Consider the following 72,089-nt stretch of genomic DNA (forward strand, 5'->3'; position numbering starts at 1 on the left):
TAGATTTTAAGATAAAAAATGAGTATTTTAGTTATATGCAGAATGTATATAATTAAATGTCAAATAGTTTAGTAATATTAATAATGATGTGTATTTGTTTTTTTTTTTTTAAATTGTGGTATAAAATTTTTGAATTAGAAAAATTTGAGGACATTAATTTAAATTATAGAAAAGTTGAAGAAATGCGAAAAGAATTTAGAAAAAGAAATTTAAAAATTTGAAGTTGATAATTAAGTTAATTATTTTTTGTATTATTTCAAAAACTATTATTTTATTTGTCATGAAATAAGTAAAACCTGTTGTGAGTTAATATTTGGTGGGTCGGGTAGAGCGGGCTTCTGACTTCAAATGAAATATTTGGGGAAAAGGGTTGAAAAAGTGGTGGGAGAGTTAAACTCTAAAGCAGTCCATGAGATTCACGAAATATACTGATTTGGTCCCTGATTTTTCAATTGCACTATTTATGTCCTCGAAATTGGAAAAAATACACCTATTTGGTCCCTTCCCATTTTTTCATCTAGACTGCTTTTCGGCGGCAGTGATGTGGCAATAGATTGCCATGCTAGAGTGTTAATTGAAAGTATTTAACCCAATGTGGTCTCTAATCCCCTTTTTAACCCTAATCGCAGAACTATTTCTTCTTCTTCTTCTTCCCTGTTTGTTTTCTTCCCTGTTCGTTTTCACTCACTGCATGGGTACAAAAATCATTTGATTCGACCTTGTTTCTCTTCTGGTTCATCACCAATCTTCGGTTACCTACCAAAAACAAACTTCAATTTTTAAGTCCTCATGAATTCTGAGCCATCTGGGTATTCTTACTTTCCTAAAAAAGCTAAGGTAATCTTTTTTCTTCTTTTTTGTTGTTTCAATCCCAAATTCTTCAATGGCACAAGTTGTTGAGGAAAGAGAGAACAGCAGAATTCACATGAGTAATTTTTCAAGAGATTTGCTAGAAAGGTTCATGTCCGGGAACCATCATCACCATCATGAGCTACAACAACAACAACATCGCTATACTGATGAAGATGCAGAACAAGAGATTGAGCTGAGCCTTGGTCTTTCAATGAACAGTCGTTTTGGTGTAGACTCAACAGCGAAGAAGATCAAGAAAACAATATCAATACCCAAATTCTCATTCTCAAAGCCCCCTCATCATAGATGAAGATAATAACAACAGCAATAATAATAATTAAAATATTGGGGTTACTCTAATAACATGCCAATGCCTTGCACAACAAATCTGATAAGAACATGTTCCCTTCCAATGGAGACAGAGGAGGAGTGGAAGAAGAGGAAGGAGTTGCAGATACTGATGAGGTTGGAAACAAGAAGAAAGCGCTCTGAAAATCAGCAGAAGAACATGAAAGCCATGAGGAAAAAGGGTAACCGTTCTTCTTCTTCTTTCTCTGAAGATATTGTTGCTTTGAATGAATTTAGTAGTTTAAAAAGAACGGCGTCGTTGAGTACTAGCGTGGTAATCCATTGCCACACATCACTGCCGCCAGGAAGCAGTTTGGACGGAAAAACGGGAAGGGACCAAATAGGTGCATTTTTTCCAATCTCGAGGACATAAATAGTGCAATTGGAAAGTCAGAGATCAAATCAGTGCATTTCGTGAATCTCAGGGACTACTTTAGGGTTTAACTCAGTGGTGGGAATAAGAAATTTTGGTCCTCGGTCCGGTACAGCTGGTTCAATTATCATTATTATTATTAGGTTTAAATATCCTGTTGGTTTCTATAGTTTCGTGAAATTTTCAATTAGGTCCTTATACTTTTTTTCTTTTTAATTAGATCTCTACACTAAAATTTTTTTCAATTAAGTCTCTCTTAGTAGTAATTGGCTTAATTTTATAGGGACCTAATTAAAAAAAAAGAATTGGTATAGGGATCTAAATAAAAGAAAAAAAGTGTAGGGACCCAATTAAAAAAAAAAATTTTGGCGCAAGGACTCAATTAAAAGAAAAAAAAGTATAAGAACCTAATTGAAAATTTCGCGAAACTATAGGGACCAATAGAGTAATTAAACCTTATTATTATATTAGAATTTAATTTTGATGTACTGTAAAATACATAATTGTGTAATTATAATTGTTCTCTTGAATGGCCATTCACGCGATTAATATAAAAGATAGTTATTTTTACCAATATAGCATTATGTGATTAGATACAAGTGTAAAATAGTTCTACACCAACAATGTATCAAAATTAAATTTATTATTATTATTATTATTATTATTATTATTATTATTATTATTATTATTGATGATATTTATTATTATTGTTATTGTTTTCTTTTTTTTTTGTTAACGTTATTGGTTTTTTTGGTAGCCATTATTATTGTTATTGTTATTATTGTTGTTTTGGTAAAAAGAACGGGCCTAAGCCCAAGACACACAAAGCTCACTACACGTCTACACTAGATCTTCGCTAGTTACTCTCTAATTATGTCTTCTGATTGTTATTATTATTTTTTTTGTTATAGCTGATGGGTATTATTATTACTCCAACAAACCAAAAACACTTCTAGCCACCATGGAATCCAACCCACATATTATCTATCCATTATAAAAAACTTTTGGACAATACCAAGAAAGGCCACACATTATCATCACTTAACCTTTCAATTAAGGTGAATTTTATGGTGTAGAAAGAAAAAATTTTCTACACCTATAGATTTAAGTTGTCTCAGTAAATGATTGACAAGTGTTTCTAAAAGAAGAAGACAAGGTCTATTATTTTGCAGGTGAGATGCAGTTTTACAAGACCTCTCTGTTGCACGTGAGAATTTTAATTGTTAGGCTGATTAATTATATTTAAGATGATTAATTATTTTAACATAATAGTGAATTTTGTGTACTGATTTTTTTTTGTATTTGAATTATTTTACAAGGAAAAATATAAAATAAAGGTTTGAATTTATGAGTTTATGAACTTATAATACTATGTAGACTATTCACCCATTTAATATATAACATTTATTATTATTGTAGTGAAAAATAAAAGTGATTTTTTTATTTTTTTTTTCTATTAATATTATTAATTGTTAAGTGTATTTTTTATTACATAATATATTCTTTTATATTACATAATAAAAAAATACACTTTATTATATTTATTAAAAAAAATAAAAAATTTATTTCTCAAGTACAATTACTATTCTTACTAGTGATCCTTGTATAATAATTAACTCCCATATATTTTTTATTTGAATAAATGATTTTATTAATTATTATCTTAAAAAAGAGTAATTTTTATTATCTTGGATTTTATGAATTTGAAAAAAAAAGCTGAAAACTAATTTTGATTAACTACAATTCGTTTAACTTTATTGTAAAATAAATTTAAAGAATTAATTTTCCTTTGAAAAAAATTATAGAGAAAAAAATGATTGTATTACTATTATTATTCAAAAACATAAAATTTATCTTTATTATTAAAAAAATAAAATTATTATTTTATAAAATACTTGTATATATATAAGAATGAGAATAACTACTAAAATTTAACTGATAAATAAAAAATTAATTTTCAAATTGTAAGATATTATTTTTTTTATATATATTTTTTAGTTAAGAATGAAATTAAAATTAACTCGTATAAATATGTACTAATGGTCAATAAATTAAAATTGTATAATAAAATGAAAAAATGTGCTTTAAGATTTATAGAACAATAACAAAAAAATCAGGTCGCAACCCAAAATGCTTTTTTTTTTGTGCAAAAGCAAAAAAAAAAAAAAAAACTCCTAACATATTATAATTAATCATGATAAATATAATTATTTAAGCTAAGTATTAAAATTCTCACGTGAAAGAAAGAAGGTCTTTGCACTCCACTTTTAAGGTTGTATCTTGTAACACCCTAATTAGCCTAAGCTTTACCTCACATCGTAAAGCAAAGGTTACGATAGTTCTAAACTCATACATATAATATATAGAAAGAATTAATATAATCTAGAATCCCGATGAAGAATATAGCCCAAAAACAGGATTTAAAAAGCGCAAACGTACTAACGAAGCTTCTAACTTAAAGCACAAGAAATAAATACAATATAACAAAATATCATAGTATAATGTCATAAGGATCTAGCCACGGCTCGCGGAGTTTAAGTCGGCTAGCCATATATACAGACAACCAGAAACTGAAGTTTAAAAGGGCTTATACAAGTTTTGTTCTCTCAATACATGCCTCTAGGCAAACCAAAATACAAAATGAGAGATGTATAAACAAAATAAACACAAGACTCCAAAAGGTATCATGATCCTCCACTTCTGTCACCATCTAAGCAACTCAACGAGGTGGGTTGCGACCTGCATCTGAAAAACACAACAGAAATATGGTATGAGAACCGGAAGTTCTCAGTACTGTAACAGTGCCCAGTGATGTAGGATATAAGACCTCGGGACGCCAAAGGCAATCCTAATCTCCATATCCATCACAAGATCTCATCTTAAGGCATATCTAAAATAATAAAGCATATATATATATATATATATATATATATATATATATATATATATATATATATATATATATATATATATATATGAATACCTATCCTACTAGCTGTGATATCACATTGTCGGTTCAACTGTCAACCCGACACATCTCCATGGAGATGTCGCCCTTCGGAATCATCATTGGGAACCCCCGAGATATAGTGTTCGGATCACTGTCCAGGGTTTTGCGCATGCACGCTCTATTGATCCGAAGGGATGCGAGCGGGATACTCTTGCCACAGACCTCACATCTTAACATAAGCGGGATTTAACCCCCGTCCTTACGCCGCCGCCGCTACCTCGACAGGCGGGATCCAACCGTCGTCTCTGCCGAACGCATAGCGTCTCATAATCTCAATTTAAAACAGTAGTTCAGTAGTTTTTCAGAAAACATTTTCAACACATCAATGAATTATCATTGCACATTCGAGTCCTCGACTCATCTCAACCACTGTCCAATAAACATTTCCATTCCGAGTCCTCGACTCAGCTCAACTACTGTCAATTCACATTTCAATTCCGAACTCAACAGTTCATTAGTTCTCATCTCATATATCAATCATTCTTCACATACTGTCAAACACATCCTCAGTACACCCAAAACCTAAGCCTCCGTTTTCTAATTTTTCATAACAATCATCTGCTAAAACCCTTAAATTATTCCCCATGTTCTCATGCCAAAAATTATGACCAAGAGCCTTAAAATAGTGTTATAGAAGCTTACAATCTTGTTGGAAAGGTGAAATAGTTAAAAACAAAGTTTAAAATTGAGAAATAGGGCGTGTGCGTACGCACAAGGGTGTGCGTGCGCACGCCCAGAAGAAGTTTTTAAAAGTGTACGTACGCATAGAGGTGTGCGTACGCACAGGTACCAAAATTCATAATGTCTGTTCGCTCGCACAACTTGTGCTAGCGCCCTCAACAGACTGGCCTTCCCAATGTGTGTGCGCACGAGGCTGTGCGTACGCACAGGTTGCAATTCCTCATTGGTATGTGCGCGCACAAGCTGTGCTAGCGCTGCAAACAGATTGCCTGCCTCTGCGTGTGCGTACGCACAGGTTAAAATTTTTGCAGAGGTGTGTGTGCGCACAAGGCTGTGCGTGCGCACATACCAGAAATCACAAAATTCTGCAACTTTGCAGAATTTTAGATTTTCAACACCAACTTTGAATGATCATAACTTTCTCTACAAAATTTTAAATCTTACAGACTTTATATCAATTTTAAGAGTTTTCAATAAGCTTTAATTCTAAACCAATTTCAACAAATTTTGAAAACCAAGGCAAAAGTTATGATCAGACAAAGTTCACCAAAAACCAACTTTTACCCAATTTCACAATTTCCACAATTTCTTGTAAAACACAACCAAAACCATACCAAACCATTCCAAACTTCATTTCTCATCAAAATCAACCCTTTGTGTCATATTACACCAAGCTTACCACATTTTCCTTCACCTTTCATCATCCTCAACCTCAACATCAATATATCACATTATAATCAATCTACATTAATATTTTTCCATCTACATTACCAAATCATCAACATTAACATCACATATATCAACACAATTCACTTCTTAACTTCACAAATCATTCATCATCATCATATCATTATCAATCATCATAATCAAACTCAACAATCATCAATTCATCATAAATCATCACATACCATCATTCAACAACTAAATAACCATTTAAATCCAAACCTATCCTATAGGTCACTAGTCTAAGTGTCCATGAATATTATATACTACATAGAGGAAACCGAAACCATACCTTGGCCGATTCCCTATATGAACCCAAAACTCCAATTTAGCACAATCAAGCTCTCAACTATAATCCAAGCTTTTAATTTCACTCCAACAAGCACCAACAAGTTCCAATAGCTCCCAAACTCACAATAATCAAGCTATATATGCATAAATCATCACAAATCAACCTAGGGCTCAATATAAACATAATCTCACAAGGGTTCAATGCCTCTTACCTTGTCCAACAGTTTTGGTAGCCAAAACTCAATGCTAAGCAAGGATTAGAGTGAACCTAAACATCCAAAATCACAAAAACTCACTTAATCAAAAGCCCTAAAAACTCGAAATTTTGAAGAGAAGAACTGAGAGGGACTTGAGCTTTCCTTACTAGTTTCTTGGGTGAATTTTGTAGAGCTCTTCACAAGGAACGTGTAGCCGTAAATGGTGTAGCGATCAGAGCTCTATAGCTTAAGATATGAGCTTGGGAAGCTCTATGTGAATAGTGTTAATGGAGTCTCCCTTCTCCTTCTCTTCTCAGCTGGTGGTGTGTGTTTTAATGGCGGGTGGGTTCATAGCTTATATGGAGTCTCCCTTCTCTTTCCCTTCTCCTTCTCTTCGGTTAGAAAATGTGTTTTCTACGAAAAACAGTCGAACCAGTTGAACCGGTTCAAGTCTGCCCGGTGCTGAGCGAAGAAAAGTGAAAACAGTCAAAAACCTTAGAAAAATATTAGAAATGGAAAACCGGGTGTTACTTTTAAAGGTTTGGCCTGAATTTGGGCCAAATGGGCTAAAAACGCTAACGGGTTGGACCGGATCCAAGTTGGGCCCAAGCCCAACATATATAAGCTATGAAGCCACCAGCCATTAAAACAGACACCACCAGTTGAGAAGAGAAGGAGAAGGGAGACTCCATTAACACTATTCACATAGAGCTTCCCAAGCTGATATCTTGAGCTAAAGAGCTCCGACCGCCGCACCATTTGTGGCTACGTGTTCCTTGTGGAGAGCTCTACAAAACTCACTCAAGAAACTGGTAAGAAAAGCTCGAATCCCTCTCAGTTCTTCTCTTCAAAATTTTGAGTTTTTAGAGCTTTTGATTAAGTGAGTTTTTATGATTTTGGATGTTTAGGTTCACTCTAATCCTTGCTTAGCATTAGGTTTTGGCTTCCAAAACTGTTGGACAAGGTAAGAGGCATTGAACCCTTGTGAGATTATGTTTATATTGAGCCCTAGGTTGATTTGTGATGATTTATGCATATATAGCTTGAGTATTGTGAGTTCGGGAGCTATTGGAACTTGTTGGTGCTTGTTGGAGTGAAATTGAAAGCTTAGATTGTAGTTGAGAGCTTGATTGTGCTAAATTGGAGTTTTGGGTTCATATAGGGAATCAGCCAAGGTATGGTTTCGGTTTCCTCTATGTAGTATATAATATTCATGGACACTTAGGCTAGTGACCTATAGGATAGGTTTGGATTTAAATGGTTGTTGAGTTGTTCAATGATGGTATGTGATGATTTATGATGAATTGATGATTGTTGAGTTTGATTATGATGATTGATAATGATATGATGAGGATGAATGATTTGTGAAGTTAAGAAGTAAATTGTGTTGATATATGTGATGTTAATGTTGATGATTTGGTAATGTAGATGGAAAAATGTTAATGAGGATTTGATTATAATGTGATATATTGATGTTGAGGTTGAGGATGATGAAAGGTGAAGGAAAATGTTGTAAGCTTGGTGTAATATGATACAAAGGGTTGATTTTGATGAGAAATGAAGTTTGGAATGGTTTGGTATGGTTTTGGTTGTATTTTACAAGAAATTGTGGAAATTGTGAAATTGGATAAAAGTTGATTTTTGGTAAACTTTGTCTGATTATAACTTTTGCCTTGGTGTTCAAAATTTGTTGAAATTGGTTTAGAATTAAAGCTTATTGAAAGATTTGTAAGATTTGAAATTTTGTATAGGAAGTTATCAATATTCAAAGTTGGTGTTGAAAATTTGAAATTCTGCAAAGTTGCAGAATTTTGTGATTTCTGGTATGTGTACACGCACACCTCTGCAAAAATTTTAACCTGTGCGTACGCACACGCAGAGGCAGGCAATCTGTTTGCAGCGCTAGCACAGCTTGTGCGCGCACATACCAATGAGGAATTGCAACCTCTGCGTATGCACAGCCTTGTGCGCATGCACACGTTGGGATGGCCAGGCTGTTGACGATGCTAGCACAGGTTGTGCGAGCAAACAGACATTATGAATTTTGGTACCAGTGCGTACGCACATCTCTATGCATACGCACACTTTTAAAAACTTCTCCTGGGTGTGCACACACACACGCCCTGTTTCTCAATTTTAAACTTTGTTTTCAACTATTTCACCTTCCCAACAAGATTGTAAGCTTCTATAACACCATTTTAAGGCTCTTGGACATAATTTTCGGCATTAGAACATGTGAATTGACAGTAGTTGAGCTGAGTTGAGGACTCGGAATGGAAATGTTGATTGGACAATGGTTGAGATGAGTTGAGGACTCGAACGTGCAATGATGATTCATTGATATGTTGAAAATGTTTTCTGAAAAACCACTGAACTACTATTTTAAATTGAGATTATGAGACGCTATGCGCCCGGCAGGGACGGCGGTTGAATACCACCTGTCGCGGTAGCGGCGGCGGCGTAAGGATGGTGGTTAAATCCCGCTTACATTGAGATGTGAGGTCTGTGGCAAGAGTATCCCGCTCGCATCCCTTCGGATCAATAGAGCATGTAGGCGCAAAACCCTGGACAGTGATCCAAGCACTATATCTCGGGGGTTCCCAATGATGATTCCGAAGGGCGACATCTCCATAAAGATGTGTCGGGTTGGCAGTTGAACCGACAATGTGATATCACAGCCAGTAGGACAGGCATTCATCATGTGCATTTTCTATCTGTTTGTTTGCTTTGCCGGCTTGTAATTGTATGCCTATTTCTATAACATGTCTAATTGCTACTTGAGTTACTTGCTTTATTTATATGCTTCTACTTGTGAATTACTTGCATTGTATATAATTGTGAATTCTACTGGGATTGAGGAGGTTCGGAAGGTGGTGGCGATGGAATCGCATGGAGGATAGGTTGGTGAAGGCTGTGGGACAGCAGTGTTTGGTTAGAATAGAAATCCCCTAAGATAGAGAGCCCTGTTCATTTATGATAAGATTTATATATATATGCTTTATTGTTTTAGATATGCCTTAAGATGAGATCTTGTGATGGATATGGAGATTAGGATTGCCTTTGGCGTCTCGGGGTCTTATATCCTACATCATTGGTCACTGTTACCATATTGAGAACCTCCGGTTCTCATACCATATTTCTGTTGTGTTTTTCAGATGCAGGTCGCAACCCACCTCGGTGAGTTGCTTGGATGGTAACAAAAGCGGAGGATCATGATACCTTTTGGAGTCTTGTGTTTATTTTGTTTACACATCTCTCATTTTGTATTTTGATTTGCATAGAGGTATGTATTGAGAGAATAAAACTTGTATAAGCCCTTTTAAACTTTAGTTTCTGGTTGTCTGTATCTGTATATATGGCTAGCCGGCTTAAACTCCACGAGCCGTGGCTAGATCTTTATGATATTATACTATGATATTTTGTTATATTGTATTTATTTCTTGTGTTTTAAGTTAGAAACTTTGTTAGTACGTTTGCGCTTTTTAAATCCTGTTTTTAAGCTATATTCTTCATCGGGATTCTAGATTATGTTATCCTATTTTTGAAGGACAACATAATGACTTGTGTGGCTCCTATGGAGATCCGTAAGGGTGGTTGAGGAGTATGCCAAGACTGTAGCGGCATCTAAGGATACACATGGAGGGAACACTAGCAAGGGATGTGGCAAGTATTTTCATCCAGGGGGTCAAAGCTTCAAGAGAGGAGGATATGCGCCTCAAGGTCAAGGAGGCTTCAGAAAGAACACTCAGGATCAGTTTCAGCGTGGCAAAGGGAGAGGAAATCAGAGTAAGAATTCTCTGGATTTGACTTGTGTGCGTTGTGTACGATTTCACCCATATGACTCTTGCAATATTAGTTTAGGTGGATGTTTCAACTGTGGCTTGCTTGGTCATATTGCGAGGGATTACACTCGTGGAAGGAACCCGAATGCGAGTCAAGGTCAGCATCAAGGTCGAGTCTTTGCTGTGAATGCCAAGGATGCTTCCAAGGCAGATCCGTTGATGAGAGGTATTTGTTTAATTGGTGATAAGACCTTAATTGCATTGTATGATACTGGAGCATCGCATTCGTTTATTTCATTTGCTAAAGTTGAGGAACTAGGCTTGAAAGTGTCAGAGTTAGCTTTTGATCTGCATGTACATACTTCGCATCAAACGGTTCTGACTAGGTCAGGGTGTAGGCAAGTAGGTTTCAAGCTTGAGGGTAGAGACTTTGTGCATGACTTGATCTGTTTGCCAATGATTAGATTGGAGATGATTTTGGGGTTTGATTGGTTGTCGAAGAATCGGGTTTTGTTGGATTGCTTTGAGCGGTCAATTCGATTTATGCCGGAAGGAGAAAATGGAGCAGTGGTAGCTGCGGGGTATTACCTGAACTCTGTAATGATGTATTGTAGTGGGGAAAAGTGTTAGGGTTATATCATGTTGGCTGCTAATGCGTTGGGTGATGCCCAGAACTTAGATCAGATACCGGTGGTTAGAGATTTTCCGGAGGTGTTCCCAGAAGATATCCCTGAATTCCCACCTCAAAGGGAGATTGAGTTTGCGATTGAATTGGTGCTGGGAGCCGGACCAGTGTTGATTGCACAGTATAGAATGGCTTCGATAGAGCTGGCAGAATTAAAGACTCAGTTGGAAGAGCTTCTGAACAAGAGGTTCATTCGACTGAGTGTATCACCGTGGGGAGTGCCAGTTTTATTGGTAAAGAAGAAGGATGGAGGAATGCGTTTGTGCGTGGATTACCAACAATTGAATAAAGCGACGGTGAAAAATAAGTACCCGCTACCAAGGATAGATGACTTGATGGATCAACTGCAAGGAGCCGGAGTGTTTTTCAAGATTGATTTGAGATCCGGTTACCATCAGATAAGAGTGAAGGAGGATGATATTCCTAAGACTGCGTTTAGGATGCGCTATGGACACTACAAGTTTGCGGTAATGTCCTTTGGGTTAACGAATGCACCTGCTGTTTTCACGGATTACATGAACAGAGTCTTTCGTCCCTTTTTGGACAAATTCGTGGTAGTTTTCATAGACAACATCTTAGTTTATTCCAAGACGGTGAAAGAGCATGAGGAACACTTGAGGATTGTGTTACAAATCTTAAAGGAGCAGAAATTGTATGTTAAGTTTTCGAAGTGCGAGTTCTGGAAGGAGGAAGTGAAGTTCTTAGGCCATGTGGTAAGTAAGGGAGGAATAGCCATGGATTCTTCTAAGGTGGAAGCGGTGATGGAATGGGAAAGACCAACAACGGTGACGGAAGTCAGAAGTTTCTTAGGCTTAGCCGGATATTACCGGAGATTCATTGAAGTGTTTTCCCGGATTGCACTACCAATGACAAAGTTGACAAGGAAGAAGGTGCCTTCTGTGTGGACGTCGGAGTATGAAGAGAGTTTTTAGACTTTGAAGCAGAAGTTAACTTCAGCACCTGTTTTGATCTTGCTGGAACCACATGAACCATTCGAAGTATACTGTGATGCTTCTCTGAAGGGTTTGGGTTGCGTGTTAATGCAATATCGGAATGTGGTGGCTTACGCATCGCATCAGCTGAGACCGCATAAGGTAAATTATCTAACTCATGACTTGGAATTAGCGGCGATTATGTTTGCATTGAAGATTTGGAGACACCACTTGTATGGAATAAGGGTTAGCGTCTTTTCTAATCATAAGAGTCTCAAGTACATCTTTGATCAGAAAGAGCTTAATATGCGTGAGAATAGATGGATGGAGTTGCTTAAGGACTACAATTTTGAACTGAGTTATCACCCTGGAAAGATGAATGTGGTAGCAGACGTATTGAGTCAGAAATCTTTAACCATAGCTTGGACGAGAATCAAGGAAGAGGAGCTAGTGGATAAGTTTGTAGATCTTAAGCTAGATATTGGTGAGGTTGTCGGAAGAGCTTGTTTGAACCAGTTATAGATCTCAAGCACGTTTAAATCAGAGATACAAAAGGCTCAGCAAGATGAGCAAAAGCTTCAGCAGTTATTCGAACCAGTTGATGAGAAAAGGCTTGGAGAATTCACCAAGGATGATGAAGGGTTGTGGAGATATAAGGGGAGAATTTGTGTACCAGATGTTGGGAGTTTGAGGCAAGATTTGTTGTCAAAAGCTCACAAAGTGGGTTTTCTATTCATCCCGGAAGTACGAAGATGTATTATGACTTAAAGAAGATGTTTTGGTGGCCTGGGATGAAAGGTGATGTAGCTATAGTGGTATCCAAGTGCCTGACGTGTTAGAAGGTGAAGATAAAGCATCAGAAATCGTCGGGAATGTTACAGCCACTAGAGATTCCTCAGTGGAAGTGGGAAGGAATCGCGATGGACTTTGTGACCGATTTACCGAGGACTAGGTCGGGATTTGATGCGATTTGGGTGATCGTGGATCGCTTAACCAAATCCGCTCATTTTTTGCCTATTCGAGTGAACTGTTCTATGGAGGAGTTGGCAAGGTTGTACATAAAGGAGATAGTAAGGTCACATCAAGGTTTTGGAGAGCTTTCCAAAGAGCTTTCGGTACGAAGCTATGTCTCAGTACCGCGTATCATCCGCAAACTGATGGACAGTCGGAAAGGACTATTCAGATGTTGGAAGATATGTTGAGAGCATGTGTATTGGATCAACCCGAAAGTTGGGATCGCTACATGCCATTGGTGGGGTTTGCGTACAACAATAGCTTTCATGCGAGTATAGGGATGGCTTCGTATAAGGCTTTGTATGGGCAGAAGTGCCAATCTCCACTTTGTTGGTATGAATCTGGTGAAGCAAGTGTATTGGGTCCAGATTTGGTAGCAGAGACTACGGAGAGGATTAAAAAGATTCGGGAGAAAATTCTAACTGCTCAGAGTCGACAGAAGAGTTATGCGGATCAGAGAAGAAAACCATTAGAGTTTGAAGTGGGAGAACACGTATTTCTGAGGGTTACACCGATGACTGGGATTGGAAGAGCAATCAAAACCAAGAAGTTGATTCCGAGGTTCATTGGACCGTTTGAGATTCTAAGATGATTCGGGCCAGTGGCGTATCAAGTAGCCTTGCAACCCCATCTGTCTAACTTGCATGACGTATTCCATGTGTCACAAATTCGTAAGTACACGCCGGATGCGGCTCATGTGTTGGAGCCTGAGTCGGTCGAGTTGAGGGAGAACTTGACTTTCCAAGTGACGCCAGTGAGAGTCGACGACACTAGTGTGAAGAAGTTGCGAGGAAAGGAAGTTCATTTGGCTAAAGTAGCTTGGAAGCGAGCAGGGGTAGAAGAGCATACTTGGGAATTGGAGTCCGAGATGCGAAAGGATTATCCCGAGTTATTCTCAGGTAATTCAAATTTTGAGGGCAAAATTTCTTATTTGGTGGGGAGAATATAAGAACTGAGCTTAATTAATCGTTTAATTAAGTAATTAATTGCCCAAAGTAGGTTCTAAAATATTAGAGTGAGAATTTGAGGATTTGAATGTAATTTTCGGACTCAGTAGGTTTTTTTGAGTCAGAAAATGTGTTTTCTGTGAAAAACCGAGAAAAAACCACAAACTGGCAGTTGAACCGGTTAAACCGGTTCAAGTCTGCCTGGTGCTATGCGAGAAAAAGTGAAAACAGTAAAAAAACTTAGAAAATATTAGAAATGAAAAACCGAGCGTTAACCTTAAAGGTTTGGCCCGACGTTGGGCCAAACGGACTAAAAACACTAACGGGTTGGACCGGGCTCAAGTTGGGCCCAAGTCCAACATATATAAGCGCTTAACTGAACCCTTTTCACCCTCAAACACCACACTATTCATTTCCATCTTCACAAGCTCATATCTTGAGCTACGGAGCTCCGATCGTTGCACCGTTTGCGGCTATGCGTTCCTTATGAAGAGCTCTACAAAATCCACCCAAGAAACTGGTAAGGAAAGCTCAAATCTTCAGTTTTTTAGGGGAGGTACTGTCGAAATTTTCCAAGAATTTGAAAGAGTATTGGTTATGGTTTTGAAAATGATTTTTAATTTGAGTAACTTTAACAAAAGAGATGTGTTTCGAATGCTTTTATAGATTATTAAAGAAAATCAGATTCTTATAATTTTGTTAACTTGTCATTTCAAACTCATTTGATTTCTAAAAACGAAGAGAGAGTTTTGATTAATTAGTCAAAGACTTTAAAAACAAAAATTTATATATACAAATTCGAGGGTTTAGGAATAAGAAAGTAAGTTTGGAGGTTATGCTTGGAGTTGAGCTGTGATTGGTGGTAATTGGCTTGGCAAAGAGAGAGGATAAGGATGGAGTATGATTAAGGTATGGTGATGATTTTTGGTTGATTATAGTGATGTGAGATGATGACTATGATTAAGAATGATGGTAATATTATTGATGACATGATTTGAGATTTAATAAGATGTGAGTTGATGAGATGACGAAAGTAACGAACGAGGCTATAGGTCGGCGTTGGACGAATGATCGAGACCCTCGGAGATAGAGGAATCAAAGCGCGGCAACGGAAGCGTGCAGAGTAAAAATACCTTGGAACTACTATGCGTTGGATATAAAGGCAGACTATGCTCACGTACTCGTGGTGGCGGATGGAATTTTTGAGGGCAAAAATTTCTGTTAGGAAGGTAGAATGTAAAATCTGGTCAAACCGTAATTAATTAAATAATAAATTAAACAGGAGCGAATATGGTTAGGAAATTTAACAATCGGAATTTGATAATTTAAATATGATATTTGGAATCAGTGAATTTTTCTGAGTCGAAAAACATAGTTTTCTGCGTAAAAACACGCACTAGAATTTTGACCGGCAGTACCGGCTGAGATCTATCTGGTACTGCAGCTGAGAAAATTAATAATAAGTAAATAAGGCTAAGAAATTAGGATTTATAATTAGAGAAGGTAGAAATATTTAAAATGCGATTTAAAACTCTAATCTTAAAGGTTTTGGCCCAAAATTGGGCCAACGGACTAAAATAAGTGAACCGGGCCAAAGTGGGCCCAAGACTCAACATATATAAACATTATTTATGAGCATTTCAGCTTATTTAACCTAGAAAATGAGAGAGGGGCACAGCTATGGAGAAGGGAGGAAGAAGAGAGAAAATCCTATCTCCATCAAACTTCAAATCACCATAACTTTTGATCCGGAACTCCGATTGACGAGCCATTTATGGCCACGCGTCGCTCTTTTTATCCTCTACAATTCTATCAAAGTTTTGTGGCAAGTATTCTATTTATATCTGCCCAGTTTTCAAAATTCTTCACTATTACTTGTTTTTGGGTAGTTAGTGTTGAAATCTTATGATTTTAGTTGTTTAGGGATACTCTATTATGGATTCTAAGTGGGTTCTATCCCTATTTCATATGGACTAAGGTAAGAAGTACTCAAACCCTTATGATTTATCAATTTCATGAACCCTAGGTTAATGGATATATGTGAAATTAGTTATGTTAGAGTATTGGGTGATTTTAGTGCACAATGGGAAGATTTAACTTGCTTGTGGGGCCTTGGTGAGACTTGGAGCTAAGGGTTGGTGGAGACTCTCAAGAAGAAGCTCAATTATTTTGGCTACAAGAGGTACAGTTTAAGTTTCATTTAAGTACCGTGTGGTATGATGAGAATTCCTAGGCTAGATGCCCCTAGGATTAAGTTGAGATTGTGTGAATGGTTGGTACTAATATGCATAGTTGATATGTAATATAAATTAATGATTGGGTTGAGGATTGTGTGAATTTGTATGTTTGGTGTGTTGAGAATTTGATGAATTGGATAATGAATATTGGTTTGTGGAATATGCATTTTAATGTGTGAATTTGGGCCGGAGGCCGAAAAGAGGTAAGAAAGGTAAGTTGATATGTGTACTGTGTGATGATATAAGAGATTGGATGGATTTTAGATATTGAATGTGTGAATAATTGGTTTGGTTATTGATTGATAAGGTTTGTGGAATTGAGGTGTTGAATTTGATGGTTTTGGGTGAAATTGTGTAGATGAGGTAGGTTTGGTTTTGACTGAGTGTGATTATGTGAATGTGGTTGGGTTGTGGTTATTTGGATGAGTGGAAATGAATTTAGCTTGTGAACATTAGAAAAATTGGTGATTTCTATTTTTGGGTAAAAACTGATTTTTGACCAACTTTGGCGGTCCGTAACTCGGTCCATGAAGTTTGAAATTCTTTAAAATTAGATTTTTATGAAAGTTTATTCAACGATCTTTCTAACGGTTCAGAAATGGTTGAAAAAGAAATTCTATAGAAGTTATGTGTGTTGGAAGTTTGGGGTTTGAAAATATAATTCTGCAACTTTTTAACTTAGTAAAATTTTTGGTAAAACGCACTCTGACGCGCACACGTCACTCACGATTTTTACCCTCTCACGCGTGCGCTTGGCCGATGCGTACGCGTCGATGTACTGATTCAAGTGCCCAGCCAATGTTCCCGAGAGTTGTGTAAGTATTGTGCTAGTTTTGTGCATGGGGCACAAACCGCACCCACGCGTACGCGTGGCTGACGCGCAGGCATCACTTTACTTTTCTCCCATCCACACGTGCGCGTGGGCGACGCCTATGCGTCACTATAACTTTCCTGCTTTCCACACGTGTGCATTGGCGACGCGCACGCGTGATCCCATTTTCACCCCAAAGCTGATTTTTGAGTTTTCAAGCCATATTCCAGACTCCTAAGTCTCCAATCTCACCCTTTATATCCTCAATACTTATAGTATGCCTAGCGATGGAAAGAGGCTAGGAGATGTGGAAACTTGTGGATGAAGTAAGGGGAGAATTAATGATGAATTTTGATTAATGATGACTGTATGAGTTGCTGAGGGTGATGATGGAAGTGCGGTGTACGCCGTGAGCCAAAGGGGCTGTATTTGATAATGATTATTGGCTGGTTATGGGTTATGTTATGAGCCGGATGGCTATGATAAATATTGATTTATGGCTGGAAATGAAAATATGGCTTTGAATGATTGCTTTATCATGAACTCTCTTCCTCAGAAGTGCAACCCCAGAGAGATGAAGGAAGGTGAGGATCCCCTTCCTTGTTCCTCCTAGTATTGTAAAATCGCCCCCAACGAGATAGTGAGAGGTTAGGATCCCCTCCTTGGTTCCTCCTAGGCATATGAGAACGTACCTCCTGGGTGGATGCAAGGGTTGTGGTTGCGTCCCACTTGCTCCAAGTTGGTTAGTATAGAGGCTCTGCGGATGGACGCAAAGATTGTGATTTTGGCCCACTTGTCCCTGATTATGATGAGTGATGTATAAAATGTGCAATCATGTGATGTATAAATGACGATATAGTCATGATGAATGATTATGGAATGTTATGAATGAATGTGAAATAATTATCTGAGATACGAGTTTCCCTGGATGAAAGCAGTGACTAGCCACCACGTGCTCCAGGTTGAGACTCGATACTTTGCTGACTCTATGTCATAAGTGTGGCCGGACACTGTGAAAGTTCCGGATGAGCTCGCCCCCATGGAAAAACACCAATGTGGGTGTTGTATAGATAAACACTAGTGTGGGTGTTGTATGATTATGATTATGATCATATTTATGATTGAGAATGACTCGAGTTGGGGATGCACGACAGAGGGACAGTCCAATGGTTAGCTACCAGGACTTATCGGGTTGGCTTTATAACCGACAGATGAGACTCATCAGTCATAGGGCAGGCATACATCATTTGCATATGTTTGAATTGTTTGGGTTTGCCTATTTATTTTGGATTGCTATATCATATATGCTATATTACCTGATTATGTGCTACTTGTTCTACTTGTACTTTAATTGTGTATTACTTGCCTGTATTGCTTGTGTTTGTACAACTGAGAGGTCCCTCATGTTGGTGTCGGTGGACGCTGAGGGCTGTTCCTGATGAGATGAGTTGATGATGTAATTGAATAATGATGATGATTATTGAATGAGGTAATTGAGCTCCCTGGGTAGACGCAGTGAAGTGATTTCACTTGCTCCAGGTAGAGAATGAGATAATTTGAGCTCCCTGGGTAGACGCAGTGAAGTGATTTCACTTGCTCTAGGTGAGGATATGATGTATTGATATAAAATTGCTGAGACAGAATAACTGGTGATGGTTTTGTTTATGGCTCTGATTCTGATTCGTTGGAGAGTTAGAGAGAGTTGAGAAGCATGAAGAATAAGAATTAGACTTAGCATTCCCTTATGACAGTTGCCTATTTGTGGATTAGCGAGAACATAGGGTGAATGTTTGGAGAAAGGAAGTTTAGGAGGCTTAGCAAGTTTTTATTATAATGCATTGTATTTATTTGGCACTTTTACCGTACTGGGAACCCATGGGTCGGGGGTTCTCATTCCGTATATATCTCTTATTTTTCAAATACAGGTCCAGGTACTCAGAAGTGAGCTATGGTTCATCTGAGAGACGGCGAAGATCTTTATATTCTCTACTTTATATTTTGTGTAGAATCTCTCCACCCTTATTTGAAAAGCTTATATTATGTATTAAACTCCTTTGAACTTGTCTATAGAGGCTCTTATGTTTCGTTTGGGAGAGATTAGGAAATACTGTTGTCAACTACTTTCATACTGTACTCTAGCCGGCCTAAATTTCGCGGGTCGCGACTAGTGGCTATTTACTTATATTATATATCTATATACTGCCCTTCTCTTATTCCTCCTAATGTCTTTATCTGTATATCGCTTTCGACTCCACGTTTTAACTTTTAGTTGCCGAAACGTGAGTGATACGTCTTCGCGATTTTATTTTTACTCTTTCCAGGCTTCTCGATTAATACTCCTTTCAAATATACTTATATTTATATATTAAAAACCCCCCTTGAGAGTCGTACCACCTTATTATTATTGACTTATGACTCGAGCATAAGGATTTGAATATTAGGGTGTTACAATATCCTTCAGACATCTTTACACAGGTTTGATAAAAATAGACTGTTCTCTATTTATTGCTGCCTCTACTCTATCCAACAATGTGCATATCAAAAAATTAGTGAGGAAGAGTTCCACTACCTTTTATACTATTATTTTAATTAATTGAATCACAAAAAATCTATTTCATTTAATACTCACTGGGTTAATCTATTACTTTATGCATTGATCCATTTCATTGTGTTTTCTTAGGCTGCCAAATGTCATTTAATTGGAAGATACACTTGTTGAATAAAGGATAATCCACATGTCAAGTAAAGACCACTACTATACTCCTATTATATATTAATAAATAAATTCTATTCTTATTTTTAATTTTTTTTCAACTAGTGGGCAACATCTTTTTTTTTTTTAACTTTACCTTTCTTTTCAAACTCATCATCACACTTTATTATTATTTTTTTCCTCTATCATACTATAATTGATTATATTAGTTAACTGATTGTGTTAATTTCAATAATTTGTAAGAGATGAATAACGCATAATAAATATTGTGAAATTAATTATAATAAATTAATAATTAATAAATAAAAACAAAAAAAAATTTTTTATTACATTTTAATGGCTACACATTTTTATTGGTTCACTTTTTCTTTATCTCTTCCTTTTACATTTGTTTCTTTTAATATATTAACCAAATTAATCATACTAATCAGTTGCAAGATGAATAATGCATAATAAATTAAAAAAATACATGAATTAATTTATTTTATTTTATTTTATTTTTTTATTTTTTTCATATATCTGGAATTAGAAGGTGCTTTAAGATTTTTTTTTGTGCTCTAGGTACAATTGTTGCACTTTTTCATTTTTTTTTTGTTTTTCTAACCTTCATATTTGCTAATTTTTTTCCATGGTTTTATTTTATATTAATTTTTTTAATGTATTTTGATTAATAATTTTTAAGAGTGTTATTATTTTGTTTACTAGTAATTCAAACTTTTGTAATATTTTTGTAGAGGTTGTTTAATAGGTTCTTCTTTATAATCTTTTTTTTTGAAATTTCTTTTATAAGAACGTATCTTGATTTTTTTTCCTTTTATTTTTATATTCGTTGATTAGATTAAACTGTTTTTGTAATGCATTCTCTCTCTCTCTTTCTTTCTCTCTCTCTCTTTCTTTCTTTTTGCCTCTTAAGTCCATCACTACGTCACTCAATTTCATCCCAAAAAATTATGTTATTTTATTATGTTATTTTGTTTTAAAATTTTATTTTTTCATAATGAATATGCTATGTGTAAATTTCATAAAATTAGCGAATAATTAATCAATAAATTAATTTTTAATAAAAGAAATTAGAAATGTGAATTTATAACTTAATAAGATAGAACTAATTAAAATAAGAATTTTGGCACTAATTTTTAAGAATTTGGCCCAAAATTAGACCGAACCGGACCCAAAATGAGCCCAAGGACCCAACTAGTCCACTTAACCAAATGAGCTCAGCTCATTTCTTCTCCATTCCTTGTTGTTTCACGTTGAAAGGACACAAGGAAAGTGAAGGGAAGGTTCCAAACCCTTGAATCCAACTCAAATCACCATATCTTCTCACTCCGAGCTCCGATCGTCGCACTGTTTGTGGCTACGCATTCGCGTCGTCAAGCTCTACAAAGCCCGGTGCATAGTTTGGTAAGGAACCTTTAATTTTGTTCTCAGCCTCATTTTCTCCTAATTTTCGAAAATTGAGTAAAGTGGGTGTTGAGATTTTGATTCTTTTATGTTATAAGATCCGATTAGCTCGAGGAAAACGCTTTATCTTGCTTCATTGGTTCTTGGGTAAGGTGAAAATTCTTGAGTTCTAGTTAATACCTTGATTAAGTCTGTTGGGTATTAAGTTTTGGGTATGTATATGTGATAAAATATGTTAGGTGTGTAGATATATGTGATATGAAGCAAATTGGGAATGTTGGAAGCTTAATTGGAAGCTTGGAGTTGGTGCTAGTTGCTGAATTTTAATGTTGAAGGCTTGCAATCTTGTCTAAGTGGGTTGTCTTGGGTTATACGAGAAAATCGGGGTATGGTTTTTGTTTCTCGTATTTAATATATAATGTCTTGTGAAAACTTAGGTTAAATGACCATAGGATAGGTTGGAATGATAGAGTATGTTAAATGTTTAGTACTTTTGATAATAATTGTTGACATGGATTGAGTATTTGTTGGTGATTATTGCTTATGATGGAAATAGAATGCTAAATAGTGAATGAATGATGATTGACAAGTTGATAATATTGAATATGCATGGATGACGGATTGTTGATGATCTTGTTAGTTAAATTGAGGAATTTAGGTATGAGATTGTGTAATATTGAGGTATGATTGATTGTGGTAGGATGTGGATGTTATGGTGCTGTTTTTGTGTATGCCAGGTTGATTTTGAATTTGTTTTTGGTGAAAATAGAGGTTTAAGAATTTTTGTGAAAAACTTATTTTTTAGCCGAAATTTGGTGAGTGATAACTCGGCTTCCAAATCCCCAAATTATTTCAAACTGGTTTCATATGAAAATTGGGTCCGTGAAACTTATGCCGTTTGAAGAACGGATGAAAAATGTTTTAAAACGAAAGAGTTTTGCGTGTCGGAAGTTAGGTGCAAAATAATGAAATTCTACAACTTAAAGATTTTTTTTGGTTCTGCAGAACTCGCGTACACGACCACCGCACGCGACGTGACCATTCTATTTGGGTTGGGCATCTCGCGTACGCGGACTGGTGCATGCGTACGCGAGCAAAGGATTTTAAGTGGTTGTGTACGCGACCACTTGCACGCGACGCGACCAACCCTTTCAGGTTTGGTATCTCACATACGCGAGCAAGAGGATGCGTACGCGAGTAGGGTAAAACAAGCCCTTGCGTACACAAGCAAGGTGCTTGCGTACACGACGCCCCTGTTTTTAGCAAATAAAGTTTTGTGATTTAAAATCTAATTTTGAACCTCTAAACCTCTATTTTTACTCTTTTAGCCCTAGATCTTAGTGGTATGCCTAGTAATGAGATGAAGCTAAGAAAATCTGGTAACTTGGGGGTGAAGTAAGGTTGAAAATTGATGAATTATGTACGAAAAGTGTAAGAAAGTGAAGTATAATGTGATGCCATGGCTATGATAAATGATTGTACAATGATTATGAATGAATGTGAATGTTCTTTAGGCTTATGCTCTTTATTTATCTGAAATACGAGTTTTCTTGGGTAAAATACCGTGACTTGCCACCACGTGTTCCAAGTCGAGACTCGATACTCTGTTGACCTTACGTCGTAAGGGTGACCGGGCACGTATAAATTTCCAGGAAAGATACTGTAAACCCGGTAAAAATTAGCGAATAATTAATCAATAAATTAATTAATAATAAAACAAATTAGAAATATGAATTTTATATTTTAATAAGATAGAGTTAATTAAAACAAGAATTTTGACACTTATTTTAAAGAATTTGGCCCAAGATTGGATTGAACCAAACCCAAACCGGGCCCGTAGGCCCAACCCACTCACTTAACTTATGAGCTTCAGCTCATTCCTTCTCTCTTTTTCATGCATAAGCGCTGAAACACTTCACCAAGAGTGGGGAGAACGCTCAAACTTGCAGACCCTCACTCAATCTTTGATTTCACACAACTTCTCGCTCCGAGTTCCGATCGCTGCACCGTTTGTGGCCACGCGACCGCAGCGTTGAGCTCTACAAAGCCCAGTGATCAATTTGGTAAGAAAGTCTCAATTTCAATCTCAGTTTTCCCTTCCCTAATTTTCGAAATTAGATGAATTTGGATGTTGAAACTTTGTTGATTTTTATGTTTAGGATCAAACTAGCTTAGTGAACTTGCCAGATTTTGATCCACTTCTCCGTTGGTAAGGTGAAGAATTTTTAACCCTTTTCAAGTTATTTAATTAGTGAACCATATGGTAACTTTAGTGTTATTTTGTGAAATTAGTTTGGATTGTATATTTTGGAAATAAATTGGTGAAGTTAGAGACTTGATCTTGGATTTTGGGGAGCCGGAGACCTGTTTGGGGTGACCTTGGAAGTGTGGGTTTTTGTGGAACGGTGACAAATTGTGACATTCTGGCTTAAACGAAGAAATCGGCCAAAGTATGGTTTAGGTTTCTCGTATTTAATATATAATGTTTTATGAAAACTTAGGTTAGATGACCTAGGATAAGTTGAATCATGACTTGAAACATGTTTTTTGTAATTTTAGTGGACATTGAGTAGATATTTGATGATATTTGAAGGATTAATGATTCATGATAGTGGATGTGGGTTTTGTTGATGAAAAATGATTGATGAATGATGTTTTGGTTGATGAATGATATATAAGTGTTGAATGATTGGTAATTGTATTAGGTATAATCGAAAATATTGGATTAAAGTAGTTTACATTGAAGTGAGGTTGGTTGTGGTAGAATGTGGGTTGTGGGGGCTGTGTTGTTATGATTTTAGTATGATTTGGTGCAGGGTATTGTTGAGTGAATATGGCTAGTGACTTATGTTTTGGTGAAAATAGAGGTTTGGAAGATTTTGTGAAAAACTTATTTTTGGTCGAACTTCGGCGAGCCATAACTCATCTTCTGGACCCCCAAATTGTTTCAAACTTATTTCATATGAAAATTGGGTTCGTGAAGTTTATACCATTCAAAGAACGGATGGGAAATGTTTTAAAACGAAAAAGTTATACATGTCGGAAGTTCAGAGTGCAAAATTGAAAATTCTGCAGCAATCAGCATTTTTGTTGTTCTGCATAGCTTGCATACGCGACCACTATACGCGACGCGACCAACCTTTTCAGGTTGGGCATCTCGCGTACGCGAGAAGGAGCTTGAGTACGCGAGCATGGAAAAATGTACGCCCACGCGTACGCATGACCCTTGTTTTCAGCAAATGAAATTTTAGTGTTTTAAACATGATTTTAAACCTCTAAATCGCTATTTTTACTCTTTTATCCCTAAACCTTAGTTGGATACTTAATAATTAGATGTAATTAACAAGGAGGTAGTAACTTGGGAGTGAAGCAAATTGTGGAGTAATGAACTAATGATTGTAAAGGGGTGAATTTAAGCTTGAGAAGTATTAACTGAACTTATATAATTATGAAGAAGATAATAATGAATTTCAATTGAGTGAAAGATGGGTTGAAAATGATGATGACCTTAAAGTGTGATGGTGATTAAAGCGATAGTGATGAGTTGTGATTGTTAGGATGGACGAGTAATTCTTATCCAAGCCATGATTATGAGTTTGAGATATTGAGATATGATTAATGATGATAACTGAGTTTAACTGTGGATTATTTTGAGATGTCGAGTTATGACTGCGAGGGTAGACGAGTAATTCCTATCCGAGCTATGTTTGTGAGTATAGACGAGTAATTCCTATCCAATGTGTCATGTCGAGGATAGACGAGCAATTCCTATCCGAGAATAGACGAGTTATTCCTATGCGAGTCCTAGCTTGTGCATAGACGAGTAATCCCTATCCGGGTTAAGGATGTGGCACCTGCTTGGGTGGACGAGTAATGCCTACCCCGGTTTTGGTGAAACATCGGCATGGGTGGACAAGTAATACCTGTCTCGTGTTGTGGTGTTCTGTCTATGATTAGCTACCAAGACATGTCGGGCTGGCTAAGTAACCGACAATTGATATCAACAGCCATAGGACAGGCATGCATCATATGCATATTGTTTGAATTGCTTGCTTGTGCATTAATTGGGAATGTCTAAGTGATTATAATATGCTATATATTCTATTTGCTGTATCTGTATTCTTTTTGTGCCTGCTTTGTCTGCTTTGTTTGTTTCTGTGATTCTACCAGAGTTTGGAAGATTGGAGAAAGGCGGAGACTTGATGGTTTTGATTAGAGTTTCGGTTAAATTTAGGAAGCCTTAGAGAACCACCCTGTTTATGGCTTTAGTTTTAAATCTTGAAGTTTTAAAATCCAAGTGTCAGCATTCTAGGATTGCCTCTAGCATTCCCAGGACCTTATATCTTATATATATAGGCACCTTTACCATGCTAAGAACCCCTGGTTCTCATCCCATACGATGTTTGTGTTTTTCAGATGCAGGTTGAGATGCGCCTCGCAAGGTGTCTGAAGTTCTATTGCAGCGAAGATGGGAGTTTGGGCTTTTATATTTTGTTATGTATATATAAATGCTTAGACTTCTCCTTCTATGTATTATACCTTTTGGGTGCCTCATAGAGGCATTTGTTGGAGAACTAGGGTTTATTTTGAGAACTTTAGATATGAGATTGTATGTATGTATATATGTATATATTCTCTGGCCAGCTTTAGCTTCGCAGGCTGAGCTTGGAGCTTGACTACTATGCATCCTTGATTCTCTACTCTTATGTATATATGTACTTATTTGCGCTTAAGCTTTTCTTCGTACGGAAGTAAACGTTATTCACGAGCGTTGCGCTTTTTGGTTTCACGACTTTGTTTTACCCATTTCTTCAAGGGCTCCTAGACTTTGATTCTCTACTCTTATATATATATATATATATATATATATTATTTTTAGAGGTCGTAATACCTCACCACCTCTGTCTTATGACTTAAGCATAAGATTCTGTGTGGTAGGGTGTTACTAATCAAGGTTGCGAGAACCGGACCGGTCAATAAACCGGTGAGATCACTGGTTCAATGGTTCACTGGTTCGACCGGGGTTCAACCGGGGTTCAACCGGTTTAATTAAATATTAAATAAAATTATTAAACTTAATAAAATTCAATAATTTATAACTTAATAAAATTTAATATTTCACATAATAAATTATGCATTACTTAAGATTAGAGGTTCACAAACAACTTCAAACATCAAAGTTTATAACTAAACAAAAAATAAAACGTACATAATGACAAACCCATAGTGTTCTACATTCAAAAGATACAATTACTAGCAAATTTTCAACTAATCAAAGGTGCAACTCATCAAAAATCATAATTATCATTAAGTGTTCCAACATCTCCATCATAATTTTCATGAAGCAGCAAACAGAAGCAACAAAACTGGATTAAAAACAATGGCCACAATATGAAAAAGATTAAAAACAAAAGCCAGAGTGCAAAAAGCTCCATGAAGAAAATAAAATTAAGCCAAATCGAAAAGCATCAGATCGGCAGATCCAAATCAAACACCAAAGGCAAGAAGCAATAAGAACAAAGTGGCAGGAAAATAGAAGCAAACAATGGATGAATCATGAATTACCCCTATACTCATCACTGAATCAAACAGAAGCAACAAAATCCTATTTCTAAACAGATTCATGAAGCAACAAAATTGAAGCAGCAAAAAGTAAAAATATTCCCCAGCTACCTTCAACGCCCCAGCCTCAATTTGCTTGCAATGATCATCATTCAATCCCAAGTCACCAATAAACGCATCATAATAGAAATCCAAAAACAGATTGAAGATTCATCAAACAGAAACCAAAATCATGTAATCCAGATAAACATGAAGCAGCAACTCAAAATCATGTAATCCAGATAAACATCAAGCAGCAACCAAAATCATGTAATCCAGCATGAACAAATAGGAACAGAAACATGAACAGAAAAATCAAATTATAAACATGTTCTGAACTTCTGATGAACACAGCTAACAAAACATGAACAGATGAACACAGACTTAACAAATCATGAACAAAAAAATCAAAAAATTATAAAATCAAGCACAGAGTAGGCGACAATTGAATAGGAGCCGAGGTGGAAGGCAGAGTATTACCGGCGACGACGGTGGAGGTGGAGAGCTCGGCGACGACGGTGGAGGTGGAGAGCTCGGCGACGACGGTGGAGGTGGCGAGCTGGGCGAGGACGATGGAGGAGAGGAGCTCCGCGACGGCGATGGAGGATAGGTGGGACGACGAAGAGGGGCTGTGGGATGCGGTGGCGATGGCGGTGGATGCGGTGGCGATGGTGGTGGCTATTAGGGTTCGTCAGAGGGTGAGAGGGTGAGAGTTGAGACTGAGATACTGAGAGGGTGAGATGAGGATTGGGAATTAGGGTTCGTGGCTTTGTGTTCGTGCATAGCCCTTTTCTTTTTTTTTTTTCCTTCAAAACGACGCCGTTTTGAAGTTTAATATGCAAACCAATAAACCGTAAAAAAACCGGACGGTTCTTCCGGTTCACCGGTTAACCGTCGGTTCGACCGGTTTTTTCACCGGTTTTCTACCAGACGGTTTCTGACCTTATCCGGACCGGTTAGGTAACCGGTTCCCGGTTTTTCCGGTTGAACCGACCGGTCCGGTTCGGTTTTCAGAACCATGTTACTAATGCCCCCAATGAGCAGATTTTATATATGAGAAAAAGCTATGCATAGACTCTTGGGGATGCGCAACGAGGGACAGTCTAGAGTTTAGCAGCCGGACTTGTCAAGTTGGCTTATTAATCGACAGATGAGACTCATCAGCCATAGGACAGGCATGCATCATATGCATATTGTTTGAATTGCTTGTTTGTGCATTGATTGAGAATGCCTAAGTGAATTTACTATGTTAATTGTATATTTGCTATCTGCAATACTTGTATTCTATCTTTGTTTGTCACTATCTGCTTGTTTGTGTGTGCGGTTTCACTGGTGTTGGAGGATTGGAGGAAAGGAGCAGAATTAAGGGTTTAGGTTTAAGTTTTGGTTATGTTAAGAATTGATGAACCCATAGTTGATGATATATTTTGGCTATAATTGGATGGATTTCATTACATAAACTCACACTTATTCACAAAAATAGCATACTTTTGTGTTATCTCCCTAAATTGAACCTAAATGTGAAAACGTGCTCTTTTGTGCTTATTTTGACTAATTTTATTCCATTTACCTTCCATTCGATACCTTGATATTATTTGTGAGTGGTTTCAGAAGAATAAAGTAGGAATGGCTTGGTGGGAATGGAAGAAGAGCATGCAATTGGGAGAAAGCATGAAGAAAACAAAGAAGAAGAGCTCAGCCTAGTGTGCGTACGCACAGACATGCGTGCGTATGCACATCCATCGAATTAGGGCCACGCGTGCGCGTGAGCCGCGTCGCGCGTCCAGTCAAGCATTGCCTAGTGTGCGTGCGAATGACTCCTTGTGCGTACGCACAAGTGGAAATTCGGCGAAGTGTGCGGACGCACGCATCTGTGCGTCCACACAGGTACAAGCGCATGCCTCCATTAAAAAGTCACGTGCTACGTGGTTTTGAGGGTCTCTAGGCCCATTTCTGAAGGCTTGGAGGCTGGTTTGAGAGGCTATATGAAGGGAAATGCAACACATAACAAGGGAGCCATCTTAGAATAGAGAAAACACATAGTAGGAGTAGGAGTAGTGTAGATTAGATAATTCTCTTTTAGGGTTTTAATTAGGATTTATAGAATTTTATACTTCAAGCTTTGATTTGGGATTATAGCAATTTTATTGTAAGTATTTCTTTAATTCTCTCTTCTATTATACCACTTGTTCTACACTTGCTTTTATTTTCATCTCCTTTGTCCATATTTACATAGTCTTGCAATTTTGGATTCCTAGTTGTTTCATTTGATGTTTGATGGCTTTTATATGTTTGTTTGCGTTACCTTTATTGACTTTGAGCATTTATGGTTCATAGCTTTTCTTAATTTACCAATTTTTCTATGTTTTGTGAATATGCATACTAGGTGTTTGATGAAATGTCAACTCTAGCTATGGGGTAAATTTCCACCCCTTGACTTGGGAAAAATGAGTCTATGGATTACTAGAGCCATAATGTCTAACATTTAGTAATAATTCTTGGAAAGTTGGTTGATTTTTGTTTCCATTAAAGCTAGCCTTTTATCAACTAGTTTGGTAAGTTGGTTAGAACTTATGGATTAATGTCAATTATGCTTGCTTGACTTACTCCTTGATATTTGAGGTTAACTAGGCGAGATTAACTCATGATAATTATCATAGTTGTGGTTATGGCAAGGAAGGAATTCCATAACTCATCCCAAGTCAAGGTTTCATTTATGTTTTGAACTACTTTTCCATCACTTTATAGCTTTACTTGTCCATATTACATACATAGTTTTTTTATTCCTTTATTGCTTTATTAATTGCAATTTTGTCTCATTCTTTTATCTCTTTATTTGTTTGCTTCCTTATTATTGAAAACCCCCTTGCTACTCACAACCAAAATTGTGTGCACTCTTTGGCATTAGTTCCTAGGGAGAACGACCTAGGATTTAAAACTCCCGGTTATTTTGTGTTGATTGTGACATCTGTAGGATTATAATTTGATTGATGATCAATGGTTGGGTTTGGACTATACTTGCAACGTCAATCCTATTTTTAGTACAAAAATCCAAACCCATGCTTTTGATCATTATCAAATTTTGGCGCCGTTGCCGGAAAACTAGCGTCATGAGTGTTATAGTTTTGATTGTTGTAAATATGTGAATAGTGTGAATAGATACTTTTTGGGTTGTTTGTTACTTTTTGCTATTAATTAGGATTTTGTTTCTTTTGTTACTTGATATCTTTTGTTTTTATTTTCAATTTCCTTTGTGAGATACCACCCTTGTTGCTTGGAGCTTAGTTATGATTGTATTGTAGGGTATGATGAATTCAAGTTGGGATTGTATCAAGGAGTGGGAGAAGCGATGGAGGGAAGAGGAATCTTTCCTATGCTTCAACGAGCCAAATCCTTCCCCAAGCCCTCCCCTATATGAATATCAAACCCAAGGATATGAAGGATACCTCATACATAGCCTCCAACCACCAACCCTTCAAGTACCATATCCTCCACCTCCATGGAATCAAAATGTCTATACACCTTGTTACCAACCATATGAACCATCACTCCCTTATACACCACCTCAATGCCCTCACCTACATGATACACCTTCCCACTATACAACCTTTCTCCCACCATTTGAACCTTCTCTTCCATCGAATTGTGAAATTCTCCAACCCTTGTCCCAAGAAGAACAAGACCTTCAAGCACTCTTTCAAGAGCAAGAAGGATTTTGAAGGACACAAGGGGAGCTCATGGCCACCATAGCCGAAGCGGTGAACCGCTTAGCCTCACTATGCTCATCCGATCAAGACACTTCTCTTGAAGAATGTGAAGGATCAACTAAAGAACGGAGTGAAGAGGAGAATGTGGAGCCTCAAGGAAAAGAAGAAGAGTTGGGTCATGACATGCAACAAGAGGGAGAAAGGGAAGTGTGTGAAACCGGAGGAGAGAAAGGGAGAATTGAGGGAGATTGATCAAGATGAGGATTCCATCATTGATATTTTTTGTCCTCCTTGATCAATCCCCTTAAGGAACCTAATGAATCTCTTCCCATTGAGCATGAGAAAGACATGGAGGTAGACTTCTCACAACCTCCTTGTTATGATGTGAGTGATGGGGAAGAGGAGGAAGAGGTTGGTAAGGAAGGAGTTAGCAACCAAGAACATATTGAGTGGGTGACAATTTCACCTATGAGCTTCATTGGCCCCCATCAATATGCTATCTTGGAAACGAACTACCAACTCAAGATTTTTCTTGGGTTGGTGAGTGGTGGAGAAAGGAGTGTTGGTAGCCAAAGAACTCCAAGGATCATCAAGAAGGTTAATTCAAGAATTGGAGTTCAAGCATGGTGTAGAGTACAATCAGGTGATTTTTGGAGAATGTTGGGTTGTTACAAGGGTCAACTAGGAGCTTTTCCATCCGACTTGGAGCATGGAGATCAACAAGAAGGTGACTGGATGCCTAGAATATGGGATCCCAGAGGAGCCTCTAAGTGCAAGCTTGGATGGATGTTCAAGGAGGAGTGGAAACACAAGCCACCCCAGCAAGAGTCTCTACAAAATGTCCAACTTAGGACTATAAACTAAAGTGCTAAGTGAGAGACATCCCACCATGGTAACATCTTTCTTACCCTTTCTCTTTGTTTATAGTCTTAGTTTATTGCATATTTGCTTGCCTTAGTTAGCTTAGGAGTAGTTTAAATTTAAGTTTAGATAGGTTGAATTGCATATGGATCATGATTTTGTGATGTTTTGAATGTTTTTGGGTTGATATGTTGATGCACTAAGGGTTGGAACCTTGGTTTTGAAAAGAAAAGAATTTTCTGAAACAGGGCATCTGTGCGTACGCACCAAGTTGTGCGTGCACACAAAACTGTGTTCTTCGCCACCTGTGCGGGCGCACCAGCCTGTGCGTTCGCACGCACCTTAACATGCCCTCTGGTCGCAGTGCCAGCACACTCTGCGCGTGCGCGCTGCCCTGTTTTCTAGGACTTGTGTGTGCGCACCAGTTTGTGCGTACGCACGCCCTGTCCCTTTTGTGCTTTCTATGTGGCTGCACAGACGTGTGCATCCGCACGCAAGCTGGCAGCCCCTCTGGTGGGAGTGTTAGCACGACTTGTGCGGACACACCCCTCCCCTTTTCACCTAGTGTGCATACACACACATGTTTGTGCGTACGCACGAGTGCTGTTTTGGGCAAAATTTTTATTTGTTTTCCATTTAAGCCCTAACGCACTTCCGCCCCCTCCACCCCTCTCTTTTCTTGCTTCTTCCATATTTTTCCTGTTGTTTTATTTAATCTTCATTGCATTTTATTTTTATTTTAGTTATTATATTAGTTTTCGTTTAATTGTTATTAATTAAATAAGTTGCAAGTGTTGCTTGTTAATTGATTGGGTTGCTCCTTGATTGAATTACACTAATGCACTTATACTTGCTTAATTTACTAGTACCTCGTGAGTTTGAATACTCATGTTTTGATTGTACCACTAGGACAAATTATATAAGTGCATTGAATTGAGTGAATTGAGTTGAAATTACTTGTTCATCATGATCTTTCATATTAAATTCATCACATGACCGGTACTTGTTTCTTGTTAATGCTTTGCATTTGTTTGAGTGACTCAACTTAATTCTTATCAAGCTTCTCACTTTTTGTAACAAGTATCTTTACCATGTGACTTTTTCTTAATGTTTCATGATGAATAAGTGGTTTTTTTTTCATTAATGGATTGGTTGTTGTTGATTGTGCTATTTTATTTCACTCTTGCGCTTTCACTTACACAATTTCAATATCCAATCCCTCATATACTCAATTCAACCTTGTGGTTACCTAGGTTTGCTTGCGCTTAAAGTTTTGCTTATTTTTTAATAGCAACCTAGGCCATCTAATTGAGGAACACATGCTTACTTTTTGATTTGGTGGATGGCTTTTTAACCGGCTGTTGTGTGTATTCTAACCGCGTGCACACTTGGAATACACACATGGCTCATCTTTCTATCAGACCACACCACTATGCAAAATTCCTCAATTAGATGCTTATTTACTCTCTTCTTTGCCATTTTTGTGATACTTGCCCTGTGAGTCCTAAAGTCTTTTCGAGGATGAGACATAAAGGCGAGGGGCCGGGAGAGGAGGAGGACACCGAGGACGAAGATGCCGAGCATACATTAGACTTGGCGATCTCCACACAACCCAAGCCCCCGCATCCACCAGCTGAAGGTGGAGGAACTTAGAGACATTCTCCCTGGATTGTGTTCGTGCACGGAGGACCGTGCAATGCTTAAGTGTAGGGAGGATTCGTCATTTTGGGGCGTAAACTTTCTTTTTCGAACACTTTGCACTTTGTTTTTGTTTCTTTTTATTATGTTTCTTGCATATATTTGGAGTGTTTTTAACCGTTGAATTGCATTCTCTTCTAGTATATATATCTTAGCTTATACCATTGCAGTTTGCATTTTTAGTTTGTATATATGTTATATGTTGCATTTTTTTGCATATTTCACTTAGTATATATGTCATAGGTAGAAGCTGTGATTGGATGATATGAATATCATACCACCTAGTTCAATTTTATCCTAATTGATCATGTTAATTTTTTCAATGTTGAAAATTAGGAATAGAACTAGGAAAAATTTTTGAAAATTGCATCCATCACAATACACATACATATAGGAAATAAGTTTGGTGAAACAACAAGAAATTTTCATGAAACCCTTCTTAAGGCGTGCCATTGATTGAATTGAAAAATTGTTTTTCAACTTGCTTGAAGCATCCTTTTTCATAGAACATAGAAAAGAGCTAGAACAACATACCTTGGGAGATTTGAGCTCTAATAGATGGTTGCACATTCCAACCATAAAGTTTGTCCCTGTGTGATTACACTCCTTTTTTTTTATTGTGATCATTGATTTACATGAATCTACATGTCCTATATTTGTTGTTTGATTGCATTTAGCATGATTGAGGCTATTTTTATTATTGAACTCACTAACCTATATGGCCAACCCTTGCATTCACCTTTGTAACCCCTTTTTGAGCCTTTAAATCCCTTTTTGTTCTAATGCTAAGCACATTATTCTCCCTAAAGCGAAAAACCATTGATGTCCTTGGATTACTCTTTGATTAGCTTGGGTGGAGTAGTGTGTATACTCTAAGTGTGAGAAAAAATTGTTGGAAAACATTAGTGATAAGCTTATTTGGGATATTCATTGAGAAAACTTGGATAATAGAGTAATACTCATGTATTCATTGTTCAAGACATATGCATCTTCTCTTGTTGACACAAAACAAGGAATTGTTCTTAAAAAAAATCAATCAAATCAAATCTTGTGCATAGTAGCATATGAAATAAAATGCTGAATAAAGGATGCATATGTGTGTGTTTTGGAAAGAAAATACATGAGTAGATATGAGATAGGAGACAAATGGATAGCTAGGTTATTTTGTTATATGTATATAGGATGATATAGGAGTAGGTGGACACTTGAGCTAATCAAAGATGTAATTCACTAAGTCCACTTGACCATATTGGTCTTACATTCACCCTAGCCCCATTACAACCCTCAAAAGACCTCATGATATTTGCTTTTCATGCATCAAATATTAGTTGATTGTTAGATGACTTGCAAATCTTTGAAAAGCATGATTAAAAGAGAATTGAGTGATTAACCCCTAAACACTGAGCGAATAGAGTGTAAACACATCCGGTGAGGGGTTCGATCGCTCAATTCTATGTTCTTGTTCCTTATATTGTATCTTCTTGCAAGTTGTTTGGTTATTAGTTTGAAAATCTCAATTCAAGTCTTTGGACTTTGGCTATATTGTTATATTTTCTTACCTAGCCCTAAGGTCTTATCTTGGATTAATTGGAGTTCTCTTGTTTCCTTTCACCAAATCAATAGGACATTGTAGATAGATATATATAGATCGTATATAGCATACTTGCATGCATATAGATAGTTGCATTCAATAAGTTGCTTACCCTTTTACCCTTCTCCTTTGATTGTGATTAGCATGAGGACATGCTATTGTTTAAGTGTGGGATAATTGATGAACCCATAGTTGATGATATATTTTGGCTATAATTGGATGGATTTCATCACATAAACTCACACTTATTCACCAAAATAGTATACTTTTGTGTTATCTCCCTAAATTGAACTTAAATGTGAAAACATGCTCTTTTGTGCTTATTTTGACTAATTTTATTCCATTTACCTTTCATTCGATACCTTGATGTTATTTGTGAGTGGTTTCAGAAGAATAAAGTAGGAATGGCTTGGTGGGAATGGAAGAGAAGCATGCAATTGGGAGAAAGCATGAAGAAAACAAAGAAGAAGAGCTCAGCCTAGTGTGCATGTGCACAGACATGCATGCGTACGCACAGCCATCGAACTAGGGCCACGCGTGCGTGTGAGCCGCGTCGCGCGTCCAGTCAAGCATCGCCTAGTGTGCGTGCGCATGACTCCTTGTGCGTACGCACAAGTGGAAATTCGGCGAAGTGTGCGAACGCATGCATCTGTGCGTTCGCACAGGTACAAGCGCATGCCTCCATTAAAAAGTCATGTGCTGCGCGTTTTTGGGGGTCTCTAGGCCCATTTCTGAAGGCTTGGAGGTTGGTTTGAGAGGCTATATGAAAGAGAATGCAACACATAACAAGGGAGCCATCTTAGAATAGAGAAAACACATAGTAGGAGTAGGAGTAGTGTAGATTAGGTAATTCTCTCTTAGGGGTTTTAATTAGGGTTTGTAGAATTTTATACTTCAAGCTTTGATTTGGGATTATAGCAATTTTATTATAAGTATTTCTTTAATTCTCTCTTCTATTATACCACTTGTTATACACTTGCTTTTATTTTCATCTCCTTTATCCATATTTACATAGTCTTGCAATTTTAGATTTCTAGTTGTTTAATTTGATGTTTGATGGCTTTTATATGTTTGTTTGAGTTACCTTTATTGACTTTGAGCATTTATGGTTCATAACTTTCCTTAATTTACCAATTTTGCCATGTTTTGTGAATATGCATACTAGGTGTTTGATGAAATGTCAACTCTAGCTATGGAGTAAATTTCCACCCCATGGCTTGGGGAAAATGAGTCTATGGATTACTAGAGCCATAATGTCCAACATTTAGTGATAATTCTTGGGAAGTTAGTTGATTCTTGTTTCTATTAAAGCTAGCCTTTTATCAACTAGCTTGGTAAGTTGGTTAGAACTTATGAATTAAGGTCAATTATGCTTGCTTGACTTACTCCTCGATTTTGGGGTTAACTAGGTGAGATTAACTCATGATAATTATCATAGTTGTGGTTATGGCAAGGAAGGGATTCCATAACTCATCCCAAGTTAAGGTTTCATTTATGTTTTGAACTACTTTTCCATCACTTTATAGCTTTACTTGTCCATATTACATATATAGTTCTTTTATTCCTTTATTGCTTTATTAATTACAATTTTGTCTCGTTCTTTTATCTCTTTATTTGTTTGCTTCTTTATTATTGAAAACCCCCTTGCTACTCACAACCAAAATTGTGTGCACTCTTTGGCATTAGTTCCTAGGGAGAACGATGTGTTGATTGTGACATCTTTAGGATTATAATTTGATTGATGATCAATGGTTGGGTTTGGACTATACTTGCAACGTCAATCCTATTTTTAGTACGAAAATCCAAACCCATGCTTTTGATCATTGTCAGAAATCCTTTGAAAACTACCTTGATTTAAGGTTTCTGCTTTAGTTCTTTAAGCTTTATATCTGAGTGTCGGAGTTCTAGGATTGCTTCTGAATTTTTCGGGACCTTATATCTTATGTATACGGCACCTTTACTATGCCGAGAACCCTTGGTTCTCATTCCATACGGATATTTGTGTTTTTCAGATGCAGGTCGAGAGGCGCCTCGCTAGGCGTCTAGAGTTCTGCAGCGAAGTGGATCTTTTGGGACATTATTTTGTGTACTATTATATATGACCATGTGGATAGAACTCTCCCAATGACTTGTTTTACTTTTGTACTTTTTAGAGGTGTATGGAGAACTAGGGTTTGATATATGTATTTTGGGTTAGGAATTGTATATATGTATGTAAATATTCTCTGGCTAGCCTTAGCTTCGCAAGCTGACTTAGGAGATTGTTATTTTGTACTCTTGACCCTATATATATATATATGTTTATGAACCTTAGCTTTCTTCGTACGCAAGTAATTCTTATTCCTGAGTGTTGCGCTTTTAATTTTACGATTTTGCTTTACCTATTCTTCAAGACTCCTAGTATACTACATTCCATCAATTATTATGCGTATATATATATTTTTATTTTAGAGGTCGTAATACCACACCACCTCGATTTTACGACTTAAGCGTAAAGCCCTGTGTGGTAGGGTGTTACATTATGAATTGTGTTGAATTATGTTGAATTGATTATTTCATGATGATTATGTTATGCTTTTTTTTGTTAAGTTTCTTTTACACAAAAATTAAAAGAATATCTATAAATATCTATGTGTATCTACCTTTTCTAAGGGGATATCTAAAGAGAACTCGAGATGAAGATGAGGAGACAAGAGAAATTTTTTTAAATAAGAATGAGAGACATGATAGGAGTACCTGTGGTACTCTTACAAGTACCCATTACCCTGCCTATAACTGGCAATGGAGATTCAACCTGAACCGATTTACGAGCAGATGCGTGGACCTTAAGGTAATAAATCTTAGTCAGATTTGAGACTCTCACATTGAACTTAGGTTAATCTTGCTTGCTTGGATCTTACTGAGCCTAAGTATATCTTAGATTAGTGTTTTAAGTCATTACTATAACAAATACCATACAATTAAATATTATAACCATTTAATATATATATTTGGATATAGAGATTTTTTAATTCAAGTTAATTTTTTTTTTTATTTTTTTTCTCTTTACATTAAAATATTATTTATTAATGTAATGAAAAAAGTAAAAATAACAATAGCAATAATTATTCACATAATTAAAATAGATCATATTACTACATACATGACATTACATATATCTAAGATTATTATATATAATAAATGATTATTTTGATATTTTTAATAACAATATAGTTAATTTATGTATAAATCATCTAATGTTATAACATATAATATATTGTATAATTTTTCTCCTTTTCGTATAAATATATTAAGATGTCATTAATATTATTTTGCATACCAAATAAACAACTTAAGTCATTATATAATACAATAAATATAATATGCCAATATTTTTTATAATTATATTAGTATTGAAAAAATATTTAAATAGTATAAACGGATTTTTTTTATAGAAAAACAATAATAAAAGTTATTAACTAAGCTAATTACATAATTAAAAAATTATGAATAATTTTTTAAATAATAAAAAATTTTATTTTTACATATTACAAATTTTATAAGAGTTTAAATAATAAATTAATTAATAAATTATATAACAAATATTATTATATAAATATCAATTATTTTAAACTAAATTAATTTATATTCATACCAAAGAATATTTATTTAAGATTATAATTTAAATTCTCGTACAGAACACGGAGAATGAAACTAGTTATATATTAATAGATAGATTTTATTCTTATTTTTATTTTTATTAACTTGTGGTCAACATTTTTTTTTTTTTAAACTTTACTTTTCTTTTCAAACTCATCATCACACTATATTTTTTTCCTCTATCCGCTCTTACTTCTAACCCTCAACCCCACCCTATCCCCATGTCCCATCATTACGAATTACAGCCACCATACCAGCATCCCTCACCCCACCACAATCTCCTCCAATTTCAACCCCAACTCCAATCACCCTTCACTCCACCAAACTATCATCACTTCTACATCAGATCTTTTCCATAATTCTTTTGCCTCTGCCTCTTTAATCCAATTAGCACCATGATATTTTTAAATTTTTTTCAAAACATGAAGGAAAAATAAGTGTATATATATTACATATATCTCCGAAAAGAAAATAGAGGGCAAGGAGCATAAACGGTTTCAAAATGTCAAAATCTTTTGACCTTTTCTTCTTGTTTTTGTGCGTGTCAAAACTCAAAACTTGGACCCATTCAATTTTCTCCTGTAGTCATGTGACCTAGTTTGACATGTTATTGACTAATCAATGAACTCCATAAAGTTTTAACTATCGGAATAATAATAGATTTATTATTGTAAAAGTATTGGTACTTTTTACAATTAATTGTTCAGATTAAATCACAAGTTTTATAAACCGTTAAAAATATTGAAAATTTTTATAATATAAGTTAATAAGATACATGACAAAATTTCAATTTTCAACCATAAATGATATAAATATATTAACATATGATGAAATAGAATAAGAAAGACGGTTTTCCACCCTTCTTAATTGTTGATTCATTTCGTACAATAATTTATTAATTTACGCTACGACTAGCATTATTGGTCAATAGATCAGAAAACCACAATGATCTCATACTGTAGAATGTAGATCACAAATTCAGAAGTAATCTTTGTCCAAATTTTATTTTTTTAAAGCTCATCCATGTGTCAGCTTAGACAAATCGTTTGGAAGCAGTTCAATCATCTAAAAAATAATACTCTGCACATTATTTAAAATAATTATACCAAACATCAACCCACATGGTCAAATTCATGTATACCCTCTAAATTGAATCAGCAAGATCATAATGTGTGTCCAATTTTGTAGCTTGGAAAGGTCAAACAATGAGAAATAAATCTTATATATAAAATAAACCGATTCAACTGTTTTTTTTCTTATTACATATAGTATGAAATGGTAATGTTAAAAAGAAAATAACTAAAATTATATTATTTATTAATTTAATATCTATAATTTTATATATAATATTTATAATTATATATTTATTATATTTAAATTTTAATTATACTAAATATACATTAAATTAGTTATTAATATAAAATATATATTAAAATCATATTAAATTATATATATATATTTATATATAATACTAGAATGACTAATTTTTTTTAAAATAGACAAATATGAGGTATTATTCATTATTGTGAATAAGTTGAATGTTTTTTTTTATGTGGAGATAGAAATCTGAAGGTCAGAATTTATAATAAAATTTTATGAGTATCATTAAACAACATTTTGAGAGTTGGATAGGAGCACTTAATAAAAAAAAAGAGCGCAGAAAGTGGTTGATTGAGATCTTTGCTGTGTTTTGGAATATTTGATTAGAATGAAATAATAGAATATTTAGGAACAAAGAGACATGTGTGGAGATTATTATTTGTAGATCGTTTTTAACCTATAAGGAGTGGTATAGTATTGATCCATTAGATTGTTGATGGTAATGTCAAAGATGACAATAAGTTAATTGCTATTTAATTTTTATTTTTTTGTTGTTATTTTTTTTTCTTTTTGCTCCACATTATTGTATTGAACTTCTGTTAACAAAAATAAATACACAAATCTAACCATTAGATTTGTAATTTAAAAAAAATTAAAAAATCATAAATACAAATCACTTTTAGATTTGTAAGTTAAATAATTTTAAAAAATAAAAACCATAAATACGTATAAATCACCTTTAGATTTGTAATTTAAAAAAAATTATAACAATAATTTAAGAGTCAGATTTGTAATTTAAAAAAATTATAAATACATATCTAATTATTAAATTTTTGGTTTTTAAATTTGACTTTCTAATTTTTTTTACTACTTTTCACAATTTTTGATATACCTCTCATCTTTATGATACAACAAAACATATTTTCTTCTTCAGTATTAAATATAAAACTTAAAACATCTAATTTAGTATATATTTAACAATAATAAATAAATATTAAATAAAATAATTTTAAATTATTTAAATTAATTTTTTATTATCTCCCATATATTATCCGTATAAAATTTATTTGATATGAATTTTATATTATATTTAATATAACGTAAGATGAAAGCTGTCTTAGATTAATATTAGAATATTTAGGTACACATGTAATTAATCATAATAAAAATGGATAGACATGCATTTATTTTCCATCTAACCTATAAATTTTGTGGGGGATGAATAAATTAGTCTAATAAATTGCCATGTTTGTTTGTTGGGTATAAGAAGACAAAAATTGTTACACAAGTAGCTAGAAGAGAGTTAAGTCAACCATCTACTACTATGGTTTTCCAAGAGCTAGCTTCCATTAACAAAGTGAACAAAGCTCCACTTTATTGCTTTAAGATTCTTCTCATCAAAACCCAAATCATCAAAAGTTGAAAAAGTTCTTCTACTAAGTGGAAAAATCACTAGGATCTGGCTGTGACAAGTGGGTTTACTTTTGCTGTTTGGATAGTGCTTTTACATTTTGTGGTGCAAGCTTTGCCTTCTGCTTGTGTTTATCTGAGTTTATATAATCCAAAAGCTTTTTGATTCAAGAGGTGAATTCTTTCTCTGATGGGTGCTTGTTGGAGCAATAGGATTAAGGCTGTGAGTCCTTCCAGCACAGGTAACATTAACACTAAGCTTCTTGAACTTGCATAGTTGCATGTTTTGTTTTCTTTTTTTTTTTTTTTTCCTTTCTATTCCCTCAATTTCAATATCTGAATGAGCTAGCATAGTTTATGTCTGAAGATTTTATTGTCAAATACTTAAAGTTGTTAACTTTATGGATAGAGTTTTGGGAGTGTCATATGCATGTATACTAGTCTTTGTGAACCTAGTTGAGATCCATGCAAAAAGTTAAGGATGCTGTGTCTTTTTTCTGTTGTTGTGATCTGTGCTTATTGTTAATTTTTTCTTTTTTAATTTTTGGGAAATGAGAATCTTCATTCATAGGTAGGATTTCGGTAAGGTGATTTCTTAGGGGAGAAACTGTAATGAGTTTGAGGGAAAGTCTTGTTATTAATTGGGGTTTTGTTGGAATTCATGTAAATTTTGGTAAAATGAGAATTTGTTAATTTTGATTATTTGAAGGCCAATGATAGTGCCTGAATCTTTATGAACATTGTCTTTCTTGGTGTTTAAGCAGGATTCACGTCGCGAAGTGTAAGCAGAGATGGTTATGAAATCAGCTCAAATAGTAGGAGCTCATCAGCCTCTATTCCCATGACACCCCGGACCGAGGGCGAGATCTTACAATCTTCCAATTTGAAAAGCTTCAGCTATGCAGAGCTAAAAACAGCCACTAGAAACTTCCGGTCCGACAGCGTCTTAGGCGAAGGTGGATTCGGTTCGGTTTTTAAAGGGTGGATTGATGAGAATTTGCTTGCTACCACAAGGCCAGGAACTGGTGTGGTTATTGCTGTGAAGAGACTCAACCAAGATGGTTTCCAGGGTCACAAGGAATGGTTGGTAAGTATTAATTCTTCTCTGTTTACTCATTCAGTTTCCCTTTTAAGTACTTGCAAGTTGCAAAATATGCTTGGTGTGGTCCAAAATAAATGTTCATTTTCAAATTTTATGTGGATCAAAACCATTGTCCACTTAGCAAAATTTATGCACTATTAATTAATTTTTGTCAGTATTAAATGAAGGAGAGAGAATAAGAAAAAAGAGCGCAATAAAGTGATATTGTACATTCACTTAAATATATCTAATATTAAGATGCTTTTGATCATTTCCTTAATTGATATGCCTAATTAAAACTGGACAACTCCAATTTGTGTTGGTTAGTCCACTTTTCTTATCTGATCCTTTTTGCAGAATTTCAGTGAAACTATTGATGTTATTGGCATTAATGACCTAGTGTAAAACTTAAATAGAGCACATTTTAGATATAGATTATGATTCATTGATACTAAACCAAAACTTATAATTGGTCTGAAAAATGATTTTGCTTGGTGACTAAATTTGTTGGTCTATATTATGATTTTGCAGGCTGAAATCAACTATCTTGGACAACTGCAGCATCCTAATCTTGTCAAATTGATTGGCTACTGCTTAGAGGACGAGAACCGGCTTCTAGTCTACGAATTTATGCCTAAGGGCAGTGTGGAGAATCATCTCTTTAGAAGTCAGTACTATCTAATTTAGTTGCATAACTTTCTTTTTTTCCCTTCTCTACTTCTTAAATTAGTCTATAATGCATACTTAACTGCTTAATTCTGGTACTAATGGCGACTAAAATCGTGGTTAATGCAGGAAGTGTTCATTTTCAGCCACTTACATGGACTCTGCGATTAAAAATAGCCCTCGGTGCTGCGAAGGGTCTTGCGTTTCTCCACAGCACAGAAACTAAAGTCATATACCGAGACTTCAAGACTTCGAATATCTTGCTTGATACTGTATGTATATCTTGCAAGCTTGGCTATGTCTTGTTTGTTATGGTTGAATGGATTAAGAATTCAGTCACTAAGCTGCTTCAGTGGCTTATAATTTTGCAGAACTACAATGCCAAACTTTCCGATTTCGGGCTGGCCAGAGATGGACCGACTGGTGATAAGAGCCATGTCTCGACTCGGGTCATGGGAACACATGGATATGCAGCCCCAGAGTATCTAGCAACAGGTATAGTATCTGGTGGTTTTATTGGATTCTTGACTGAATTTTTTGGGTTATGTCCCTCTTTAACTTTAAAAATGTGCAAACCGATCCTTGAACATTTCAAAATGTGGTAGATTAACCATATTGATGATTTTTCCATCAAATGTTAAAGAAATGATACATGCTTAGGGTATCTAACTTGCTATCAAGAATGTTCACGGAGGCGATTTCCACATAACTCAAAGTTCAAAGGGTGTAGTGCAGTGCACTTATTTTGAAAGTTGTGGGGTTGATTTGCGCATTTTTTGGATTTCGGAGCTGAAGTGCACACATATGACGTAAATTTCAAGGAAATGAATTGTAATTAACTCTTATTTTTATGGGTTTTTAATTTTTATGAGGATATCCTTCCAAACTCTGCATAAAATGTTATGTTTCGGTTTTCAAATGAAGATTTGTGAACATAACACTTGTGTGGCATTGTCTTCTTGATATTCATTCAAATAATGAGGTGATTCACATTATATCTTAGCACTAAACACATGCTTTTTACTAGGTCATCTCACTTCCAAGAGTGATGTATATAGTTTCGGAGTAGTTCTTCTGGAAATGTTATCCGGAAGGCGCGCCATAGACAAGAACCGGCCATCCGGAGAACACAACCTAGTCGAATGGGCTAAACCTTATCTTTCCAACAAGCGTAGAGTTTTTCGTGTGATGGACACCCGTCTTGAAGGTCAATACTCGGTTAGTAGAGCTCAAAAGGCTGCCACGCTTGCTTTTCAGTGTCTTGCCATTGATCCTAAGTACAGGCCAAATATGGATGATGTAGTTAGAGAGTTGGAGCAGCTCCAGGATCCAAAGGACGTGTCGAAAAATGGCAATAGGAAGGAGCATCAAGTCCGTGGGTCCGGCCTCGGCCTCGGCCTCCCTGCATCTAGCAAAGGTGGTGCAGACTCTCCAAGGAAGACTTCTTATCCCAGGCCTTCTGCTTCCCCTCTTTATGCCTAACTTAAGTGAATTTTGGGATGAGGTAATTAGTATGTGAAATCAAGATGTTGTTAGGTGTGGCAAACACCTCACTTTTATGCAAGCAATGTATAGTTTGAAAAAAATACAGGGACCAACTTTTAGTTAACCAATACTAGCCAACTTTAGAGTTTAGGGTTTATAATTTAGATTGAAGGATTAAGGGTCTAGGATTCAAAACAAGCAAAATAATTTTAAAAAAGTTGGCTAATATTGACTCAAAGAAGTTGATTACCTAGCATTACTCGTATAGTTCCTAGCTTTCTTTGTTTTACTGTTTTGGACAACATAAGAAATTGTTCTGTAATTGGTAGATTTGATTTAATTTGGGCAGGTCCAACCCCCCTCCTCTTCTCTTTTTCTCTCTCTCTCTGTCTTTTATTTTTCCCCTTGTCTTGTTGATAATATTATTTTGTCCTTTTTGTTACATTGGAAGATGCAAATAACAATTTCATGTGAGATAACTAGTACTTTTGAATTTAATTTGCAAAATAGTTTATGGCCTCTTATATTGTTTCTATCAATTAACTCTACCTTCAAACAAATGGATGAACTAGACTGAAGACTCCACCATGTTCCATTAACAATTTAAAGTTTTAAACATTACAAAATGGGTCTAGAAGTAGTAGTGAGAACCGTTAGGAAGCTTTTAAAATTAGATGATGGTAGTTTCAGTAGCCTAGAGTCATGAGAACATAGATGAATTGGTGGTGGTAAATTCTCATGCCTTGCACTATCACTATAACTAATTTTAGTTTCCATGCTCCTTTTCCAATTTTAAGTTTTAAAAAAAATGATCAACATGGAATTTAGGATTAACTAAAATATTATTTGTATATTATATATTAGAAAAGGTACATGGAATCAATTTTTCCAGAGACAACATTTGTCAATTCTTTGTCTCATTGTAAAAATTTTTTAACTTTCATTTTTGGAAAATTTAGGGTTTAGTGTTAGAATTTAGGATATAAAATTTAATATTTAAGATTGAAGATTTAAAATTTAAAATTAAAAAAATTAGCTAACGTTACTTGAAAAAAAAAAATTAAAGTTGGATCTCTATTTGAACTATATATATTAGAATTTCTATAAAAAAATTAAAAATAAATATATGATCATTTGTTGAATATATTTATGTATAGTTTTTACATACTTTTCCTCAAACCGAAAAATACCATTAGATAAAATATATATATATATATATCTAAACAGCTATTCAATTAGGTGTATGAATATCACTAGCTACCTTTAAATTGATATATTGAGTTTGAAAACCAAATTTTTTTAGTAGATTAATTTCCACTAGCACACGAAGGGACACACAAAGATCTTGTGCTTTGGAAGAACTCGTAGATTGCCCAACATATTTCCAAAGTTTTCGATAACCACCAATAGGAGATGTTTTCGGATCTTGGATCTTGGACAATGAACAATGAACACCCCTTTCTCTTTTATTATCAATCCACACAACTTGTGTTGTAGCCACCGGAAATAGCAACTTAATTGGTATACGATTGCTCAACATTTATAGCACGCTATAGAGTAGACACTACTAGATATACTTTATTTTTTCTATATCTAATTATTTATATTTAGTCTCTTTTTTCAACATTATTATTATTATCCTTAAAGAAAGTTATGTGAAGTAAGAAAAAAAACTTAATTTAATTTTAGAAAACTATCTTTAAGACTAAAAGATTCAATTTGTTTTATAGTTTTTCTTTATTAGCGCGAAAATATAAATTAAATATGTTTCATAAGAAAAGGAAATTGCAAATGCAAAAAATTTCATTAAATAAAGTATTTCAAAAAAGCAAAAGAAGAGTTGAAAAAACTATTGATAAATACATTGGATATATATCAATAGAAGTGTTCTGAGAGTTACCTGAAACGTTATTAAACCTGACTTTCTTCTATTTGAGTCAGGGTGTGAAGACAAAGTATAAATAATAATAAAGATATAAGTAATTTTTTTTATATATGATCTTCTATCTATAGTTATTAACCTATATGTATCTATTAATCTGAGGATAAGAGAAATACATCTGGCTAAGTAGATAACTACTTATAACTTTTGTTTTTACTACCAAAATTGTTCCTGATTTTTTAAGACACTAATAAAAATACCCTTCATATAATATTGTTAAAAATATCTTTAAAATATTATAAAATACCATAAAAATAACCAAAAAAATTATTTTTATAGGCGGTAAGTAATTTTTGTATTTGACAAACAATTTATGTATTTGATTTAAAATTATGTAAAAATGTTTTGATAATTATTTAGAAAGTAAATAAAAAAGATAAAAATTTGATTTCTAGAAAAAAAATTCATTTTTCTTGGCCATCAACAAAAATAAATCGGAAAAAAATTACTTAGCATAAAATTACCAAATTTTAAAAATAAAAATATCTTATTTTTTAATTATGCGTAAAAAAAACACATCAAACTTAAATCTCTAAAATATTTTTTGAGAATATATATTTAATAGATATTTTGTTCGTATTTTAAAATATTTAAGAATATTTTTATTATTAATAAAAATGAAAAATATTTTTATTAGTGTAATTAAAAATTGGAAACAATTTTAATAGTTTACTCTTTTTTATTTCTATTAAATGAATTTGATTTTTTTGAGGTCCACCTAAATATGTTTCGAATAATTATGGTGTAATTACTTCGTACATAATTCATACCCCTCCAAAAGACATTATTTCAATAATAGAGTAAGGTGTCTGTCACTAACAAACAATAAATAACATAGTATTCTTAGAATAATATAGGTGCAAATAAACTACATTCCCTAAATTCTGTTCCTCTTAAAAATTAACAAGTGCAACCAACCATTGTCCTAATATACTCCTATTAGTAATCTCCTCTATCTATCTATCTATCTATCTATCTATCTATCTATCTATATATATAATTATTGGTAAATATATACACCCAAATTTCTAACCAGATGCTCGAGGAATAATCTCAAACTCTCGAAAACAATTTATGGGAAATATTTTAGAAATATATATTCTAATATGTTTATGTTACCATGGCTACGATATTTTAAAAAGTGTTGTTAAAATATAACACTTTTTTATTATTTAACACGTTTTTCAAAAATTATTATTAAAAAAAATATTACCAAAATGTAAAAAAAGTGTGACTTTAATTTAATAACACTTGCATAATCACTGCAGATATTATACATTGATCGGATTCGATCTGCATATCCGTAGTATTTATCAAAATCCGATTCGAAAATTGTGGATATTGATCCAATCCAATTTGTACACTAATATGATTAGATTGCGAATTTCTGGTAGGTATTCGCATATCCGCGTGAATCCGAAAAAAATAAATAAATAAATAAGTAAATATTTTTTTTATATTTTATTTCAACTAATAATTATCATATATATTGTATTATTTTATTTTTATTATTAAAAAAAAGTATGTTTGCTAATATTTTAGGAATAAATATGTTTTAAAAGAGTGAAAAAAAGAGAATTTATTGATTTTTAAATAAAAATAAATATTTTAAAATATTTTTATATTTTGCGGATATATCTGATATCCAATTTGGTCAAATCCTTACGTTCAAGTTTAAACACTGCGGATATTAAATCGAAATTTTGACAATATCTAATCCGATCCGCGTTTATCTTTAACAAACAAAAACAACCTAGCATTTATCTATATATATATAGATAAATTCTAATATGTTTATGTTTATGGTGAGTACAATAACTATGAACTATTATTAAAATTAAAGTCACAATTTTTTATATTTTAGTCATATTTTTAAAAAAATATTACTAAATAATAAAACAAAATTTTAGTTTTAGCAACTTTTTAAAATAGTATAGTCACTGTAAGTAACATATACATATCAGAATATATATATATATATATATATATATATATATATATATATATATATATATTAATAAAGATAAGACTTAGAGTGATAGGATGTTACAAGTAAGAGAATATAAGAAATTATATTATATTATATTTCATGTGTGTGATATGTTTTATTTTATTGGTTTAATAAATATTTAATTAAATAATAAAATAAAAGGAAGTTGTATGATTACTTAAAAATATAACCAACTTGATGAAAATTGATTTTTATAAAAACAAAATCAGAATCAGTCCTTTACTCACCATCAATAACTTAATTACTTAATTAAAGAAAGAATTAAAAAGGTAAAAAAATAGACAAAATAAATTCTTCCTAATACCATTATCATGGTGAATCAAAGTTAGTAATTCTTCTTATTTCTATATATATATATAAACTATGAAATATGACCTCCCGTAATAATAATAATAATAATAATAATAATAATAATAATAATAATAATAATAATAATAATAATAATAATAATAATAATAATAATAATAATAATAATAATAATAATAATAATAATAATAATAATAATACAAAATTTTAGTTTTAGCAACTTTTTAAAATAGTATAGTCACTGTAAGTAACATATACATATCAGAATATATATATATATATATATATATATATATATATATATATATATATATATATATATATATATTAATAAAGGTAAAACTTAGAGTGATAGAATGTTACAAGTAAGAGAATATAAGAAATTATATTATATTATATCTCATGTGTGTGATGTGTTTTATTTTATTGGTTTAATAAATATTTAATTAAATAATAAAATAAAAGAAAATTGTATGATTACTTAAAAATATAACCAACTTGATGAAAATTGATTTTTATAAAAAAAAAATCAGAATCAGTCCTTTACTCACCATCAATAACTTAATTACTTAATTGAAGAAAGAATTAAAAAGGTAAAAAAATAAACAAAATAAATTCTTCCTAATACCATTATCATGGTGAATCAAAGTTAGTAATTCTTCTCATTTCTATATATATATATATAAACTATGAAATATGACCTCCCGTAATAATAATAATAATAATAATAATAATAATAATAATAATAATAATAATAATAATAATAATAATAATAATAATAATAATAATAATAATAATAATATTATTATTATTATTATTATTATGAGTGAGAGAACCTGTCATAATAATCTTTGTGATATGGGGGCGTTGATGAGAAGTAGAATCTGTTTATAGTGTAACCTATTCCAAGGGTCCACCAACGATTTCTTTTCTTACCTTTGTATTGAAACCCAATCTCAATCAATGCTTATACTAATCATAATTGGTGCATCAATGATGCATGCATACTGGCACCGATATGGAATATGTTAACACACAAATTTTAAAATTTTATAAGACATAAAGATATGGTATATATATATAATATAAAATATTTTTTAGATAAATTACAATAAATTTTTTGTTATTTTATTGATATTAAAATATAAAATATTTTTTAACTGTTTTTAATGTCCTCTTTTTAACAATATAAAAGTATTTAAAATATTTTTTTATTTTAATAAATAATAATATATATTATTTTTAAACTCATTTTAAGAATACATGTTAAGAATAAGACTAGAGACGCTAACACGTGATGGTATTTAGGTATGTCCAAGTATGTCTGGAGAAGAATTTTTTATTTTTTATTAAGACACAGTTGAACACAGCAAACACGCGTATTGGATGAGTGTCAATGAGTATCGTGTCTAAAATATGTTTGATACGCAAATACAACAAATCAACAAAGTGTCTGTGCTTAATAGGATGTAACTAATTTTTGGAGTAGATGAAGTTGAATACTAAAGCACCGTATGATTTGCTTGGACTTGTTCGTTGCATTGCCAAATCCATAACAACTTCTACTAGTAATGTGTGGATAAATAGTCAAATTAGTTCTCAAAAGATTACTTATTATTTAAATTAGTTTTTAAAAGTTTTTTTTAATTAAATTCGTCTTTTAAATATTTTAAATTAATCATTTTAGTCTTTCTGTCACTTTTATTATTAACGACGTTAAAATTTGTTGATTTGACACATTAAGTGACACCATAACACACACTTAGTAGTCCTAATTGGCCGTTAACATGATAAATTTGTGAAATTAGATCAAATCAACTCCAAATTGAGGAATTTCAATGCTTTAAGTTCTTTCCTTAATTAGGTTTTAATTTGATCTAATTTCATAAACTTATCATGCTAATAGTCAATTAAAACTCCTATGTGTGTGTTCTAGTATCACTTAACGTGCCACATTAACAAATTTTGATGCCGTCAACAAAGAAAATGATAGAAGGACTAACGCGATTAATTTAAAATCTTTGAAGGACGAATTCGATTAAAAAATTTGTTTAAGGACCAATAGGGGTTCTGCCAACTCTTGCCAACTTCTATTGGGTTGGACTCCAGAGCCCATTTCAAAAAAAAAAAAAAAACAATACATGTCCAATTATCCATGGTAAATCTAATTCACCTCCAATTACCACTAGTAAATATAATTAACCCTATATTTTACCGTTCAAGTCCAGCCTCATCCACCAATCCCGACAGCTGTCCCTTCCTGATCTCCCTCCTCCATCCTTGGACATGTTTCCATTGCCGGCGTCAACAGTGGTTACTGCCGCCCGCGCTTTCATCGGCGAGCAACCACTAGTCTTTGGAAGTGTATCTGAGTGTCGCCATTGCTGTACAAGACACCTCCGGTACAAGACACATGCATAAGAAGACACCTCTTGTACAAAACACATAAAAGACATCTCTGTTTAAAAAACACATCAACAAAAGACACCTCTATTAGAAGACACATGTATAAAAAAACACTTCCTAAAGACACATGCATAAAAAGACACCTCAATTAGAAGAACATTCATAACCCACATCAATGAACTGGCGACACAACGGTTATTGCGGCTGGAACTGCAGCGTACCGCAGCGGCGGCGAATCGACACCTGGTGAGGAAGATGACTGCAACCCGCACGATAAAAGCTTCTGCTGGAGCAAAGCGGCCACGCACCAAGGAGCCGGTGACATGGTGGTTGTGCAGCAATGACAGGAGCGTGTTGCATCAATAGCGAAATGGTGCTGTTGGTGAAAAAAAAAGATGCTGTAATGATAGGAGGAATACGGACATTGATCACAGTAACTTTGTGGACGGTTACTCAATACAATTTTTATTATTCAAATTTTTCATTAATATCATTTTTTGAAGTTTAAATTTATTAAAATAATTTAAAATTATTAATTATTAATTGAATTGTCAAATGTTGAAATTGACTCTTAATACCCAATACTTTTTCTTATACATATTATGATCTTTTTAGAAAAAAGTCCATCTTTTTTCAATTAAAAATAATTAAAGGTCATGTATGTGATGTAAAGTTATTTCTTATCCGATTGTCTCCGCATATTTAGAAATTAAACTTGATGAGAGGGAAAATGGTAGTGGAGGAACTGGTGGTAAATAAAATAAAATGCTTCGTCAACATTAAAAATTAGCATCAATATGAAAAAATAATATGTATTTTGTACATGTATATAATGTGTACTCTTTTTTATCACTGTAAGTCTACTTGATTATAAATATCAATTTGTTTGATTATGATGGTATATGATCATAGTTTGAATATAATTGTAAATTTTTTTAAGAAAAAAAAATATTTTTTGTCTCTAATATTTGTGATTTTTTTAAAAATATTTCTAATGTTTAATTTTATTCAATTTTGTCTTTAACGTTTTTTATTTATTTTAAAATTATCTCGAGATATTTTTAATTTTATCTCTAATATTTTTAATTCATTTAAATTTACTCTTTTTTTTTATAATGAAATTGCAAATATACAGCACACCTAAGTTTGAAGAAGAGAGAAGAAAGAGGGGGGAAGCAGGTGAAGCTTGAATTGAGAGAAAAGGTAAAATGGGTTAGTGAGAATAGTGGAAATAGTAAGAACTAAGAACTAAGAAGCACACTAACACAGCACAGAGTACGTTAGAAAAAGCAAACAAATAGATCCATCAGTGACAATGAAAGGGGCACATGCATGCCCACCGACAAATGGAAGACCTTTCCACTTGTTACCATTGCCTTCTGTCTTTGCAATTGTCTGCATCTATTTATTTCTCATTGGGGTTTTTGACAACTTCAATTCTTATATCCTTGCATTGCTTCCACTGCAATTTCATTTTCCATATTTTAATGTCTCAAAATGATAGTAGAAGACTAAAAGTTGACATCACAATAGACATGCTAATTAAAAGAAAAAAAATTCTAGCCTTATTTTATTTCAGTGTTGTGACACTTGACGGCTCATTTTTTTTTATATCAATATTGTGTGTGTTATGTTAGAATATAATCATATGGATATGGCTTATGTTATATATTGATGTGATAGCTATTTTTTTAAATTTAAAGAATAAAAATTAGATCGTTCAATTTTTTTATTGTTAAAAATTGATACAAAACAAATAGTCCGATCTATTTGGAGAGAAGAAATTTTAAAATTTTAAAATACAATAATTGGTAGGTCCGATTTCAGTATTTTAAACTTTTTTTTATTTAGACACGCACTAAATCGGACTGTCTGATTTGTATAATTGAAAAAAATTTTAAATACTTAAATACAAATCAGACTATCCGATTTGTAGCCTTATATATACACCCATCTTAATCCAGTTGATAGAATTTTCTTCTTCCTCTCGTTGTTTCAAAACAATTATAGTGAATTTGAATATTTTCAATGTGAGTTAAAAAAATAAAATGGATGATAGGATTTTATTAAAAGTATATTATTATAGTCAAATTTTGTTACAAACATTTAAAAGAGTGAAATTTGTATGTGAAATTTTATTAGATATTGTTATTCCATTCACACTCTCATTTAAAGAACTAGAATGTGTGATTTGTTTAAAAATAGATCTTCAAATATCAAGAAGAGTGTCATGTATTTTGTACAGGTATCTTATATCAGTATTTAGTGGATTCGTTCAATTTCAAACCAAATATGTGACTGATGAAGTGAGCATGCAAGAAATATTTTCAATGTATATTGAAACTCACTCTCAGATGTCGTTCATTGAGTTATATGTTGAGTTTGAACAATTTGAAACCGACCGATATATCGAATGGGAAGATTACAATAGTGATAGTGAGGAGGAGTTTAAAAACAACTACGAGGTCGCTGATCCAAATAGAGATGAAGATCAAGCTGATGGTACTATGGAAGCAGATGTCGCAGAGGTGGCAAATGCATTAGCAAACCAGCATCCGTTTGAAGAGCCATCTTTTATACGCGTATTGGATTTGGAGGTCATGCATACACCGAAATTTTCTGAATATATGAATGCAAGTATGTAATACGATATTTGTATGAGAGATTAAAATTTTGTTATTTTTTATATTATAGATCAATTAATTACTTGTGTGGAAATATAATTAGTTAGCATTTGTTTATGTATTTATTTGGTTAAATTTAAGATAATTATCTTACTAGATTTAAATAATTTTTGGTTAAATTTAAAGTAATTACTTGATTAGGAATAACTATATGTATATATTTATATTAATTTATTAAATATTTATTTATAATGTATAATTTTAATATAAATTCATAAATTTGTTTATGATTTATAATTTATAGATAAATTTAAATTTAAATTTTACTTATTTAATACTTATTTATTAAATATTTATTTCATGATATCGTTGTAGCATAACTTTCTATTGTGGCGGACGATGAATTTATCGTAGGAATGGAATTCAGTTCCAAAAAAAGCTGTTATTATGGCGATGAAAGATTATACCATCCGTATAGGTGTAAACTACTTGTATATGAGTCGGAACCGATGATATTTTATGTCAAATATATAGAGTACAACACAGGTTGTGATTGGTGATGATGGTGGTGACTGCTCTTGATTCTCATGATCACTCACAGGATTGCCCTCTCGGTTCTCTTGTACCACAATATCCGACAAATTCAAACGGTTGTCATATTTTGTGCGGTACCCATACACGTAAATCTCTAAGAAATGTTGTAGTTGCACGGGAAGCTAAGCAAGAACGTGACTATACCTGTTCGTCCATTGCATCACCCAAAATGAATGGGTGGTGGTGGTGGACCACTCAAGATTCTTATTACCAGTCAGGACTTCTTCCTATGCTTTGTCTAGATTCCATTCCTGATGAGGAACTCACTGGATGAAACTAACTGGTCTCCTAAACTTATCGGTTGCATGTCATTCAATGCATTTGAATGATATCAATGGCATCATAGCGCTCCACATAACTAAATGCTGACATATGTTTGCAGGAATCACATTTGGCTCAATGCAATCAACGGCATAAGCCTCCCACACAAATTGAACACATTAAAAGAACAAATGATTACACACCATTTAATAATAAAGTTCAACCAAAAATAGACACTTATATCATAATACATACTTGGCATTTCTGCAGCTCATCTAACGACTTACTAAAGTAAGCAAGAGAATGAAATCTATAGCATCGGTCAGCATGCTCCCAATTCACCCTAAATCTTAAAATACGATGTGTAACACTTAGCTAAAGTTATTAGTAAATAATTTCACCTATTTGCAAGCGAAAAAAGTCAGGGATTGCTGAAAATCGGCAAAAAAAAATGGTAGACGGATCCAAACTCAAGTTAGCAAAAGTGTTAGTGGACCATCGATCTTCTTGCAGTCGAAACGAGATACCCTACATAGCGCTCTGTACAAGTGTGTTAGGCATGTCGATCCCCAACTAAATTCTCTGATACTGGTGAAGTCGTGAAGAAAAGGCAAAAATTTTCAGTGCACAGCTGTCCTAGATTTGTCTCTAAACAACATTGTTTCAAATAATAACATGATGTGACACTTCACGTACCTCTGAATCTCATTTTCGTCAATCAAATCTAAACGATCTTTCAGATTCCGAAGCCACGTCAAGTTTATGAAGTTTTTTCTACAATTTGTCTTCCTAAGTGCAACCCAAACTGGTGCAAACACTCAGTATCTAAGGCATCATGACTACTCATAGTCACTTTGATCCTATCACTGGAAGACCATTATTTGTCGCAAGACCAAGGATAACAGCCATATATTCCAATATCATAGCACACTCACCAACCGGAAGGTGAAACGTATGTGTGTTAGGGTGCGTGCCACCTCTCTATTAGAGTGTTTACCATTGCCAACTGATACTGAATTATTCCAATAAAAAAACGTGATAAAAATCACTCTACCATAAATACTCCATCACAATAGGATTGTACAGATCCAACAGCAATAGGTGGTTACACATCAACATCCATAAACTCTACAAACTGTCGTCAAATATTAAATCAAATAAAATTATCCATAAACACTGAATGATTATTTTATGACAATTTATAACAATAAAAACAAAATTATTTATTATCATTAACATAATTTAGTTATGTTTAACAAACTACTATTACTTACTTAAACAATAAAATAAAATTATAATTAATTATAATTTTAATAATACTAATATTCTATTCTATTCTATTCTATTCTATTTACATGTATATATACATGAATAATATATAATAACACAAGGCTAATACAATTTATATTATTATAATAAAAATAATTATTGACTTAAAATAACTAACTAGTTATATATTAAAAAATTTCAACAATATTTTATTTTCGATAACTCAAATATTATTAATGATAATAAATAATTTATCAAATAATTTATTAAGTAATAATTAATAATTTATTAAAATAATACTAAATTTAGTGTTAATAAATTGATTAATTAATAACTAGCATTACGTACGGCTAACATGCAAATTACTTAATTAACACTATTAAAAGATTTAAAAACTTAACTACAATAAATATATTAATTAAATATCTAATAATAATCAATTAATTATTAAAATTTAAAAGATATAATATTTAAAATATGTTAAATCTATTTTATAGAAACTCCACAATAATAATTTAACTTCTAATAATAATTAATAAAACTTAAATATATCTAAAATATAATTCTAATAATTATTACTAAATAAACTAAAAATATATTTTCTAATAACCTTCGTTAACGATATTTACTAACCAAATTCAATAATATATTTTCAACTACCATAACAATTATCATTTAATCAATATTAACAATATTAATCTCTATCATTATTATTAATATTTTTGTTAAATCAAAAAAATAATTTACATAATTAAAATGGCTAAGATAATTAATAATGTGAAATTTTTTACGATAAACATCTTTAGTTTTCTATTTTTTTATTATTATTGTGTTATTTTTTAAAAAGTTGAAAGAGGTTGATCAAAAAGAAAAGAAAAGAAAATGGAGGTTGGAGTTTCTGAAGCAGAGAGAACTTTGTGTGAGAGAGAGAGAGAGCTCGCACGAAAGAAACCAAAAAAGAGTCTTGTGTGAGAGAGAACGCGCGCTCATTTGCACGGGTTAAGCGAGGATGAGGGGTTGCACACACGACACGTGGATGCTGCACACAAATCGGAGGGTCTAATTTGTACACTTAAATTGGACCGTCCGATTACTCTACCCTCAATTCGGAATATTCGATTAGTGACATCATAACATCGTAAAGTACCCTGTTCTCCAATAGCACAGGAATACACCATTTTAAACTACATTTCAAAATTAAAAAATGACACCTGACTTGTAGTTTTGATGAAAAAAAGTATTTATTTAAGATGGATTTAGTAAAGTTTGTATTTTTTTAAAGTGGTTTATTAAAATTGGTTTTACAAAGACATTTAATTCACAATTATAGCGCTATGTTTATAAATTAAAATAAAATAACATTTTAAGGAGCACATGTTACAATAATTGTGTTTAATAATATTGTTTTTAAAATTTAAAATGACTTTAATAAATATAAATGCAATAAAGAGTAATAATAAAACTAGATATTCATTGCTAATGAATTATAACTCAAATGGTATAATCTTCTCATACTCATCTAAGAGGTCGCGAATTTGAATATCCCTGATTTTGGTAAGAAAAAAAAAACTAGATATTTATTAATATATAATGTTATATTGAATATTTTAATTTTAAAAAATATAAGTTAGATTTGAGAGTATTTTTATAGATGCATTTAAAAATATTCTTATCTTTATAAGGCTGCACAAACACATAATATTTTATCAAACACAAAATAAAATACTTCAAAATACTGATAGACTTTATTGAGAGTATCTTTTTTATGTAATTATATATGTAATATTTTAAATAAAAATATATTTGTCACAAAAATATTTATTTAAGATGTTTTTAGTTTTAATATAAAATAATTTAATCATCTATCAAATAATATAAAAATAACATTTTAATATGAATTATTTTTAATATAATAAAAATTTACTCTAAATATTAATTTTACTTAACTAAAAAAATCTATTATCTAGAAATAGAATATATCTATTTATATATACTCATATATATTCTATGTATACTAAAGTCTGTTGATACTTTTTTTATTACATTTATTTAGTAAAATTTTTATTTTTTAAAAGTAGTTTATGCAAGCTAACTTTTAAAAGATAACTTTTTAAAAATTGTGGTATTTATGTTTAGTAAATTAAATTGAAAATAAATTTTAATAAGCATAAGTAACAATAAGTACGTTTGATAAAAGAACTTTTAAAATTTTAAAATATTATAATAGACATTAATAGAAAAATTAAATTTGGATTTTATTAATATATAAATTTATATTAGACTTTTTAATTTTGATAAGTACAATTCATTTTTTAAAAGCTCTACCTTAGGTGTTTTTAAAAGCACACTTATCTTTTAAAAATTGTAAGTACAAGCACATGATTTTTTTTTATTTACTAAGCATAAAATGAAAAGCTTTTGCTTTTAAAAAGAACAAGCACGTTGTTAAAATTTTTTACCAAACTTAGCATTTGTCTCTTTGTTTTTGGGTCTAAGGCACATATATATCCTTCTTGTCGCAAATCATTATACCAAATTATTATTAGTGTCATAGTCTAGGCCCAAAAATTTGGGTCTCAGCTTTTCAAATAAAATATGGAATAGTGATATTTATAAAATCCAAAATAGCAATTATGTTTGACTACAACAAAAAAAACATGGGAAAAAAGTTTCATACTTTGAAAGTAACAATAACAGTATTGTTACTTAATTTCATAAAATAAAAAATTTGTTTTTTTTTTCTCTGATTTCACTGCTTGCGTGTTTGACAATTTTAGCTAAAATGAGAAGCGGTTTCAGCCGCGGAGGGCACTCTCGTGCTCATGAACCTCATCAATAGTGATGACAGAAACATGATCAGTCGTAAAAAAGGGTAAAGAAAGTCAAGAAAGCTCGAAAAAGGAAGAAATTTTTTGGTGATATGTCCCTAGCTCCTAGGGAGGAGAAATGGATGGTTGGAGACTTAAATGATTCAGGAGGAAATGAGAAAAGAGAACAACCGAAGAAATATTTTTTGTTAGCAGTTAAAGAAGGAAAAAATCTAGTAGCCATGGAAGAGGATGACAAGTTCTCTTTTTCAGATGAGGAACCTAAAGAATCAAAGAATGACACAAGTGAGCCAGAGATCAGAGTAGAAAAAAGGAGGAGAAATTGTAATCTTTATTCTCAATGAAGTAGTGATGAAAAATCTGAGAAATCCATGGTGGAATACATTAATAGTAAAATTTTTGGTATGAAGAATATCAGTTTTGGAATTGACTAGGAGGTTGGAAGCCATGTAGAGAAAGTAAAGAAGGTTGGAAGTGATTAACCTAGGAAATGATTATTTCATTGTGAAGTTTTTCTCACAATAAGACTTAGACTTTTCTTTAACAAGAGGTCCATAAAAGATAAAAGATCACTACCTTTCTTTAAGCTTTTGGAGACTAGATTTTAACCTATAAGTAGCCACTATTGATAAGATAGCAGCATGTGTCTAGCTCATACGGCAGAAAAATACAGAGACAAATTTGCTAGGTTGCATGGAGTTGAAACTCAAGGAACCTCTAATTTCACAATATCCCATTAATGGAACCGGGTACTATGTTGAACATGAAAGTTTACATGATATATGTTTTTTATGTGGATTAGTAGACCATGAAAAAGATTCTTGTCCAAAAAGACACAGTACAACTAACCACCTAACCTCTGCAACCAGTAAACCCAAAGCCAGAAGTTGAAATGACCATGGAAAGAAGGAATATGAATGAAGAAAAAAGGAATAATATTAAAAATATCAACAAGAATAAGGTCAAACAAGTAATCACAAAAGGAGAGGAGGCATATATCCCATGGATGATGGTTCAAAAACCGATACGTGAAAAATGCGGCTAGAACATATAGTGGGGCATAAGAGCTAGTGGAAAGAATGCGCAAACAGTGGCAGAAGGTACGAGGTTTGATGTTTTGAGAAATGAATATGCAAATTCTAATTATGAGCTGCAAAAGGAGACAAATAGTGAAAAAACAGAAATCTCTTACAGTCAGAAAACCTAACCACAACAACCAAGAACCCATCAGCCAGCTACAGCAACCTCAAAAGATCTCATAACCAACCCAAGACAAAAGGCCAAATCAGCTTCACAAAATAACAAATCTAAAAAACAAAAAATCCAAAAGAAGCAAAAAATAAAGTGATCCAAAATGCAAGGCCAGAACAAACCAACTAGAAATCATCCAAAGAAGAATCACCCACCCTTGTTACAAACCGTAGCCCAAACCTGAAAACACTTAGTGTAGTGCCCAAATCCTCTATTATTGTCGCTGACCAAAACTCGAACCAAAATGCCAATACACAAGTTGAGTATAACTAGAATCAAATTGCCATGCCAAATAATAAAAATTTCAATAATAACCCATAATTAATTCAAGATACCACAATGGAAGATTATTTTGTTCCTGAAATAGCTATAGATGCTGACATGGAAGCACTGCCAGACTCAAAATCTCCTAATCTAAACTCTATTGACACTGACATAATGCTAAATGATGTTGTAATACAATGAGAGAGAGAGAGAGAGAGAGAGAGAGAGAGAGAGAGAGAGAGAGAGAGAGAGAGAGAGAGGCCCATACGTGAAAATGAATGATGAGCAAGATAAGGACTTGAACAATTCAGGGACGAGGATCTTACCTCATCCCATGAAGAGGTATGTTTGAATTTATCTTCCTTTTTAAGATTATTATTATTATGAACTGGAATTGCAAATGTGCAACTAGTGATAGTTTTTGTCGCACACTCAAAAAAATTTATGAGAATGCATAATCCAAATATAATTGTTTTGTTAGAAACTATATATAGTGGAGAACAAGCCTTAAGAGTTATTAGAAGATTTAGTCTATCTTTCTTTCACATTAAAGAAGCTAGAGGTTTTAGTGGTGGCATATGGATACTTTGGAGAGACCTTAATGTAATAGTAATATAATAAAGTCTAAGGAATAATATGTTCATATAAAAGTGAAAAAATGACTCAAGAATAGTTGGCTCTTCACAGCTATTTATGCTAGTCTCAATGAAATTAAAAGAAAAAATCTCTAGGCTGATATGAAAAATATTTTCACTACTATAAGAGGAGAGTAGCTTGTTGTTGGAGATTTTAATGATATAGCTGAAACCCAATGAAAAGAAGAGAAAAGTAGAATTGACACTAATACCTACAGGATACTTAAAAGATGGATAAATGATTGTTCCCCTATAGATCTCGGGCATGTGAGAACTAAATATACTTGGCATGGACTACAGTGGGAAGGTTTAGAAAGAATGTTCAAAAAGTTTGATCTGACTTTGGCCAACGATCCTTGGAGAACTAGAATTTCGGAAGTAAGAATTGATGTTTTAACTAGAACTAACTCAGATCACCATCTGATTTTTATCAATACGTCTACCCCAAATGATGGGACAAGAAAGATATGAAGTTATGTAGAACCTTCACTCTGATTTCAATGACGTTGTGAAGGAATAATAGGAAGGCCAAATTTACTTTTAGCCTACTTTAAAAAATTTACAGATAAGCTTCTCCAATAGTATAAGTATATATTTTGTCATATTGAGAAGCAAAAAAGAAGGCATATGTACAAAATTAGAGGCATTCAAAGAGTAGATAATTATGGAAATAAATCCTATCTAGATTGACTGGAAAAAAGCTTAAACAAATAGCGGAAAGATATTTTTGATAGAAAAGATGTTATGTGGCTGCAAAAATCAAGGGACCAATGGATAATAAAGGAATATCAAGACACTACTTACTTTCATACCCAAATTATAATAAGAAGGAGAAGGAATAAAATTTTTAAGCTAAGAGACAACAGGAATAATTGGAGGGATGGAGGAGCAAGATGATCTTGCTAATCATATTGTCACTTACTTTAAAGAGCTATATCAAAAAGACCCAGAAGCGAATCAAAAGATATGCACTAGAAGATCTTATTCTAGTTTGGAAGAGGAAATTTTTTTAAATATAAACAACAACCTCAATGACAGTAAAATCAGGAAATCCATCCATAATATCAAATTCTTAAAAGTATTAGGAAGAGATGGGTACCCAACTCTTTTTTCTAAGAAATTTTAAAAAATTATACAAGATAGTGTGAAAGAGATGGTGAGGGAGATTTGATGAAATCCGGAGCAAATAAAAGGGCTTAATCAAACACTCATAGATTTTATCCCTAAAGTACAATCCCTAGAGTTTATATCACAATTCAAACTTATAGTACTTTGTAATGTGAGCTACAAGTGCATATCTAATATTATAGTTGAAAGATTAAAATAAGCTCTTGAAAAAAGAATTGCTCCATATCAATCAAGTTTTGTTCCAGGTAGAAGGATTCAAGATAATATCCTTATTGTTAAGGAGCTAACATACTCTATGAGGAGGTTGAAGGGGAGAAAGGGATTTATGGCTATTAAGTTTGATTTTGAAAAAACCTATGATTGAATTAGATAGAGATTTCTAAGAGAGTGTCTTGAGAAATTTGACTTACTAGAACAGTTCACAAAGCTAATTATGGAGTGTGTGCCCTCAGGTTTCTATGATATACTATGGAATGGAGATAAAATTCAAGATATACATAATGGTAGAGTTGTAAAAAAAATTTGTAAGGAGATTGAAAAGGCGTAGAGAAAATTCGTTTGGAAAAAGAGTCAAGATAAGAGAAAATGCACCATATGATTGGAAAACATTATGTTTACCGAAGTAACAAAGAGGATTAGAGTTCAAAGACCTTAACACAGTTAGCACAGGTTTCTTTTTAAAAATTCTCTAGAAAATTATCACTAAACCTAACTCCCTATGAGTTTAAGTTTTACTAAGCAAACATGACAAGGAAAGAGATGGTCAAATAAATATGGTTAGCAGGAAAAGTGATTTTCCACTCTGGAAGGAGTTAATAAGACTATGAGGCAAAATATTGAATGAGTCATGGGAGATGGAGGAAGAACAAGCTTTTGGGATGATTGCTGGTTCAGAGAGTAAACACTCTTAGAAAATACTGTATCAATCATATACCAAAGGAATTAAACAACAAGCCATTCAAAACATTCATAGATGAAAGGGAAAAATGAGATATTGATCATTTCAAACAGATGCTTCGTGACATGATCATAGATCGGACCAGGACTTTGTCGACACAAAAAAACATCTAGGGAGGGATTCAATTGGATGAAACATACAACAAACAAAAATTCACAATAGCCTCAGCCTATAGAGAACTTGCAAAGGTGGATGGAGCTGGTAAAGAAATTTAAAAAGTTATTTGAAAATGGAAGGATCCTGAGAGGATCAGAGTGTTCATGTGGAGAGTAGCTCATGACAAGTTCCTTTTTTTTTTGAAAGAAATAGATCAACACTCAAGTGAAGCAAATAAAGACAAAACAGCAAAAAGACAAGATAAATCCTATGTTATCTCCGGCATAACCATCAACAACATGAGTTATTTACCACACTACTCCGCAGCGCATGAAAAAGTTTGAGCCACACAATCTACGACTCCTGTTGTCTTGCTCTGAAATATGACATCATTCCGTTGTAACCAAATGTTCCATATAACTGAGAAGAACCCAACTAGCCAAAACTTGCGCATCTCTTTTCTCATCGGCATTGATCTCCAACTCTCAAAGTGTTCTTTCAAAGTACCGGGTGTAGTCCACGCCTGTCCAAACTCCGAGATCCATGCACACCACACCTGCCAAGAGTACTCACAAGTAACGAATAAGTGTTGAATATTTTCAACATCTTTTTTGCACAATACGCACAAATTTTCATTCTGCTGTAAGATTCCCAGCCTACTTAGCCGATCCTTTGTGTTGACCCGGCCTACCAATACAAACCACGTGAACAACTCGATTCGAGGCGGAACTAAGCCTTTCCAGATTTTCTTTGCGAATTTGTATCTTGGAAGCTCCTCATCCAAAGTCTCTTCCTGCAAAACCTGCACAAATGAGTTAGTTGAATAAACGCCTTCCTTATCAAATTTTCACACCACTATATCTTACACTTCTGCTATCAGTCTAACAGATTGCAAGACATGAAGCATCTGGTCTAAGGTATCTGTCTCCCATTGACATAATTTTCTCCTCTATTGGAAGTGCCAAATTCAATCTATCCCATCCCAAAACCCACAATCCCCAATTACTGATTCTTTTTGTTTGAAATCAAGAAAAGTATTAGAAATAAGTCTTTCAAGTTTTCCACTTGGAGTCATGTATCCTCCCAAAATCTGGTAGATCTACCATTCCCTACTTTCATAGCAAGTCCATCAATCATCTTCTGCTTTACATGTTTCTCCTTTATTTGTACTTGACATATGTCTCTCCACGGGCCACCTATTTTTGGTAATTTCTGAGTTAACAACAAGTGATTTGGGTTCAAGCTATTACAGGAACACACAATCTTCTTCCACAGAGGACAGCCCTCTTTTGAGAAATACCACCACCATTTAAATAGTAAAGCAGCATTACGGACCACCGCATCACCCACTCCCAACCCTTCTAGCTTCTTTGGTGCTTGGATCATCTCCTACTTCACAAGAGCCATACCAGGTCGTTCATCATCCTTCTCCCAGAAGAACCTCCTCTGTAAAGAGATGATTCTTTGTGCAACCGCATTTGGCATCTTATACAAACTCAAGTAATAAACAGGCAGGCTATTGATCACTGACTTAATGAGTACTAGCTTTCCAGTCTTACTAAGGACATTTGCCTTCCACAAGCTGAGTTTCTCTTCCACCTTATTTATAATTGGCTTCCAAATTTTTATCAACCGCGAATTTGCTCCTAGGCTAATGCCAAGATACCTCACCGGTAGGGCTGCCTCCTGGCAACCCAGTAGTTGAAACATCCGTCTAACCCACTCCTGGCTGCAGTTCACTGGTATCAAGTTAGACTTCTCAAAGTTAATGCTTAAGCCAGACATCATTTCAAAGCACCTCAAAAGCCTCTTATAGTTTCTCACTATCTCCTCTTTCGGCGGACAAAATAATATAGTGTCATCAGCAAATTGTAAGTGTGATAACTCTATATTACCTCTACCAACTAAGAGTGGAGATATTTTACCTTCCTTACTGCCTCCCCAATCATCCTGTTAAGCACGTCCACCACCAGAACAAACAAAAACGGTGATAATGGGTTGCCTTGACGAAGCCCCCTCTCCATTTTGAACGGTTTCGATGGTGACCCATTAACCAGAATCGAGATAGATGCCGATCTAATACACTCCCTGATCCATGCCCTTTGTGTTCTATCGAAGCCCATCTTCTCTAACACGGTATCCACAAAGCACCATTTAACTCTATCATAGGTTTTTTGGAAGTCCAGTTTGATAATCGCTGATGCATTTTTTTCTGTTGCAACCATTGCAATGTTTCATATGCAAGTAAAGCTCCATCATGTATCTTCCTCCCCTTCACAAAAGCACTTTGTGATTCCCCAACTAAACCTGACATTTCACTCCTCATTCTTCGTGTCAACAATTTAGAGATAACTTTATAGACATACCCAACCATACTGATAGGTCTGAGATCTTTTATCTCATTTGCCCCAACAAACTTCGGAGCCAACGCTACCCATGTGACATTAGAGTCTGCTGGTAATCTTGCGGTCTCAAAAAAGCTCATCACAGCTGCTGTGAATTCCATTCCAATCTCATTCTAACACTTTTTTTTATAAAATTCATGTTGTATCCGTTACTCCCTGGAGTCTTATAAGATTCACAGTCCCAAACTGCCTCTTTTACTTCTTCTACTGATGGTAACACCTCTAGGGCTTCAACTTCCTCCCTCTCTAACCGATTAACTAATCCATCCCTAAAGCTCACACTTGGAGAAACTTCCTGGTGGTACAGATGTTTATAAAAGTTCCAAACCGCAACCTTAATCCTTGCTTGATTCCTCACTAACCTCCCATGAATTACCAAAGCCTCAATTCTGTTATTCATTCTTCTCGCCGAAGCAATATTATGGAAGTATCTTGTGTTTCTATCCATCTCATTAACGTGCCGAGATCTAGACATTTGCTTCCAGTGAATCTCCTGTCTCACATACCATTTTTCACAGCACCTCACTAACGCCCTTCTCCTTGCCTCTATTGTACCATCATACCGTCTGTTACTAACCATATTATCCACCTTCTTTATTTCTTCCTCAAACCTCTTTATCCTCTCGAATATATCTCCAAAATGTTGCATATGCCATCTACGCAGCGGTACTAACAGCACTTTCATCTTTTCTAAGAACTGTACATCACTTAATTCCCTCCATTCTTCCTTCACCATTCTAAAAAAACCTTCATGCGTGAACCACGAATACAAGCTACGGAATAGTCTTGGGCCGTCAAAAATTCTGCTGTCTTCCATAATCAAAGGACAGTGATCCAATAACCCTCTTGGACCTCCCTTAGACGCGTTTCCAGGTACTCATCAAGCCACCCCAAAGAAACTAAGCTCCTATCAATACAACTGCACAATTGTCCCCTAAACCATGTATTCTTATGATCATTTAGTGCCAAATCGATCAATTCCATATCATTTATCCATGCTCTAAAATCTTTCACAGACGCTCATAATCAAGTTGCTCCTTTTCTCTCTTCCAAGTGCAAAATTTCATTAAAATTTCCCAAATAACAAACGGCACCTGACACAGCCCCGCAATATAACTCAGTTCTTCCCACACGGCGAACTTCTCAGCTCTCTCATGCGGTTCATATACCAAATAAATAGTGCAATGAAAATTATCTTTTACCACAACCCCTTCTACACACAGCCATCTATCCCCTTTATAGCAATTAACCAATTTAAAGACCGCTTCATCCCATATTAACAATAACCCTCCAGAAGCCCTGATTGAACTTACAAACTCCCAGTAAGCTCTGTCACTTTTCCATATACGAACTACATCAAATTTAGTCACCATCTCTTTCTTTGTTTCTATCAAACCCATCATTTCCAACCTAAACTTACTTTTACAATTCTTTAGCATACTAATTTTTCCAACACTTCCCAACCCCCTAATATTCCAAGAACTTAAAATCATTTCACAAAATTATTACACACTTGTTTTCGAGTTTTTGGCCGGCTCCTTCGAACTTTTTCTTTTTGCTTTGCCTGTCGTCGCTTCAGAGCAATTGCTTCATTCTGCTCCTGCAAAATAGCCATAATATCCTCCTTATCACTGCACTGAGCACCTGACTCTACAGCTAGTTTCCAAGCCTCGTTGTTCTCAGCCATTTTCTCTTTCCAGCTCGGCCTTTGTTCCTCACTGTGAAATTCGTTGTCACCATCCTTGCCAACTCCCTTCTCTAAACTAGACTTGGCACAGTTATCGTGTTCTTCCTCTTGTCCTCTGCCATTATCCTGAGCCCAGCCATCCATCACAATTTCCCCCTCCTCCAGTCCCAATATTGTCTCGCCTCGTAATCGCTAGTCTTCCTCTGGTGTGTTGCAGCTTCTAACTATGCCATTCACATTGTCGTGGCCCACAGCTCCTATAATCCGCATCCTACTCGTCTCCCAGTGCTCTTTAATTGGTTTTGCATTGATGCCCGTTTTCTGCCTCCACTGTCGTTCTTCTCCCTCTTCGTTCATGGCTTCCCCTGCGTTGCTCTTCCCTCCAGCAAGGCCTGCAGCCGCCGCCTTCCATGCGGCCTCATCTGGTGCGTGTAGCTGACCACAACCTTCGTCCATACCATGTTGCGACCCAGGCCCTGCGCCACACGTTCGTCCTGGTTCCATAGCCGCCACAGCCACCATCAGCAACTGCTCCCGTTGCCGGGTTAACCTGTCGGACGTTTCCCCCTCCTCCGACGTGGGATCTCCGTAGTAGTCCTCCCTTTCATGTCGCGTCCCAGCCTCTGCTTCCGTCAAGCTTGGACGTGCCGTGTGTGACCAGGAGCTGCTTCTCATGCTGGGTCAGCATGGAGACCGGGTCAGATCCAACCCAGTTGGGGAGGCCCTTAGATGCTCTAATCCATTGGGCCCTCTCCTCTCTCCAATCACTGTGTCCTTTACTCCCCTTTTTGGGCCTGTTAGTCCCTAGCCCAATATCATTCCTTGTAACATCAAAAATGTAGTTTCCATAACGACCTTCATTAATATGTGATACTGTTTCCTCCGAATCTACCTCATCTTTAATTTCAAAAGATCCCTGAGAATCCTCCTTCTCCTTTAATGCCACAAAATTAGCGCTCCCATAATTAAGATTTGAATTCTTGTGATTCCATTCATTCAAAATTATATAGGAATTTACCAATCTGTCCTTTTCTTGTTCATCATTCCTATGGTTTACCGCCATCAGCACTGTCGCCTGATCCCAATCAACCACCCGCCGTTCGTCGCGATTATTCAAAATACCACCATGATCTTCGTTCTGCACCTCTTCTCCATTTATTATGTGCATGTCACCTGTCGTCTCCTTACTCTTTCGAAAGCATGCCTCTCGATATACCTCTCCCCCCACTTCTCTTACAAGGACGCCAAACACACTTGCACCTAATGTAACGTGTATCCACTCGTTAATCATATCAAATACACACGTATCAATCAGAACTCGACCCACACTGAAAGAAGTACATGATTCCGTCAGTTTATCACATTCCACCACCTCGCCCATTGCTCCCCAATTCTGCGAAAAGTGTCCCTTGACTATGCATGTAATGAAACGCCATAACAATCCAACCAAATTCTTTTAGACTCACTTCTCTCGGTCTCATCCCATCTCCATACCTTATAAAACAACATTAACAAGTCGTTCATTCTAAAAGTGTAAGCTTCTTCAGCACTAAGCACAGTGTTGAACGTTATCATTGCTTTATATGCTCCCAAATCCCTTACTTGTGTTACCTTTGGCCACTCCTTATGAATCTTTTGCTACAACGTATTAAAATAGATCGCCAACTTCGTAGCTCTGATGATACTTCTCTGCAGCCAGACGACATTCTCATTTGCTATCGATACTTCTACCTTCTTTGTCCATCCATTATTTTTTTTTATCTTTGATGGGTGCATCAGACTCCTACCTTACCACTTTCTCTTCCACTACTTTCACACTCCTTGTCTGTGGACTGTTTTCTCCAACATCCTGTCTGGTGATCACCCTCACTTCTTTGTCCCTCGTATTATGCATCACCACTTTTGCCTCTCAACACCACACTGTTCATATCTGAACAGCCTTCAAAGCTGCTCCTTTTGTAGTGTATTGTACAAATGCAAACAGATAGATATGTCCATTTTTATTCTTCTGTGACAAATATATGTCAATAATTCTGCCTGTCCATTTGAACATATTAAAGAGTTCTATTTTTGATATATCTTCCGGCAAATTGTCGACGAAGATAGAGAAAGAATCAAGCTCCAATCACTAATACTCTTCTTTGTTCCAAACCCTAGGATCTTTAACATGTTTACTTTGTTTAGTTCTTTCCCCCTGTATTTTCCCACCTCACACGCTCTCGATCTCTCTCTCTTGCTCTCATGTTTTTGTATTAGAATAATGACATTAAAAAATATTACGTCTATGACAAGTTCCTAACTGTGAAAAAAAAAGAGCAAGAATCCTAGAACAAGGAACCAAATTCGAGTTAAATCACAATTTGGCCCTTGAAATTTGGCTCGAGGCTCAGAATGACCCCTACAATTTCATTATCCTCAATTAGAACCCCCAAATTTGTAATCGTGGCTCCGACTTGCCCCTGCGACCATCTCCGTCACTGGAAAGCTGATCTGGCATAGTGTCATGACACGGTGGACTATACTAAAATGTCGACGTATGGCTTCGTGCCCAAACCCTATTAAAACTATGTCGTTTCACTTGATTTGGTGGTTAAAACTCTCCCTCTTCTCACTACGACGATCATAAGTTGCAAATCTTCTTCTTCCTTGTTTTTCCTTATGTGTTGCTGTAAAATCCAAAGGAGCTCCTTCTAGCCATTCTAAAAATCTATGCAAACTTGGAGGTTTTGGAAAGAGTGAAAAAATCACAAGCACAAGTTCATACAGAGGTTAGTTATAAAACCCATTGCTACCAATGCGCTATCTTCTACTTCTTTAACTTTGGTTGCTGATTTTTCCTGTATTTTATTAATAAACTGTTGTGGTTAATGTGCACATGCAATGTAGGACTTAGGGTTTGATGCTATTTTTTTTAGTTTGCTACAAAGTTAGTTTTGTTGATGAGTGACATATTGGTTGTTTGTGGGTCTAGAATTAATGTTGTAATGGAAAGATTTGATAGTGGTACTTTGGGATGGTTTCCTATGAATGTCGTATGCATAAAAATTAGTCTGAATTTGTTTGAAACTTCTTTGCAGATGGATGACCATATAACCATAGTATTTCACCATGGAGGTAGGTTTGTTACCAAGGAGGATGGTAATATAGTATATGTTAGATACAACACTAATGAGTTGGTTGGATTAGATAAAGACACGATGGATGTGTTTTCAATTAAGGACTACTAAAAAGTGTTAGGATAAGATAACATTGTGGAATGTTGGTGGCTGGCTCCTAGACCTCTAAAAACTGGGTTAAGATCTCTTTCACATAATTCTGAGTTATTGGAGATGTGTTTTCATGCGAAGAATAACCAAGGAATTGTACATGTTTACTTTGAATATGGAGTATCCTAACCAGAATTTGATGATGAAGAGGAGTGTCCAAACTTGTGTGAGATTTCCCCCAACCCCATTTCCATTCCCACCCGAAACCCAAATACAAGCACCCCCCCCCCACACCACCACCAAACAATCCACTATTGATTCAACACCCACAATTCTCATTTCTAATGCAGCCACAAAATCAAATGTTGAGACTACTTCAATTATCGAACTCCCACCCATTGCATCAGCTAACACCCCAACAAAGTCAACAACCACCAATGAAGCTAAACCAACTACATCGAAGCCCAACTCATCTAAGCTCACCACTGCCAAGCCCACTACATCCAAGCCTAAGTCATCTAAGTACACCACTGCTAATCCCACTACATCCAAGCCCAACCAATCTAAGCCCACCACTACGAAGCCCACTATCTCCAAGCCTAACTTATGTAAACCTACCACTGTCAAGCAAACCCTACCAAGTCCCAGTCATCTAAGCCCACAACTAAAAAAGTCACACTAAATTCTAACAAGCCAAAAATTGCCAAAGCAACCACTGTCAAATCCACTCCCCCTGTGACCATATCAGCTAGTAGATCAACACCTAAAGTTCAACAAAATGAACATAGCAATGAGGATGACAGCAGCAATAGCAGTGATTCATACGAGAGTGCTGAAGACTCTCTTTATAAGCTAGGGGCTATTGAGAGCTCAACTGAAACTGAAACTGACAGTGGAGGATTTGAAGTGACAAAGAAGAATCATAAGTTGAAACATGCACCTGTGTCTTCTTGGAGCAAGGAAAAACAAAAAATGCTATTGGATGAAGATATGCTAATGGTGAACTCTGATGAGGAGGTTGACTTGGTAGAAGTGTTAGGCAATAAAACTGCTGCCTAAGGTGAAGAATATGATGTCTATGATCCATATTTTGTTGATTTGGATGGAAATGACTCCTGACACTCTGAAGAGATGAAGACTCCCCCAAACAGCAAAGATGAGGACACAGCAGATGATAGTGATGATGTGTTCCCACAATTTAATAAGGGAGCTAGATTCAGATAGTGCAACCTTCAAGTAGGAATAAAGTTCAACACTAAACAAGACTTCATTGAAGCGGTTAGAGAATTCACTATACAAGAGAGGAGGTAGATCAAATGGAGAAGGAATGAGAGCTACAGGGTAAGAGCAATCTGTAAGTGGAAAAAACAAGGATGTAAGTGGGTGGCTTATGCAAGCAAAGATCATGAGGAGACATGTTGGCAGATGAAGACATTTTATAATGATCATATATGTCCCAGAAAGAGCAAAAACAAAGCTGCAAATAGAAAATGGCTTGTAGGAAAATTAGTCAAGAAGCTTAAGAAGTATCCAAATCTGAAACATGGAGAGGCAGCAACATATTTCAAGAGAAGATATGACTTGGATTTGAACAAATTATCATTGACTAGAGACCTTACAGATGCACGAAATGTTGTATATGGTGATGCAGCTGCACAGTATTTAAGGTTGAGGGACTATGCAGAGACTCTTCTTAAGAGTAATCCTGGATCCACCATTAAGATCGGTGTTAGTCCCCAACTCGATTCAGATCCTATTTTTGAAAAAATATATGTTTGCCTTGATGGATGCAAGAAGGGATTCAAGGCTGGGTGTCGACCATTAATCGGCCTAGATGGAGCATTCTTGAAGACATAGTTTGGAGGACAAATTCTCTCTGCAGTTGGCCAGGATACTAACAACCATGTCTACATCATTGCTTGGGCCATAGTGGAGATAGAGAACAAAGAGAACTGGAGGTGGTTTTTGGAGCTACTGGTTGATGATGTTGGTGAACTAAATCATGGATGGTGCATAATGTCAGACATGCAGAAGGTAAAAAAATTCATTCATTTATTTAATTTCCCAAACTTGCTGAAGGGTTTAATTGAGTTCATTAAAATATTTGAGGGGTCTTATTGAGTTCATTAATATATTTTGAGGGGTCTGTTTGAAGCACG

At 34.5% G+C, this 72,089-nt stretch overlaps 2 protein-coding genes across 3 annotated transcripts; both read left to right on the plus strand.

Annotated features, from left to right (window-relative positions):
- Positions 1–10,111: 10,111 nt before the first annotated feature.
- LOC148575031 (uncharacterized) lies at positions 10,112–27,311 on the plus strand. Its single transcript, XM_088506021.1, has 11 exons — positions 10,112–10,229; positions 10,337–10,611; positions 10,888–11,088; positions 11,182–11,409; positions 11,584–11,832; positions 11,965–12,036; positions 12,169–12,358; positions 12,419–12,594; positions 13,040–13,381; positions 13,565–13,787; positions 27,055–27,311. Exons 1-11 carry the CDS (start codon positions 10,112–10,114, stop codon positions 27,309–27,311), a joined length of 2,331 nt encoding a protein of 776 aa, XP_088362147.1.
- A 13,280-nt stretch (positions 27,312–40,591) lies between these two features.
- Positions 40,592–44,434, plus strand: LOC107625577 (receptor-like cytoplasmic kinase 176). 2 transcript variants are annotated; one of them, XM_016328252.3, is made up of 6 exons: positions 40,592–41,069; positions 41,592–41,914; positions 42,440–42,575; positions 42,704–42,846; positions 42,946–43,069; positions 43,602–44,434. In XM_016328252.3, the coding sequence occupies exons 1-6, from the start codon at positions 41,018–41,020 to the stop codon at positions 44,054–44,056; spliced, it is 1,233 nt and encodes a 410-aa protein (XP_016183738.1). In that variant the 5' UTR covers positions 40,592–41,017; the 3' UTR covers positions 44,057–44,434. The 2 variants fall into 2 exon arrangements, with proteins under 2 accessions (XP_016183738.1, XP_088359748.1); XM_088503622.1 differs by having other exon boundaries at positions 40,712–41,069; positions 42,704–43,069.
- The last annotated feature ends 27,655 nt before the right edge of the window (positions 44,435–72,089 follow it).

This window comes from Arachis ipaensis, chromosome B2 (assembly GCF_059453495.1).
Source record: "Arachis ipaensis isolate K30076 ecotype BB chromosome B2, ASM5945349v1, whole genome shotgun sequence".
Taxonomy (NCBI): domain Eukaryota; kingdom Viridiplantae; phylum Streptophyta; class Magnoliopsida; order Fabales; family Fabaceae; genus Arachis; species Arachis ipaensis.

Excerpts from the sequence above, each read along its gene's own strand:
- LOC148575031 (XM_088506021.1), top strand. The coding sequence starts at position 10,112 with ATGGAGGGAACACTAGCAAGGGATGTGGCAAGTATTTTCATCCAGGGG. Across the intron at positions 10,230-10,336 it reads AGAAAGAACACTCAGGATCA|GTGGATGTTTCAACTGTGGC; the intron begins GTTTCAGCGTGG and ends ATATTAGTTTAG. Across the intron at positions 13,788-27,054 it reads TTATCCCGAGTTATTCTCAG|GAGCCGAGGTGGAAGGCAGA; the intron begins GTAATTCAAATT and ends ACAATTGAATAG.
- LOC107625577 (XM_088503622.1), top strand. The coding sequence starts at position 41,018 with ATGGGTGCTTGTTGGAGCAATAGGATTAAGGCTGTGAGTCCTTCCAGC. Across the intron at positions 41,915-42,439 it reads AGGGTCACAAGGAATGGTTG|GCTGAAATCAACTATCTTGG; the intron begins GTAAGTATTAAT and ends ATGATTTTGCAG. Across the intron at positions 42,576-42,703 it reads GGAGAATCATCTCTTTAGAA|GAAGTGTTCATTTTCAGCCA; the intron begins GTCAGTACTATC and ends TGGTTAATGCAG.